This window comes from Candoia aspera, chromosome 2, assembly GCF_035149785.1.
Source record: "Candoia aspera isolate rCanAsp1 chromosome 2, rCanAsp1.hap2, whole genome shotgun sequence".
Lineage (NCBI taxonomy): Eukaryota > Metazoa > Chordata > Lepidosauria > Squamata > Boidae > Candoia > Candoia aspera.
In genome coordinates this window covers 90,248,682-90,320,770 of record NC_086154.1, presented here as the reverse complement: position 1 = coordinate 90,320,770, position 72,089 = coordinate 90,248,682, and the positions used below count along the sequence as shown (strand labels likewise).

The 72,089-nt window shown below is 39.7% G+C and overlaps 1 protein-coding gene across 2 annotated transcripts; it reads right to left on the bottom strand.

Annotated features, from left to right (window-relative positions):
- Window positions 1–52,283: 52,283 nt before the first annotated feature.
- Window positions 52,284–65,868, bottom strand: KCNMB1 (potassium calcium-activated channel subfamily M regulatory beta subunit 1). Of its 2 annotated transcripts, none has more exons than XM_063292443.1 (4): window positions 65,716–65,868; window positions 59,982–60,150; window positions 56,328–56,523; window positions 52,284–53,710 (listed from the first exon to the last, which is right to left on the bottom strand). In XM_063292443.1, the coding sequence occupies exons 2-4, from the start codon at window positions 60,116–60,118 to the stop codon at window positions 53,426–53,428; spliced, it is 618 nt and encodes a 205-aa protein (XP_063148513.1). In that variant the 5' UTR covers window positions 60,119–60,150; window positions 65,716–65,868; the 3' UTR covers window positions 52,284–53,425. The 2 variants fall into 2 exon arrangements, with proteins under 2 accessions (XP_063148513.1, XP_063148514.1); XM_063292444.1 differs by lacking the exon at window positions 65,716–65,868 and adding an exon at window positions 57,143–57,298 and having other exon boundaries at window positions 59,982–60,074.
- Between the last annotated feature and the right edge of the window lie 6,221 nt (window positions 65,869–72,089).

The window sequence follows — 72,089 nt, the reverse complement described above, 5'->3', positions numbered from 1 at the left end:
GGATAGAAAATTAACAATTAAATAAGAAAGAAATCAATGGAGAGGGGGTCTTCAAAAGGTTGTCAGTAGAAAATACGGGTTCTCAAAGACTAGCTTATGGAGAGAAAAACAATTGGTGTTTGCTTTCCTGGCATAGGCAGGAGGAATAAAGAAGCAGGGGAATCCACCAATCGGGCTGTGAGAACCGTGGTCCAAGCAGAACAGCTGATGAGCTTATTTGCCAAATCTGAAGAATAGCTTCAAATCTGGACATCACTTTCTTAACCCAGCTTCCTTTCTATCCAGTTTCTGCACAGAAGGCAAGCAGCTTATTTAAGACCAGTTAATAAAGGAGTTTGCATTCTTAAAATCACATCCTAGGAATAATAAAAAGCAAATGGTAATGTATGAATGTGGTGGAAGCAAGGATGTTTTGCAAGGACAGAAAGGCACAGAGTAGGATAATAAATAAAGTTGGTGAAAACTAGATCTAGTTAGATTTACTTTTTTCTTATTTCCCAGCTTTAATTCCTTACCCTGAAAGGGAATATACATAGGCAAGTATGTGTGCATGTAAAAGTAATCATTTCCCTGAACAGACCTTAAGCTGGTGTAACATTATTTTTGGTGCTAAAACTTAGGAAATAAAAAAAGACAAAGTTCTCAGTTAATTTTTAAAAATATAAATGGAAAATCTGGGGCTCTGGAATAAAGAAGGGTGTACGAGAACATTGAAAACCAAATTACTCTAGAAAATAGAATGACAGTTAAGAAGGTAATGTAGATAAATCTTTCCTTCTGGAAGGCTCAGATCAGTTTAAGGAAGAAATATTAAATGAGCTTGGCCAAGATATTAAATGAATCATAAAATCATAGGTAATAGAATCATAGATCAGAGGTCATTTAGAGCAACCCTGTGCACAGTGTCAGGTCCACTATAGCATCTTTTTGACAATGACCATCTAATCTTGTTCACAGAAGGAAAATCCACCACTTTATATTGACAGCCTGTTCTACTGTCTGACAGCTGTAGAGTCCAGAAATTCCTTCTGATGTCTAGCTTGAACTTCCTTGGAGTTTTAATCCATTGGTTCTGGTCCTTCCCTCTGGAGCAACAGGGAATAAGTTGACTCCCTCTTCTGTGTGACAGCCCTTCCAATATTTGAAACTGCTGCCATATCTCACCTCAGCCATCTCTTCCACGGGTCAGATGTATCCAGATCTTTAACCATGTCCCATGCAGACATTGTAGAACCATGACAGCCTTCCTCTGAACTCTGGTTTGCCAGCATCCATTTTTAACTCTGGTGCCCAGAACTGGACAGGATATTCCAAGTGGGGTCTGACTAGGACAGAATAGAGTGGAACAATTACTTCTCTGATCTGGACTATGTGGTCTCCAAGAGAGGATTTGCCTTTTTAGTATCTGCATCATGCTCCTGGATTTGTATAATCTACAAGGACACCCATGAAGCAACCACGAGGTTTACAGAGATGACATCATCACCTAGGAGACTCATATAACTTAAAGCCTGATTTTCTTTCACTTCTCTTTCCTTGTGGATTGGAGAGATTGTTCTTTCATTCAGCCTTTTTTTGTTAGTTATTTTCACTTCTCTTTCCTTCGCTGGCAGAGCCCTTCCTTCCCTTCTTCCCCTAACAGAGATGTCCTCTTTGCTGGCTTGTTGTCTTTCCCACTCCTTTTTGCAGAGAGACCCCTGTGGCAAGATGGTCAGACCAGGCCATCCTCCGCTGCCACCTCCTTTCCTTCCTCGGCAGCCCAGCTCATCTTCCTGGCCAAGCCTTGCCTCCCTGCTGTTCCTACCCAGAAAGCTTGGCATCTCCACCTCAGAAGCAGTGCCCACTGGGAATAGCAAGAATAGACTAGGGTTCCTGGATGGTGATTGGCAGAAGAAGCCTTTGGATGTTGACAGCATGGCCCGGCCAACAAGACCCCACTGGCAGACCCGCCAGGCCAGGATGAGCAGATTTGTCGCTCTCCTAAGGCCGCTGGGCCAATCCCCTTCTGGAGGGGGAGCCTTGGCACTGTGGCTTTGCTGGGCGACAGCTAAGCACCAACAAAACACTGTTGCAAACCACGGAAAATAACTTGGAGGGCGGCAAATTTGAGACTCCTGGTCCATGGCCAGTTTTTGATGGCATTTACATTTTTAAAGCCAGAATCAATCAAAGCAACCATTGCCCTGAGCAGAACTTACTGGGTTTGAACAAGATAGTGATATGCTGCTAGAGGAGCTATTGGAAGATGCGTTTGCCTGTATGGTTTACATTTCATCCACAAACAGCAGCAGCAGTGCAGCACTTTTATCATGTAGCTTTCCATGACTGCTCACTCCCTTTGTGAGCGAAGAAAGGACCAAACAAATGAAGTGCCCCAGGAGGGAGCAGAACGTAGACAATATGAGCTCCACCGGCATCTGTCTACCATGAACTCCTTTAGAACCTGACTGCAGACCTCTTTGAAGCTGGGATGCAAATAGGGGTCCAGCACTTTTTTGCCTTGCCTTGCCTCCCCTGCTACTCATGCACCTCCATGCACACTCCCCAAGCCTCGCCGTGCCTCTCTTGCACCCCCAAGCCTCGTCACACTTCCCTTGCGCCCTTGTGCGCAACCCACACACACCTTCCCTGAGCTCACCACACCTCCCTGCCTCACATGTACCCCAGCACACCCTCCCCAAGCCTGGCTGTGCATCCCCATTCACCCTCTCTGAGCCTTGCCACACCTTCCCTGCACCCCTGTGCACCCCCTTACTCCGTCCCCCATCTGGCAGCAACCATCCCAAGCCTTGCTGTGCTCCCACCATGCCCTGCCCCACCCGGCAGCACCACTTACCTGCTTGCTGGCCTGCTTGCGAGCTGCCTGAGACTTGCAACTTCCTGCTGGCTTCCCCACTGACTTTGGTTGTGGGAAGCTGGCAGGAAGTTGCGAGGAGGTCCTCGCCTAATGACCACTGCGATTCAGATTTCAGTCTGCTTAGCGACAGAAATTACAGTCCCAATTGCCATTGTAACTTGAGGACTACCTGTATAGATGTTTTAACAAAGGAAGCAAGATGTTTTAACAAAGGAAACAATACAATTGTATTTCTTGATATGCTTTGTGCATATTTCCAGAAGCAGTTATAACGAACTAGCTTTGTCTGACATCATTATGAAGCGCTCTTTAGATGTGTCTCTTATTCTTGTCCTTTAAAGTTTTCTCTTCCTTCCCCCCACAACACACATACTGAACACAGAAGTACAGGAGGTAGTACTTTTACCTCAGGAAAGGCTAAAAATGTAAAGTGTGATCTCAGGGATGATGAACTTTTGACAAAGGTTTACTTGGATGACCTCCTGAGGGCTCCTCTTGAGGTTCTTCCAATCCTCTCATTCTGTCTCTCTCTTATCACTTAATAAATCAGGTAAAAGGCTCTGTTAAAAATATAACTCAAACTCTTTAGTTTGGCCTAACCTCCTAATGTTGGCTTTTGTAGCCAATCAAACTAAATAATGCATTTGGAATCAATTAGAAGTTTATAAAGCCTGCCTTCTATTGTCAGCTCTCTGGGCATGAAGGGCATTTTTTTGGCTCAAGCAGTTGAACAAAAAACCATCTGTCATGTGCATAGTGTGTTATGGGTAGTCTTTACCCAGACTGAACCTATTTTTTTGTTTCATTTCAAGCAACTCTGAAGCTCTGACTTCATATCCCTTTGCTCTCCTGGGGATGTCATATATGCTATATCCTCAGGGAGGGTGAAAAGTGTTTTTTATTTTTGCTGCCACCTCCTTTGGTGCTTTTCCCCCACTTCTCTTTTAATTCATCACCTTGATAGATATCTGTCATGACCCCCCCATAATTTTCAAGGCATCTTTTACCTCTGAGTTGTGGAAGGAATGGCTGAGAATAATGCTGAGATAGAGGGCCACCTAATATAAATCTCATGAAATAAGAAACCTCAGAATATTATAGCTACTCCATTGTATTTATTTATCTATTAAACTGGATCAGTTTACATTAAAAGTAACCTGAATTTCAAGAGTTGTCTTGAAGAGCTGATTGTCCCTGACACTGAATTCACACTGCTGCTTAATGTCACAACAAACATAGTTGTCCCATTTATGTAATTAAAGGAAAGAACAGCAATAACATTACAGTACCTTCATGAACATAAATCCTTCTACCTCATTTGCTCTATAGAGCAACTGACCCCTCTATATACAAACTGGAATTTTATCATTTCTAGCAATTACGCAGTATTTTCCTTTAAGGTCACCAATGTTTTAATTATCTGAAGGGAATAACCAGTTACATTTTTCCTGGAAGATAAAAGGCAAATGTCTATCAGTAGTTAACATGTGGTCAACAGATTGGTTCCAGTCCTCCCCATTTTAGTGAGTTGAATAGTATTTCTAACTAGAGGAATTATTTCTAAATATATAGCTATATCTAAAAATGGCACATGCAAAGGTTATGCAGCTCTTTCTTTGGTGACACATAGTTCCTGTCTCTTCAGTGATTTCTCATTATAGAGTTAATTGTTTTCAATGTGCCATTATAAGCCATTCTAAATCTTGAATATTTGGCACAATGATGATGATATGCTTGGGATAGGTTGCATGTCAGGGAATGCCCTTGAATATCATTTTTGTAGCTTACGTACATCTATAACACTGTTTTGTCTTAGAGAAGAAATGATGCTAAAACGTAATGATTAGAAACATTTCTCTACTTATCTAAGAAAAGCACTTAATCAAACAAGACTTAGTGCAATCCTCCTGGCATATCAAAACACAGCTTTCAAATCATTTCATCTTTTAGATCATTTAGTAATTTTTCTTAAGAAAAAAAAAGGTAATGGAGGATGCTAGTACTGTTGGTTGTAACCTTACTTGCAATTTATTTGACAGCTGGTTGTTGTGAGTCCAGCTGTGGCGTAAGCTTTTTTGCATAGGAAATCAGATATGTAGAGCCAACAGGTTGAGAAATCTTTTATTAATGACTGATATATACACCTTGGCTTCTTGCCAGTCTCAGTAAAATAGTACATTAGCATGGACTGGCTTCAGTCTATTCCAACTGCACCAAATTAACTCAGGTGTTGAGCTTGAGTGGAATGCTATCTGCTGCAGTATTACTGTCACTGTGTGTGTATGTGTTTATTTACATTTGTACCCTTACCATAGAGCAGATGAATAGAAGACTAGATTAGGCTGAGCATCTAATGGAAGCTAAATTGAGAGAAACTACTTCACACAATATATAATTAAAGTATGATCCCTGTCCCCTGATTGTCCGATAGACACCAATCTAGGTGGTTTTTTAAAGTGACCAGAAAAAATAATGGAGGATGTCTAGTAGTGTTAGCCCTTTGAGGTGGTCAAGACAAGAAGCATAACAATGAATGCTAGCTCTTATCTTTATTGTAAGGTTATATTAACAGAATCTTGCAAATTGAAAGTATTTCTCTCCTCCTTTCCTTTTACTCTGGAAAACTGGGGAGAGTCCTTTCTGAAATGCTTTCCACTCCCCCCCACCACTCCTTCTGTGGACTGAGATATCTTTTACATGATGGCTGTCCAGTCTGTGGCTCATCCTCCTGTCTCCCAAGGTCGTTCCAACATGTACAGTTTCTTCAGAATCAGGTAGCGTACTAAAAGAATTGTTAGGATGTGATAGTGTAAAAGAGCTAATGCTCTATATCCTGTGGAGTCCTTGGTGCTGAGCTTAGTTGTTTGCTTGCAGACATTTCATTACCCAACTAGGTAACATTATCAGTGCCAATGAGTGTGGGGTTTGCTCCCTGTTTATATCCAGTAGCTTGCTGTGTCAGTGTTGGTGGGGGTGTGGTTTTCTCCTTGATAGTTCCTAGATTAGGGTATTGTTTTCTGCTTGATTGTTTGTCTGGTGCTAATATGATTTATTTCTGTGTGTCTGTTGATGACTGATTTGTCAGAACGACAAGCTTCCGGGAATTCCCTAGCATTTTTGGATTTAGCTTGGTCTAGGATGCTCAGAGTTTCCCAGCTGAAACTACGGTTGAGTCTGTCCATGAGTTGTGAGATTAAGGACTCTTTATCATGTCTTTTGACCACTAGCTGGTGTTCATGGATGCACTCTACATAGTGGAATTACAATCCTTAGTCGGAATGGATTGAAGTTCCAGGGCTTTAGTTGGTTTGTGTGGTACAGTGATGCCATGTGGTTGTAATAGTCTTAATAGTTTCTGAGATGGTTTTGATTTATGGTAGAACAACCAACTGAAGCCCTCCAAAACATCTTAGGTAAACCAAAAGATCCAATAGCCCAAGAAGGAAAAATAGGACTCATCTACAACATACAGTGTAAGGACTATAACAGCCGCTATGTAGGACAGACAGGCAGAAGACTAGTAGGGTGCATCCATGAACACCAACTAGCAGTCAGAAGACACAATGAAAACTCCTTAATCTTACAACACATGGGCAGTTCTAACCATAGAAATAAACCATATTTACACATCATTCAGAAGAGACAATAAAAAAGGTAAGAAGGAAACAGAAAAACCAGAACACATCCCCTCCAGCAGCCAACACCCAGATAAGCAGGGATTAACGCCAGACAAACAAGCAGAAAACAATACCCTAATCAAGGAACTACCAAGGAGAAAACCACATCCCCACCAAAACTGTCAGGGCAAGCTACTGTATATAAACAGGGAGGAAACCCCACACTCACTGATGATGTTACCTAGTTGGGTAATGAAACATCTACAAGCAAACATCCAAGCTCAGAGAGCACCAAGGACTCCAAAGTTCAACCCTGAGCTACAGATACTCTCTTCTGTTGGCTCTATGTCTCACTTCTGAGCTTCTAAGATACCCCTTGTTCACAACTGTGTGACACAGAATGCTAGGCAAAATACATTTCTAGGCTGATCCACCAAGGTTTCATTTTGCTCTTCTACAGTAGGGACATGTATCTGAAAAGTGATTCAGCTGTAAATTTGAACAACTTGAAAACCATCTACATTTAACCCATGAATCAAGGGAGCAAAGAATGTTGGACCTGTACAATGACCGGTGTGGCTCATGTGTACAACCCTCAGAAAAGCCTTCCTAGAGTGAGCTATAAAGTCCTTTCTAATCCAGTGTTCTGATTATTCTCCCACACAGGCTAATCAGATACATTGGAAAACTGACAGATAAGCATCCCCCCTCCCTGATTTGTATTACAATGTGAGTAGGGTAGTTGTGGGCCACACTGTGAATAAAACTGAGGGCTAATAACATATCATTACGTTTGTTCAGTATTTTTAAGAAGTCAGAAATTGGTTTGATACATAGATAATTTATGATGTTATGCCACATTGCTGGTTTTAATAGTTGTCTTTTACTATCACCTTTTGCCAGATTGCTTGTTTCAGTAGCTGTCCTTTATGCCTTTCCCCCCCTTTTGATTGCCTTTATTCTGCTGCTGCTACTCCCTCAAATTTTTCAAAGCAAAGATGGATGGCAATGAAGAAATAGTCAGCTCAGCCTTTATTGCATTAATCTGCTCCATTCCACTATACCTTTTTTTTGTTTCCACATCATTGGCTACTGAAGTGTGGAAAAGCTGTAATGTGCTAACATTATTTCTTATAGTTTGTCTTACTGCAGAAGAGTAGAGGAGATAGAGTTTTGGAACCAGGTTTTTTTTTTTTTAAAGCAACAGGTAGACACTCTTAAAACTTGGGATGAAAACCTGCTAATTGTTCAGACCTTTTTAATGCTGGAATGGTCAGTATACTAGTCTCCTGTCCCACCTTTAAAGAATTGGGATGCCAGAATTTTTCACAACTGGGGAAGGAGGATAATGGGGCTGGATTATAGAGAGGGAGTTTCTAGTTTTAGCAGAGTTTTACCAAATATAAAGAGAATGGGCAAGTAGTAGAACAAGTTGCCAAGTGAGTCACATGTCCTGAACTTGTCATTCTTGAACCTGATGTCCTTCAGTTCTGATTGTGGGAGCTGAAATTCAACAGATCAAGATGGCATCAGGTAGAGGAAGACTGGCTTGACTATCTGTGGTAACCTGAAGTCTTCTGCTAAACACATAAGGATGATGATGATGATGATGATGAAGATGATAATAATGGCTTTTTCAGTTGGTGTCTCTCCTGCCATTAAATTTTAGCTCCTGCTGCCAGGGAAGTTATTTGGTTTCTCTCTAAATTTATGTAGGCATTTATTATAGCTCTATGGCTTTGGTTAGATCTTACTGACATCATTGATTTTATTTTTGTGCCTGCTGTTTCAGTGATTTTGTTTTGTTGTGTGTTCTCCTTTTCTATCAAGTAGTGCAATATCTGTTTCCAGAGTCTGGAAGTATATGCTTTATCTTGGTTTCTTTGTAATACGGTGTGGTTTATAAATGAACAACATATGCAATAACAGGTTTATGGTAATATATTGCAAAATGAAAGAATGATTCAATGGAGAATTTAAAGCGTTAGTACTGTCTCCCTCATTCAGTACACATATCACTTATAGGAGCTGTTATAAGGGAATAACTGAGTGGCAGCTTTCTAACTTTCATTTTATTCCCATGTCTTCGAAAATCCAAAGTCAGCATGTTTCCTTGTCATGTCCATAAAATCCTGTATACTCATGAATGTCTGACTTTAGCAAAATACAATCCAGCAACATTATCTGATGCAAATGTTATTGCAAAGCAATTCCCATTTAATGGATATAATTTTCTACTTGGCTAATGTCTGTAAGGAAGCAGATGAATACAGCACTGTTTTGTCTTAACTTGGACGTAACTATCCTTGGGATTTCATGGGTGGTCTCTTTGCATTTGACTGTCGGGTTACAAAGAGCAAGACACTGAAAAATTAGTATGTATATGAATATACTGTATATGCATATTTATTTATCAGTCATATTTGAATAGCATCCCATCTCATGTAGTGACTCTGGGTGGCATACATAATAGAACAATCAAAATACATAAAAAACCATTAAAACAACCAATTTAAATTTAAAAAGATAAAAACAAAATAAAAATGGAATGGCAGGAAATACATACAAAGAGTGCATTCAATTAACTTACCATATACTGTAGCTATCTAGCAGGCTCCACTTTATCATGGGAACACCAAGCTACTTGATAGAACCATGTTTTAAGGGTCTTCTGGGTAAGGGCCAGCCTCATTTCAGGGGAATGATATTCCACAGGATGGGGGCCATGGCAGAAAAGACTTTCTTCCTAGGTCCTACCCGACAAAACTCCCTAACCGATGGGACCCGCAACATGCCATCTCCTGCTGGACATACTGTATATACACTTGAAAACTCATAACAAATCCCATGCTTCCCACATGGACTCTATCGTAGTTTGAAAGGTAGACACTGATACAACTGCTTCATCATTAATCAAGTATTTACGTTTGGTTCAGATACTCAGGGATTATGCCACCAATTGGTGGGTCCTATCCATAAGACAGAACATTTATTCCTATTTCTGATTTGTTATGTACTGCTGACATGAGATTGAATTTCTCGCCCCCATTATTGCTTAAATTATTGGGAAATTTATAGGGAAATGTGTAAGGAATATATAGGCAAATGTACTCCCACCAAACATGGAATGTGTTGGCTTGTACGGAAAGGGGAATTAACAAAGGCTTGTCATTTTCAGTAGTATATCTGTGTTTCTTGTGATATGAAATTCTCTCAACTGAATAACTTTAAAGTCTATTAGGGAAAATAGTATGAACAGTTGGATAGAAGCAGAGGACTTACTTGCTTATTTATTTGATACTCCAATCTTTTACTCTTATTAATACTCAAGATTTTCAGTGATGGACTGCAAGCTTTTTCTGCCAGAACAATATATTACAAGATTATCTATTATAAGCTTCACTCCTGATAGTAAATCTGCTGCCAGTTCTTACTCTGCTCTTGGTTAGGAAAAAAAGAGCCCATCAGTATAGTACCATCTACAATGGACTCCTTAGTTCCATAGGAATTTTGTGCAGTAAAGTCTGTTCTTTGATATGTGTGACCTGCATTTATGCTCTGATTAAGGCTGAGATTGTTCCCAGACATGGAGAGTCATTTAAAATAAGGTTTGTCTGGAGAGGAAGGAGGTCTGACTGAGTTTGAATCAGATTCTCTCCAGTCCAAACCCTGTATTTTTTCCTCTGGAACAGACAGAAATATCGTCAAGTTAGCTGAATTTATTGAAGTGCAGGTAGGACAGAATTTTAGCTACAGGAAATTGCACAGTGGGTCCAGCAGATTAAATGAGTATTCTGTAAAACTGGGGAAACAATCCCATTCAGCAACTTGTGCTTCTAAGGATTTTCATTTGATTACTTTGAAAGCAGTTATTGCTGAAGCTTACTTTTCTTTTCCAGTGAACAAATGGATTTTTTAAAAGGTTTTTCTTTTCCCACATTTCTATTTGGAACATTATAATCTCCAGTATAAAAAGAATGGTTGTGCTATTCTTGAAAATAATAATGCATATGAAGTTCATCACTGCTTTAAATTTGTTTGCATTTTTCAGAGTAAAAGAAATGTGAAAATAAGCCAACATACAACGCCAGCAGGAATTTATAGAACCAGATGTTGTTGATGAATGGAGCCTGTGCTGAGCAGGAATGCTTATTTGGAAACTCCTAGCTGCATATGACAAAATAATTGTCAAGGATCTCACTGGCATGGCTGTAAAATGTGGCTCTCCAGATACTTAAACCATTATTCAGGAATAGGCTTACTTTGCAGTAGGCACACAGATATGGCTTGGCATGATTAGTCTTATTAAACACAAGAAGTAAGTTATAAGCACCTGGAAGATTTGGCTACTACAGTAGATTGTAATCAAAGCCCTTGTATAAGTCTGTGCTTCCTGATTTAAATGTTAGGCTTTTTCCTCCCACTTTTCTGAGTCAATGGATACTTGGCTGTTCTCTTGATAATTTTGGGGGGCACCTGATCTGTGTGGATATAATAGTTCTCTTTAGCCTGGGAACTGTTGGTTCCTGCTTTGCTTCATTCTATATACCAATCTATTGATTCTGTGCACTGGCACAAGCAGTGAGGAAACTGCAAGAACAGTCATTGTGGATGGAAACCATGGTTTATGGCTTAGGATCTTGTGTGAATCCAGCAAATTGCCATGCATTCAGTAAACCCTGGATAGATAAGGCATGGCATAGAGTAGAATCTTTTCCCCCCCTGAGGGCTGTCGTTTCTGTTTTTGTCCTGCCTGCAGTTGTAGGAAGCATGACCAGCAAGCAGAATTTCTAATCTCTGTAATAGTGGCTTTTGGAACAGGCTTTTTCTGGTCCTATGTGTATACAACATTCTCTGTTTCTCACAGAAGAACAGGCTTAATGTTTTGCCATCAAGGATCCTGGAAGGGAGGTTTAGTCACCTTTCCTTCCAGCCCTGACTTTGCTCCTGTTGTTGATCATCATCACATGCTCTGCTGTGCCATTTATAGCACTTGAAATTAATATCACTCCTATATTGCTCTGGAAGAGAATATATTTTTCTTTATTAGCTGATAAATCCTTAGAAAACTCAAAAAAGGTACCGAAATGCTGTTCAATCATGAGAGCTGTAAGTTAATTCTGGATATAATTAACTTCTGATAGATGTTTCCATGCCAGAAGGCATTTAGCTATCCACATCTCTTTTTATTATTTTAGTTTTATAAAAACTTTATTGTTTGATATTTTATACAGAATTCTGGTCTATGAGCACAAATAAAATGTGATGGGAAAGCAAGGCCAGGTCCAACATTTCTGAAGCCTTTCCTTCCAGGAGAGTTGCTGAAAGAGCGAAATTGATGCTGTAAGCACTCATTTTTGCTTTTTACCTTAACAGAAAGGAGAAAAACGATCCTAAAGTTGGGCCTTAAATGGGTTTTAAGGGTGCCTTAAACTTTGATAAGAGTTAAGGCCCTCATTTGGTTCTTTACTTCCCCCAAGAAGAAAGGTGTCTTGAAAATTAGGCTGTCAGCGGTGGATTGAATTCATCCTGAGGTTCAGGGTATTGTTGAAACAACCACCTCTTTTTCATAGACGGTCATGCACATGAGAGTGGAGATAGCTGGGAGCAGTGTACTATGTAAGATTGGAAAATGCTGTGGCTGCTTTAATGTTTCAAAATGAGGTACATCACGTGTGCTCCACATGTCCCAAGCACCTTTTTCAAAGGGGTTGCATAATCCTAAATTTGATACTGTCCCAAATGCTGTTTCAGCTAATTTTTCTTTTCCTACAAAAAAGGCATCTATTTTTTTTCCACTGCATTGTTTTAGAATATCTCTAGATGGTACGTTTTGAAGTAAGCTTGTTGCAAGGTGATGCTGCTCTTGTCCTATATCGCAGTTCTCTATCTCTTCCACAGCTCTCCCTGCTATTTTCTTCTGCTGTCTAAATTGCCTGATTTGGAGGAAAACAAAAACCCTCCTAGGGAGGGTCTTTCTTCCCTATCACTTCCCTTCCTTGGGATCTAATTGATGCATGAGAAGCGTGGGAGGCTATGGATTCTGGGAAAGATGGCAATACACTGAGAGACGGAAAATGCATCCACCCCAGGGCCTACCCATAACTCATAAATAAGGCAGGCTCAAAACTCAGTAGTGAAAGATTTATTTTATTTATTTATTTATTTATTTATTTATTTATTATTTACTTAAAAGACTTGTATGGCTGACCATCTTAGAGCACAACTCTGGGCAGCTCACAACAATAATACTGTAAAACTACAAACCAGAAAAACCAAACCTAAAACCAAGAACTAAAAATACCGAATGCCTCAGTTATCTCCTGGGATGCCCCAACAGCCATCATAGGCTCCCATCGTTCTACCTGAGTGCCTGGGTAAAGGTCTTGATGGCCTTCTGGAAGTCTAAAAGGGTGGGGGCCTGCTGGATCATCAAGGGGAGGATGTTCCACAAGGTAGGGACACCTTAGGTCTCTTTAGGGGTGGGAGAGAATGACATTTCGGTTTTTTTTTAAATCAAGTTTAATGAAACAAATTGAAACACTATGGGATATTTTTTGGCAAAATATTGTTGTCAGGCAGCAACAGTGCAACACACTGGTAGCTCTAGCCCAGCAGCAATTTAGTGGCTGTTGATGAGCAGGTTTAAGGCATAACTATTGATGTTGAACTACAGAGTGGTTGGCCCTTTGTACTAGGTGCAAAGTAGCAGCTGTCTAAGACAATGATAAGACAACGTTATACTATTGAAGCATTGTTTAATCTCACCCACAGGATTAGAGGACTGGAGATATTTTTATCTTCTATTGTTTTTGATGTTTTCCTCCAGGCTTCAGGATCTGACTTTATGCCTCAGGTGGAAGTTGATGTTCCCAAGATCCTTGTTTTCCTAATTGGAAAAAACTGAAAATAGGAAGGATATCATTGGTGAATTATTTCCTATGTACTGCTAGACTGCAGAACAGGCAAAGCTATACATCTCTATTCTTCCAGAAACTCAGCCATACATTCAGGAACTAGATAACAGAGGAAACCTCAAGGGCTTGATACTACTGGGTAAATTCCATTATTGAAAATAAAAAAGATACAGAAGATTTCCCTGATGCAATACAGAAATCAATGCACATGTGTGTCCTGTCTGTCTGTCTATCCCAGGATTTAAATCTGAAGCTTTTCCTCCTGTTGTTTGGGTCAATAGACTTTTGGCCATTCTTTTTCCAGCTTTGCGAGTGGAGTGGACAGGACTGAATAATGCTGCCTCCTGTCTTGTCTGATTCAGCCTTTACATTTTGATCATACAGAACAGGTTTTCTGCCCTATCACTTAACAACCTAATTCTGAGACCTAAGCTTGAAAACTAGTTACGTAATAATTCACAACTTGTGGGCTTGTCACCCGCTGCAGGAGAGCCATATTTCCTCAGCTGCCAACTCCCAGTGAGATGTTTATTGGAAGATTTTTCAACTGAGCTTGACAATAAAGGCCAAATACCCAGGGGGTCTGAATGAAATCACTGACGCTTCCATAAGTAGCAGAAGATATGTCTATCAGATGGGACAGATGTTTTAATTTGCAACCAACGCTAGATGGATTATTTCTTTAGAGAGCAGATAAGAATGTGCACCCTGCTTTTTAAGCTTATAAAACCAATTAAATAATTCAAAACTATTTTAAAAAATCAGAACAAGTTAATAATAATAGTAAATTTAAACTGCCAGAAGGGTTATCATTGGAAAAATTGAACTATCGCATATCTTAGCAGTGATGTTAAAGTTGGCACATTGGAGCTGTCCATATGGTTCATGATAACTGTGCATTTTTGCTTCTAGATATAAATGTGGCTTTTACAATATTTCCCCTATTAGTGTAATAGATATGCCTCTCTAATTCTCAGTTCACTTCACTGTTCTATATAACAGTTGTTTATTTCTATGTACATCTGCTTTAAACTTGCATTTCTGTCCTGGACATATGTAAGTTTTAGTTAGGAAATGGTTCTCACTACCATTATTCTAGTTTTGAAGATAATACCATTTGTAGCAGTATACACTGTGCTTCAAAAAAAATGAATTTTTCCCTTTGTGATAGTAAGGAATGAATTGTCTGAAGTGATGGGAAGGCAATAAAGTTACATTCCTTTCTGCATTTGTTTGTATTAGTCATTTTAGCATGGCCTTATAATAATCTAAGTTAGAGGAGATATAATTTGGATAGGGGGAAGAATTATGGCACTAGAAAAAAACAGGAAGGAAACAACTATCTCCCCCCTTCCCCCTAATTTGTGCTTATCTGTCAAAATCCTCATTGTTCCATATCCTGGAAATGGGTTTTGTATTTTTAATGCCCCACTAAGGTTTTAATTCAATAATTATATGTGAAATGGGAAAGAGGGAAGATTGTCTTAACAAAGATATGCCCTAGCTTTCTAATACTTTTTTGTTGCTCCAAAGGTTTACAAGAATTAAAAATAAAACAAACCTATAAAAGACATAAAGTGCTGTAAAAATGGAAATAATCTTTGGGAGTAAAAGCACTTTAAAAGTAGAGTTTGTCAACTGCATCCTTGGGAAGGATACTCTTTCAGCATGCGTAGTTGGTTTGTTAAATAAAAAGAGAAGGGAACAGTTTCAGATGTACTGAGAAGGTGTCATTTCTGCCAAGGTGAAGTTAAGATTAGATCTAAAACAGACAAGCCCATTGGTATATGGGGAGGTAGCCCTTAGGCATCTTGCATTCAAATCGAGAAGGGCATTAATAAAGGGGATTTGTAATGCTTTGAAATGGTCCTGTGAACAAATGAGCTGCTGTAGATGTTGTAGAATAAGGGTGACAGGATTCCAGGAGAAACTCTATTAAACTCTGGGCTGCCATCTGAAATTTCTGACCTTCATATGTAACTCCCTGGAAGAGTACAATAAGTCAGTCAGTTCAACCAAAATATGCTGTAGTTATCTCTGATCTGTTAAAAAGTGTGTGTAGCTTGTACATTAGCTTAAGATGGCTATGGTAAATCCTTCTTCCCTCCCCTGGAGGTTTGTTCTAAATTCCATTACAAAGAGAATGGAAAATCAGAATTTCTTAAAAAATAACAAATGTGGGAGGAAGTAAAACTCATAGATTAAACCAGTTAGGCTTAATGTTTCAATGTTGGCTAAGCTCTTAAATTTCTGTGGAGGATTATCTTTAAGGTAGCTAGCTTATTTTGAGTCTTCTCCCAGAACTATTTAGAAATCTTAGACAAGATCTGCTGGATCAGATCAAAAGTAAGTCTGAGGCAGCATCCTGTTTTCCACAGTAGTCAACTAAAGATCACTCTGAAAATTCTTGGGTTGCTGTTCCTCAAAAAATATAGTATCATGTATGGTTTTAATTACAGTATAGTGTACTGCTGAAGTTAGAAAAAACAGAGAATATTGGTAGCTATATCCTTTTTGAAGTAGTCCGTTGTTTTATTTTGTATTTTTAAGGGTGAAGCCTTCAGAAAAGGATCGTTACCTTGTTGTGGTGCTGGAGCTTGAGCACCTCAATGATGCCATGAGCTAAACCGTGAAGGGCCACCCAAGACAGGAAGGTCATGACAGAGAGGTCAGACTAAAGGCGATCCCTGGGGAAAGTAATGGCAACCCACCCCAGTATTCTTGCCGTGAAAACTAAATGGATCAGTACAACCAGAGATATGTCGCTATACCATTGGAAGATGAGACTCCCAGGTCGGAATATGGTCAAAATGCTACTGGGGAGGAACAGAGGATGAGTTCAACTAGCCCCAGACGTGATGACGCAGCTAGCTCAAAGCCAAAAGGACGCCTAGTGTCTGACGGTGCTGGTGGTGAACGACGAATCCGATGTTCTAAGGATCAACACACCAAAAAAATTGGTGAAATGTCAAGATTAAAGATAGACATTTTGGGCATCAGTGAACTGAAATGGACTGGAATGGGCCACTTCACATCAAATGACCACCAGATCTACTACTGTGGACAAGAGGACCACAGAAGAAATGGAGTAGCCTTCATAATTAATAGGAAAGTGGCTAAAGCAGTGCTTGGATATGATCCAAAAAACAATAGAATGATCACAATTCGAATTCAGGGCAAGCCATCTAACATAACAGTGATCCAAATATACTCCCCAACCACAGATGCTGAAGAAGCTGAAGTAGGTCAGTTCTATGAGGATCTGCAGCACCTACTGGACAACATGCCTAAAAGAGATGTTATTTTCATCACAGGAGACTGGAATGCTAAGGTGGGCAGTCAAATGACACCTGGAATTACAGGTAAGCATGGCCTGGGAGAACAAAATGAAGCAGGACATAGGCTGATAGAATTTTGCCAAGACAACTCACTCTGCATAACAAACAGTCTCTCCCAACAATCTAAGAGATGGCTTTATACGTGGACTTCACCAGATGGAGAACACTGAAATCAGATTGACTACATCCTTTGCAGCCAAAGGTGGCGGACATCTATACAGTTGGTAAAAACAAGACCTGGAGCTGACTGTAGTTCAGATCACGAACTTCTTATTGCACAATTTAGGATCAGACTAAAGAGATTTGGGAAGACCCACAGATCAGCTAGATATGAGCTCACTAATATTCCTAAGGAATATGCAGTGGAGGTGAAGAATCGATTTAAGGGACTGGACTTAGTAGATAGGGTCCCGGAAGAACTATGGACAGAAGTTCGCAACATTGTTCAGGAGGCGGCAACAAAATACATCCCAAAGAAAGAGAAAACCAAGAAGGCAAAATGGCTGTCTGCTGAGACATTAGAAGTAGCCCAAGAAAGAAGGAAAGCAAAAGGCAACAGCGATAGGGGGAGATATGCCCAATTAAATGCAAAATTCCAGAGGTTAGCCAGAAGAGATAAGGAATTATTTTTAAACAAGCAATGCATGGAAGTGGAAGGAGACAATAGAATAGGAAGGACAAGAGACCTCTTCCAGAAAATTAGAAACATCGGAGGTAAATTCCAGGCCAAAATGGGTATGATCAAAAACAAAGATGGCAAGGACCTAACAGAAGAAGAAGAGTTCAAGAAAAAGTGGCAAGAATATACAGAAGACCTGTACAGGAAGGATAACAATATCGGGGATAGCTTTGACAGTGTGGTCAGTGAGCTAGAGCCAGACATCCTGAAGAGTGAGGTTGAATGGGCCTTAAGAAGCATTGCTAATAACAAGGCAGCAGGAGATGACGGCATCCCAGCTGAATTGTTCAAAATCTTGCAAGATGATGCTGTCAAGGTAATGCATGCTATATGCCAGCAAATTTGGGAAACAGAAGAATGGCCATCAGACTGGAAAAAATCAACTTATATTCCCATACCAAAAAAGGGAAACACTAAAGAATGTTTAAACTATCGAACAGTGGCACTCATTTCACATGCTAGTAAGGTAATGCTCAAGATCCTGCAAGGTAGACTTCAGCAATTCATGGAGCGAGAATTGCCAGATGTACAAGCTGGGTTTAGAAAAGGCAGAGGAACTAGGGACCAAATTGCCAATATCCGCTGGATAATGGAAAAAGCCAGGGAGTTTCAGAAAAACATCTGTTTCTGTTTTATTGACTATTCTAAAGCCTTTGACTGTGTGGACCATAACAAATTGTGGCAAGTTCTTAGTGGTATGGGGATACCAAGTCATCTTGTCTGCCTCCTGAAGAATGTGTGTAACGACCAAGTAGCAACAGTAAGAACAGACCACAGAACAACGGATTGGTTTAAGATTGGGAAAGGAGTGCGGCAGGCTGTATACTCTCACCCTACCTATTCAGCTTGTACGCAGAACACATCATGCGACATGCTGGGCTTGAGGAATCCAAGGCTGGAGTTAAAATTGCTGGAAGAAACATTAACAATCTCAGATATGCAGATGATACCACTTTGATGGCTGAAAGCGAAGAGGAACTGAGGAGCCTTATGATGAAGGGGAAAGAAGAAAGTGCAAAAGCTGGCTTGCAGCTAAACCTCAAAAAAACCAAGATTATGGCAACCAGCTTGATTGATAACTGGCAAATAGAGGGAGAAAATGTAGAAGCAGTGAAAGACTTTGTATTCCTAGGTGCGAAGATTACTGCTGATGCTGACTGCAGTCAGGAAATCAGAAGACGCTTAATCCTTGGGAGAAGAGCAATGACAAATCTCAATAAAATAGTTAAGAGCGGAGACATCACACTGACAACAAAGGTCCGCATAGTTAAAGCAATGATGTTCCCCGTAATAACATATGGCTGCGAGAGCTGGACCATAAGGAAGGCTGAGAGAAGGAAGATTGATGCTTTTGAACTGTGGTGTTGGAGGAAAATTCTGAGAGTGCCTTGGACTGCAAGAAGATCAAACCGGTCCATCCTCCAGGAAATAAAGCCAGACTGCTCACTTGCGGGAATGATATTCAAGGCAAAACTGAAATACTTTGGCCACATAATGAGAAGACAGGACACCCTGGAGAAGATGCTGATGCTAGGGAGAGTGGAGGGCAAAAGGAAGAGGGGCCGACCAAGGGCAAGATGGATGGATGATATTCTAGAGGTGACGGACTCGTCCCTGGGGGAGCTGGGGGTGTTGACGACCGACAGGAAGCTCTGGCGTGGGCTGGTCCATGGAGTCACGAAGAGTTGGAAGCGACTAAACGAATAAACAACAAGGGTGAAGCAGAGGCTTGCTTTATTTATTTATTTGCCTTATATATTTGCCTAGTGTATAAAACACAACTCTGGATAGCTCACAACAATATACTATTCTCACCACTGTGGATAAAGTCTGAATAATCTGAAGTTCTGCTTATTTAAACTTGAGGCAAGAGAAGTGTCACGGAGCATCATATTTATTTAAAATCTGATTTATTTGACATCTACATGAAACTGCTGGATGAGATCATCTGTCACCACAGGATGAGGTATCATCAATATGCTGATGATACTCAGTTATATATCTCCATCCCGGGTGAGGTAAGTGATGTGGTGACTGCCTTCTCTCAGTGCCAGGGGCTGTGGGGATCTGGATGGGGAAACAACAGGCTTCAGCTGAACCCTGGTAAGATGGAGTGGCTGTGGGTTGATGGCTCCTCTGTATCCAGGAAGTAGTCATCTTTAGTTCTGGATGGGGTGGCACTGCCCCATTCGGGCCCAGTGTGGAATCTGGAGGTCCTTCTGGACTAACAACCCCTGCTCAAAGAGCAGGTGGCAGTCATGGCCAGAAGGGCCTTTGCACAACTTCATGTTGTGTGCCAGTTATGCCCTTTCCTGGATTGAGATGCCCTCCGAACAGTCACTCATGCCCTGGTAATCTCCCACATAGACTATTGCAATGCGTTCTACATGGGGCTACCTTTTAAGTGTATCTGGAAGCTACAGCTGGCCCAGAATGTGGCTGCGCGGGCAGTTATGGTGCCCCAAGATCAGCACGTGTGACACCACTGCTGCACAAGCTACACTGGGTGCCAGTTTTCTTCGGGGTCCAATTCAAAGTGTTGGTTATGACCTTCAAAGCCTTACATGGCATGGGGCCAGGTTACCTGAGGGACCATCTCATCCCTATGACATCGACCCATTCTACCCGGTCATGCAGAGAGGGCATGCTATGGACCCCGTTGATAAGGGAATTCCACTTGGCGGGGTCCAGGAGGTGAGCCTTCTCTGCAGTGGTGCCCGCCCTCTGGAACATTTTGCCCCCGGAGGTGAGGCAGGCCCTTTCACTCCTGGCCTTCTGGAAGAATTTGAAGACCTGGTTCTACTGCCTTGCCTGGGGTGGGAAGGGCAATAGTTCTTCCTGGGGGTGGCTGGTGCCATAGAGCCCTCCTCACTGAATTAGATCTTATCGCAACTTGGATTTTATACCTATTTTTATCTTTTATTTATATCTGGCTGTTTGTATTGTATTTTATATGTTTATGGTTTTAATGGTTAATTTTATTGTAAACTGCCCAGGGTCCCCCTTTTAGGGGAAATGGGCAGTGCTAAAAATTTGAAAAATAAATAAATAAATAAATAAATAAATAAATATTGTGACTGAATATAGAATTTAGGGTGCTCTGGAGTTGCAGTCCTTTGCTGCACTTAGTTACTGCTTGGAAAACAGGAGTGAGAAACACCTATCATCCCGTATTTTCATTTTCTAGCAAACAAAGTTAGGTAGCAGAGTATTGGGTATCACCTTGGGTCACCTTGAGTCATTTGTTCTGTGATTACCATCCCCCTGATAGATCTACTGCTGTGTTGGTGGGAAAGGCAGATGGTCCTTTTGGTGCACAGTATCTTTTCACCTCCCCTCAAGTTTATTACAGGTAGTGTTTTTATTTACTTTGTTGACAATTGCCTGATTCCTTTCCTCCCCCCAAAATCAGCACCTTCATAATTAATATTTGGAAACTGGTGAAAACTTTTTTTTTTTTTAATTTAAGCAGACATTTGGGAAACACATTGTGGAAGATATTTGTGAGCATTGTTAATAATGTTACGTTTTGGGGAGGGGAAATTGATATTATTTATTTTTGTATTTTTGTATGGTATATTGCTTTAATAAGCTCCTTAGATTCATTTTTTTTAAGTGGAATAAAAGCACTCTATAGATAGATAGATAGATAGACAGAAAGACAGATTCTCTTTGTGATTTAGCCTTGATATTTGATGACATATTCTGTGCAATAAGATCTGGAAATCTCTGTTTAAACAAGGCATATTAATTATTTTCTGTATTTGATTCAGCTGATGTTATTTATTTATTGATTTGATTTGATTTGATTTGATTTGATTTGATTTCTATAGCCACCCATCTCAACAAGTGACTCTGGGCAGCTTACAACAATAAAACCACAAAACCATTAAAACAATTATAAAACAGTTAAAATATAAAATAAATACAAAATAAATATATATGGCTGCCAAGTGAGCAATGCATAGATATTAATACAGCCAAGAGACGGGACCATCCACATGCTCGATGCCCAAGGCCCGAGTACAAAGCCAGGTCTTTACGGCCTTACGAAAGGCCAACAGGGTCGGGGACATCCTAATTTCTGGAGGGAGTATGTTCCAGAGGGCAGGCGCTACGGAGGAGAAGGCATGCCTTCTAGTTCCCGCCAGCCGACACTCCCTGGCTGATGGGACCCGCAGCATACCCAACCTACTAGATCGAATTGGATGGGCAGAAACAACTGGGAGAAGGCAGTCCCTTAGGTAACCCGGCCCCAAGTTATTGTGGATAATACCCACATTTAGGCTCATCTGGGATTCCTGCCGTAGGACTACTCCTGTGGATTTGAGAGATGGATTATTCTGCTTACAGTTTAAATGAATGGGCTCTTGTGAATTTTCAAGTGGCCTATAGTATTCTCAGATGATTAAGTTCTTCTTAGGAGGAAGCCAACACATGCTTGCACTGCCACACACTTTAATTTCCACTACAGAAAATACTGAGAAATGATAACCTGATCCAACTCATTGTATTTCTTCATAACACTTTCATGTACTCTGTGCTCAGATGAAAAATACTTTCCAAAGGAGTATTCTATTTGTAGGTGTATATTTATTTTAAACATTCGTACCTCCCTTCTCATTAAAATAAAATAAAAATCTGATACAGTTTAGAGTATGGTTTCATTTTGCCCCTCCCACATCTTGCACAGAAAGTTTCTCTTAACCAAATCTTTCATATTTTTAAGCATATGACTAGTATTAAAAGAACCTTGAAACATCATGCAGTTTCAGCATCTCAAAAGCTAAATGAAACTGGTTTGATTCTTGGCATTTATTTATTATTTCAATTTATATAGCTGCCCATCTCAACTGGATGACTCTGGGTGACTTACAGTTAAAAACTAGGAAAGGAGCAAGTAAAACCTTAACACATATCGTAAAAACATATAGAAGCATATACAAACTACATAACAGAATCCACAGTTGAGGTCTGAAAAAAACAATCTACGCTCAGCATAACCACTATAGGGTCTGCAGTACTGCACATCCAGATCCCCACACCCAGTGGCATAGCCACATCTTTAAGGCCTTACAAAAGGCCAGTAGAGTTGGGGCCAGTATTACCAGGCTTATTGTTCTTCACATTTGACTTTCCCCACTTCAAGCCTAAAGCCATTTTTTGTGGCAAAACATTTATTTCTGCTTGGACACCCAGATATTATAGAGTGCTTTCCATTTCATTTTTTTTTAAAACAGCAAAATTCAAGTTGATGTTTTCCTAATAAAAATAGCAAAAGACCTTCTGAAATCTGAAATGTTATAAGGGGATGTCCTTCCCTTCCCAAACTTTTCATGTTCTAGCTCAGAGCTGTAGGCATAAAGAAGTACATTGCCTATAATTGATCACGGAGTGTTGTGTGGAATTGCTACATTGAGAATGCACTGGGGCATACAGTATCTGAAACGGAAATATATGTGTGTCTTTATTTGCCAGTGTATTTATTGCTGTTGCAATAGAATGCTTTAGGCAGTTGTCATTGGTGAACAGGAGTTTAATTTCAGAGTATAAAAGGAGGAACTAAATCATCTTGATGCCCCCATCTGTATTTTAATGAGAAGCAAAACGGATTTAACAGAAGAATGGTCCCTCAATTTGTTTCTCAATCCTTGTTCTTTTTAATGCAAAGATAGCTAGCTATTTTCCCCAAACATAAAGACAAGTATTTTAACTTTAGTATTATTTTGCAGTCCTCAGGTTTGAAATGCATTTCTCTTCCGCTATGTTATCTTGCACTGAAGGCTGTCAGCCTATTGGCATGCTGCTCTTCCTAAATTCATTTTTCTTCTAATTTTATTCTTGCCTTGCTTTATTCATTTGCCTTGTCTTTTTCTGTTGAAGGTATTTTTAGTAGGAGAGTGTTTGCCGCTGATTCAAATCCAAGGAGAACAGATTAGTTCTCTGCCAGCAGGCAAAAATATTTTAATTTAGGCAGGTCTTGAAATTTGGGACATGTTGAGTGTGTTTAGGGTACTCTTTATGATATGCCTTAACATGTGGTAAGTTTTTAGGATTTCTCATTACACACTTAGCTGCTTTGAGTGCCACTTGTTGGTGGCAAGGTGGAATATAAATGTCATGTGTAAATATGTGCATTGATTTTTTTTAAATATATATTCCAATTTTAACCTTGTTGTCAAAAGCAATCTGCACTTCCTTATTTCTGCTGTTTACTATATGGGGAATTATGAGAATGCTAAAAAAGCTCATGTTGCTGAAAAACATGCACTTATTCTAATATATTCTGATTTCAGTGTAGTTAATTATCAAATAATGGTTCACAGGGATTAAATCTTAATCCATGTTCACCTATAGTAAAATTTATTTATTTATTTTTCAAATTTTTTCACTGCCCATCTCCCTCGCTGTTCCAACAATCTAAGAGACGGCTTTATACATGGACTTCACCAGATGGACAACACTGAAATCAGATTGACTACATCCTTTGCAGCCAAAGGTGGTGGACATCTATACAGTCGGTAAAAACAAGACCTGGAGCTGACTGTAGTTCCGATCATGAACTTCTTATTGCACAATTTAGGATCAGACTAAAGAGATTAGGGAAGACCCACAGATCAGCTAGATATGAGCTCACTGATATTGCTAAGGAATATGCAGTGGAGGTGAAGAATCGATTTAAGGGACTGGACTTAGTAGATAGGGTCCCAGAAGAACTCTGGACAAAAGTTTGCAACATTGTTCAGGAGGCAGCAACAAAATACATCCCAAAGAAAGAGAAAACCAAGAAGGCAAAATGGCTGTCTGCTGAGACATTAGAAGTAGCCCAAGAAAGAAGGAAAGCAAAAGGCAACAGCGATAGGGGGAGATATGCCCAATTAAATGCAAAATTCCAGAGGTTAGCCAGAAGAGATAAGGAATTATTTTTAAACAAGCAATGCGTGGAAGTGGAAGAAGACAATAAAATAGGAAGGACAAGAGACCTCTTCCAGAAAATTAGAAACATTGGAGGTAAATTCCAGGCCAAAATGGGTATGATCAAAAACAAAGATGGCAAGGACCTAACAGAAGAAGAAGAGATCAAGAAAAGGTGGCAAGAATATACAGAAGACCTGTACAGGAAGGATAACAATATCGGGGATAGCTTTGACAGTGTGGTCAGTGAGCTAGAGCCAGACATCCTGAAGAGTGAGGTTGAATGGGCCTTAAGAAGCATTGCTAATAACAAGGCAGCAGGAGATGACGGCATCCCAGCTGAACTGTTCAAAATCTTGCAAGATGATGCTGTCAAGGTAATGCATGCTGTATGCCAGCAAATTTGGGAAACAGAAGAATGGCCATCAGACTGGAAAAAATCAACTTATATCCCCATACCAAAAAAGGGAAACACTAAAGAATGTTCAAACTATCAAACAGTGGCACTCATTTCACATGCCAGTGAGGTAATGCTCAAGATCCTGCAAGGTAGACTTCAGCAATTCATGGAGCGAGAATTGCCAGATGTACAAGCTGGGTTTAGAAAAGGCAGAGGAACTAGGGACCAAATTGCCAATATCGGCTGGATAATGGAAAAAGCCAGGGAGTTTCAGAAAAACATCTGTTTCTGTTTTATTGACTATTCTAAAGCCTTTGACTGTGTGGACCATAACAAATTGTGGCAAGTTCTTAGTGGTATGGGGATACCAAGTCATCTTGTCTGCCTCCTGAAGAATGTGTGTAACGACCAAGTAGCAACAGTAAGAACAGACCACAGAACAACGGATTGGTTTAAGATTGGGAAAGGAGTGCGGCAGGGCTGCATACTCTCACCCTACCTATTCAACTTGTATGCAGAACACATCATGCGACATGCTGGGCTTGAGGAATCCAAGGCTGGAGTTAAAATTGCTGGAAGAAACATTAACAATCTCAGATATGCAGATGATACCACTTTGATGGCTGAAAGCGAAGAGGAATGGAGGAGCCTTATGATGAAGGTGAAAGAAGAAAGTGCAAAATCTGGCTTGCAGCTAAACCTCAAAAAAACCAAGATTATGGCAACCAGCTTGATTGATAACTGGCAAATAGAGGGAGAAAATGTAGAAGCAGTGAAAGACTTTGTATTCCTAGGTGCAAAGATTACTGCAGATGCTGACTGCAGTCAGGAAATCAGAAGACGCTTAATCCTTGGGAGAAGAGCAATGACAAATCTCGATAAAATAGTTAAGAGCAGAGACATCACACTGACAACAAAGGCCCGCATAGTTAAAGCAATGGTGTTCCCCGTAGTAACATATGGCTGCGAGAGCTGGACCATAAGGAAGGCTGAGAGAAGGAAGATCGATGCTTTTGAACTGTGGTGTTGGAGGAAAATTCTGAGAGTGCCTTGGACTGCAAGAAGATCAAACCAGTCCATCCTCCAGGAAATAAAGCCAGACTGCTCACTTGAGGGAATGATATTAAAGGCAAAACTGAAATACTTTGGCCACATCATGAGAAGACAGGACACTCTGGAGAAGATGCTGATGCTAGGGAGAGTGGAGGTCAAAAGGGAGAGGGGCCAACCAAGGGCAAGATGGATGGATGATATTCTAGAGGTGACAGTCTCATCCCTGGGGGAGCTGGGGCTGTTGATGTCCGACAGGAAGCTCTGGCGTGGGCTGGTCCATGAAGTCACGAAGAGTCGGAAGCGACTAAACAACAACATCTCCCTCTGTTTTGTGTTGGCATTCTAAAATAAAGGTGAACTTTAGTATTGATAAATCTATTTAGAACAGGACTGAGCAAACTTTTTGGGTTGGTAGGGCAATTTTAAAATTTAAGAGGAGCTTGTGAGTACCTTTGCAAGATGTCTGACACCAGGATGCTGTTTACCAATTTCTAGCTTCTTTTTGCCTTCTTTTTCTTGCAGGAGACATACTTCTGATGCATATTAGATTGCGTCCACCAAACATTCATTTTCTTACAATGGCTGTGGTGTCTATGTGAGCACAGAGGCATGTTTGTAGATGAAGAGAATGTTAGAGGCTGATATTTTCAGCATGCCAGCTTTACCCTAGTATTATTTTTAATTAAAATAATATTTTTTAAAAGTTCAGTGACTCAGGGATCTGGGGGGCACCAAGGGTGATGTTTATGTCTGCTGGCACCCTGAAACCCATGGTCACTGTGCTGCCAGCCCTGTAATAAGTGTTTGATCTTAATCCTTCCTTTGTGATTTTCTCTAAGAATATTAGGGTAAAAATCTGTATATCTGAATATTGTATGAATTAATGGATGCATAAACTTAAAGACTTTGTACTGCCCTCCAAGAGCATTAAGATTTTGCACATTTTTTCTTTCTCAGTTATGTAAATGCTGTGCTGATCCTTTTCTATTAAACCTATAACTCATTGTTAAGGTCTTTAAGAAGTATCACGAATACGCAAACTTTGAGTGCTAAGTTGTTGCTTAAAAATGCTCCAAAATGATTTAGGTGAACTTTCAAGAAGAGTAAACAGGTTGATTTCAAGGTAGTTCATGTATCCTTGCCTTAATATACTGGCAGAGATTATTTGGGGGCATTAATCATCATCACATCTAGAGAATTACCTGTAATTGCTGTGGTTGATTAGTTTTTGTCCTGGACCACTCATATTTAATATTTTGGAAGAATCCGAAGAGAACATTACCATTTTGATATAATTCCTCCATCCTAGGGTTCCATAAAAACAAAGTTTTTATGTTTTTAATCTAAAGCATTCTGGATAAAAATCAGTCTACCAGCAGAAGAGAATATCTGTAGCTCAGGGTTGAACTGTGGAGTCCTTGGTACTCTCTGAGCTTGGATGTTTGTTTGCAGACATTTCATTGCCCGAATAGGCAACATCTTCAGGGCTAGAAGATGTTGTCTAGTCAGGCAATGAAACATCTGTGAGCAAACAACCAAGCTCAGAGAGCACCAAGGACTCCACAAAAATCTATCTACCTGAGATCTTTAGGCAAAAATTAGAATATTTCATACAGTGAGGGAAGCAGACGGTGCTGCAGCATTTTTTTTCACCATATTATATTCCCATTATATGTGTATTATAAGAATGCATCAGTATTTCTCACAGTAATTGTAAAATATAGGTATAATCACATATAAGCATGTATTCTTTATATTACTGCATGATTGTACATATTATGTACATTTATTTGCTGGAGCTGAAATGTATGGAAAAGGAGTTACTCAAGAAAGCAAGCAAGCAAGCAAACAAACAACAAAACATAACAAAATCTGAATGTTTTCTCCACTGCAGAAAAGCTGGAATGAATAGAATAATACATGTATATTGGTTTCAATATATACCAGCCAAGCTGTGAATTAAGTTTTTAACTGCAAATGCTTCTTTCCACCAGATGCCATCTCCCAATCCTCCAAAGAGGGAATATGGGAAGTGGTTAAGGTGCTGAGCTAGGACTGGAGAGATCCACAGTTTCAAGTTCACTCTCAGCCATGAGTAACTTTGAGCCAGTCACTCTCTCTCAGCATAACCTACCACTTACAAGGTTGTCATTGTGGGCATAAAGTGAAGGGAAGCATCAAGGTGAGCTGACTTGAGCTTCTAGAGAAAAGGTGAGATATAAATCTAATCAAATAAATAAAGATTAGGCTAGTTCAAGGTATATTAAAAACAAAACAAAACACAAGATTCAAGCTTTGGAGTCCTCCAGAGCTCTTCATCAGGTAAGAGGATAATTGTCATATGGGTGGTCCTTTCATTTGGCAGAAATGATCCATGTTTTCGAGCCAAAATTACTTTGTCCTATCAGGCTTTTGCTACAGATCAAGGGGTGGTGATTTTATAGTTCAGTACAAAACGATGGGAGTGGGAGTGGTGGAGGTGAAGATAATGATTCCCATTCTCAGCCAGTATGTTGAGTGTGATGCCATACCTGATTGGAATCAGATGAAAAAGGCCAGGAAATGTCTAAGTCACATGTAGGAATCCCAAGACAAAGGGAGGAATGGATAGGTAGAGAAAAATTTAATCAATTTTCATGGCTGCCCTTTCTTGAAAGGTGAGTCTGGGCAGTGAACACAGTTAGAAACATCAATATAACAATATAACAATAAACATATTAAGATACTTTTGTCCTTACTTGACAAAAGTGAGGAAAAATGTCCTATCAGTCTATGAAAAGAAAAAAACAATGCCAACATGTTTCTGTCAATGGACAGAATTTTTGTGTTTCTCTGTCATACATTTCTAACTGAGAACTCTCCATTCTGATTGTTTCACCCCAATATGTTTTTGTTACTGTTGACTACTGTATACATACTGTATATGCAGAGCAATATTTGCTGAAACATGTTTGTTCAGTCCTAATACTAACTGTGGAAGGTTCCTTACAGAAAGACTGACTTTATATTATGAACTTTTTGGTGCTAGATCATCACCTTTTAAAAATTTTTCTTAAACATTTTAATGTCATTTTAAGACTTATTATTTTACTTTTTACGTGTTATGCTTCTGCTGGTTCAATTCATTTTTTGTGCAGTACTGCTGTCCCTTCCACCCCACCCCATATGAGCTTGCGATGGTTTTAAAAATTTTATTGCTAATTGCCCAGGGGGTGTTACTAATTGAGTAGTATAAAAATCATGTCATTAAATTATAAAAAACTAGCAAATGTCACATGATGATTGGTTTAGCCAAGCGTTTCTCTTAAACAACTCATCTTCTACCATGAGTTTATCGAGCACGTAATGGCAGTGTTCCTGCCTAGCTACAGCTAGCAATATGAGCTCTTCATGCAATTATATCTCAAATGTCTCATGGAAATCTCAGATGTGCTGCTTTGGAATTAGCTTGTAAAATATGTCCCAGTGAGTTTAAAAATGTGCTTGTAATATGCAGACAACTAGCATTTACCACCTGTCCTTTAACTGATCCTCCCGCCTGTGTCCTTTCCATTCAACATTTGCACAAGTCAGAAGCAAGATTTTTATTTAATCTGTATGTGGTGTATATATATACTTTTGTTTATTGTTTTTATTCTGTTTGTAATTGTTAGCAACCCAGAGAAATATCCTTCAGATGGGTAGCCATATAAATTCAATAAATAAATGAGATACGCACGTGTATGTGTGTATTCTCATCAAACTGAGATCGATTTATGTTGGGTATAAATCCAACGATTTGGAACTAATTTGTCACTGTCTTTTTCTAGGATGTTTATTTGACTTCCCAGTCCTGGGATTCCTGATGATGTCCCATCTAAGTATTAATCAGAACTGACCTGCTTGGCTTTTTGAAAACAGCCAAGGTGGGCTATGTTGTGTTGTGGCAGGGTTTGATGCAGAGTGTAAAGTGACATTCTGTCTATAAAGAAGAATTGTCCCCATAATATAAGCCTTGAAAATGTGCCAGATGAATCTATTTTGTTGAGGACATGAATGCAGGACATCATCTTGAACATGCATCCAGTCTACTATCAAGACAGCCTTTCCCATCTTTCCTTGCTCTGCTACAAAAGTGCTCCTTTTAAATTTCTGCTGGCACAAGCAGTCTGGGGAGGTCAGTTTAAAAGCAGGGGGCCTGATGTAATGGGCTGTAACCTTGAGGAACAGGAGGAAAAGCCACAACCAAGCAAATAGTCAGATGAAAGAAATTTGAGTCCAAAGCAGCAGTGTAATTTTATAAAACATCTCAGACTTGACCCTCCCTAGTTGTATTAAAGATAAAGGCAGGGAGGGGGAGGTGCATCCAGACTTGTAAGATTCTGTTTCTGTAACCCTATAATAAAAATAGTATTAGCATTCATAACTTTGGCTTCCTAGTCTGGTCTACCTCAAAGGGCTGACACCTGCCCAGCTACAGTTGTTTACCTGAGATTAGCATGGATGTCTCCCTACTCTGGTCTCTGGCTGCTGATTTCAGGACATTTGACAATGGTACAGTCAGGGATCTCACACAGTGCCCCAAGGTGGCTTCTCCCAGTGCTCTTCCCAACCCATGAAAAACCCTTTAATGTATGTAGTTGTAAATGGACAGTAGCTTCCTTCACACAAGTAAGGGCACAGACTTCCTCTGCTAAGATACTGTCTTCTCTTTCAGCCCCAGCTCCCCATCCTTCATATTATACAAAAGCAGCTTCTGGGGAAGGTGGGGGGAGTTGCTACCCATGAATTCTGTGTGTGTCTGTATTAGGTGATTTTTTTTTAAAAAAGGTTTTTTTTAAAAAGAAAATAGCATTAGTATAAAAGAACAAAACTGAAACTTTTTGACACTTCCCTCATAACTTTTTTATTGGGCAGAAAATGCTTATCTCAGAACAGTTTTGTTTACAGTTTCTCTACTCTGTTCTTCTGATTAGAGTAGTTTAGGGAAGTGAAGATAAGGTAGGTATATAATTAGACATCCATCCCTTTTCCCCTTAACTTGTTTCTGGGAAATGCAGCATGTGCCAGGGAAGCTGAAGTTTATATTCATCTGTATATACAGAGTTAAAAATATTGCTTTATGTGAAATTCTACATGATGTCCAAAATGAATTTAATATCTTTCCCTCCTCTACCTATTTCTGATTTTGTTTGCAAGTGATATATCTACTAGGACAAACACTGTCAGCTTGAGGAATGATTTCCTGCTGAGATAAATTCTGCTTAACTATAAAGATAAATGGATCTGTTTTGGAGAATAGAAAAACAGAATTGTAGTGCTAATCTTCTGCTGTAACTACTAGTTTGCAGATTACTTTAACTTTATATGAAACCCTCTGTAAGCAGAATTTGGCTGCGCATCAGGCATCAATCTTGCCAAAGAAATCTAGCACATCCTTCTCAGAACAACAGTTGTGTCTGTCAGTAGTTAAGCAGAACTAAAAAGAATTTTTAAGTACAACTACAGTTTTGTATATCCAAGATAGGTCAACTAACATAATACATTTCCCATGTGAATACATTCCCAGAAATAATTGGGAAAAGTTATGTCTAGAATGTGTTTTTGAACAGTTGGAAGAATTTGTAGTTCTTCAAATACTGTTGTTCACCATATAGTACATATTGAATGTTTTATGCTCTAGATCACAGATTAATAGTTTATTTGAAGTTTTCTTGTGGATCTTGGGAAGATATTTTAGGTAGTCCATGTAGGCAGGACAAGGGCATTATTAAAAATAGAACTTGTGACCCACCTACTGTATAAACCACATTAAAAAACAAACAAACAAACCCTGTCTGTGCACTTGCCTAGTACTAACACTTTTCCAAAATTTGTCCTCCATTTTCAGTTTTGTTCTTCCTTCTGCAAAAAAATTCTCAAGATGCTTTTGAAATTTTCTGCACTTTCACTTACTAATACATTGGAGTCTTTTACCAGTATGATATTTAAACTTTTTAAGCAGAGAAGCTGAATCTGTTGAATCTGTTGGCAGTTTGAAGAAAAAATCAGTGGAATTGCAAGCAAGGAAGAGAATAAATTCACAGAGGAAATACTGTAATGTGCTAGTGATCTGTGTTACTTTGGCAGCTTTTTGGTGCATGACTAGAATTCAGGCTGAGGTTTCACAGATGCACATCTTCATTTTCTCCTGTGACAAGAATATCTAAAGAGCACTGGGTCCTTGGACTGCCTTGCAAGACTTCGCCCTCTGAGCAAGAACTGGTGCAGAAGCTACATCAGAAATAAATCTATTCTAATGATATAATTTTTCTGCTTATTTATGGTGAGAAACACCTTGGAATATTCCTCCATTTCCATCTGTAAATAATACTGTTAGATCAGTTAGGTTGAAACATTGTTCTCCAGTGAAGTTAGCAAATGATAACTTAATTGCAAATCCTGATAGTTCTATTCTTTATAGCTGTTGGGTCACAAATGTAGCCCATGGGATCCAGTCAGTTTTTGCATAATCAAACAGTAACAGTAAAAACCTAATAATCTAATAACCCAAACTTAAATATAATTAAACAGTAACAATAGTAAAACAATCGATTAGATTTTATAGTTTCAAGCAAATCAGTTTCTCTTTTACCTAAGGTCCTGGTAACTAGCTAAGGAAAAGATGTGGGACTTGAACCATGCAAAATAGAACTGCATCTTAGCACTGATTATGATAGGCTAGCTTCACTAAACATAGCTTATAAAATAAAGTGCCAGAGGAAAATAATCTTGGTTAATTTAACACTTAAAACAAATAAAGGTTTTCACACAGATAAATAATTCTTCTAATAGCAGTTCACTTCCTACATTTCACCAGGTAAAATGCTGAAATAGCCCATCTTAAGGCTAGCAGAGCCTTTTTGTAATCTGTAGTGTAAAGGCACATTTCTTGAGGCTTCAGAACTTCATTGTCATGGTCACCGTTGCGATGTTCGCTTCATCGTAACGGTTCGCATGCCAGAGTGTTGACGCGCATTCCTGGCTGGGAGGGTGCTGCTAATAAACTTTGTACGGGGAGTTGTGTGGGGCTGTGCCAGGAAGGAATGTGTTTGGGTTATCTCTTAAATGTCAAGGTTTTTTTCCCCATTGATCAGCAGAGCTCGTTACGAGCACCTGGGAATGTGGGATTGTTCTGTATGCACGGAGGGGGGGTCATTGTTGGAAACGGAGCTATTTGGTTTGAGTTTAGGCGCGCTTTTCTCATTCTCAGCTTTCTCTCTGTTTGCACTCTATTCTAAATAAAACCAGACCTTAAACTTAGATTTTGAGTCTGAGCATTTTATTTGAGTAAGGCAATCATTACATAAAGCTGAGAATCATTCCACGAACAAACCTCGCTAGTCTCTACCAAGAAATTTTCTTGTGAAAGAAAAAGTTAGCGATGGCAGAATTGGGGAAGGAGTCAACGGGGTTTGGGGAGGCGACCAGACAGCTCTTGGAGACGGTGTTCCCGAGCAGGGACTCGAGCCCCCTCCCAACCCAACCCACACCCCATTCTAGAGATTCAAGCTCCAGCCCGGAGGTGAGGGACCCGACGGATGATGGGCTCGCTGAACACCAACAGTTCCTGTGGGATGCCATGGCAGACCCCCGGCCGGGGACGTCTCGCACCACATGGAAACTACAATGCCCACAGACTCCCGAGAGAGAGTCCACAAAAGTGTCAGGGAGTCAGCAACCTGAAGTGCTGGGGCTGGAGGACTCCACCACGCCGGATAGGATCAGAGTCCTTGAGTCCAAAATCGAATCAAAGGAGTACATGCTACGCTCCCTTTCAACCGCAGTGAGTGACCTGGTAAAGGTTGTTATTGGTCCGGGGGCAGCAGGGGGTCCCAGCATCCCACCTACTCCATCGCCGGCTCCGAGGGGAAGGGGCCAGGCACGGGACTTTTCCCCGGCTTTCCGTGGTTCCACTCCGGTGGTAGTTACCCCGGCTCGTCCACCAGTTGGGGCACCTCCAAGTGGCGGGGTAGCTAAGGACTTTCCAGTGAAGTTTGATGGTGACCCCACAAACTTGTCATTCTTCCTTACCAATGCGACAAATTATATGCAACAATATGGACATTGTTTTACCTCGGAAGGGGCTAAAATCATGGCTATTGCCACAAAACTGAAGGGCAGAGCTGCTGACTGGTATGTACAGTTATCCGAATCAAGAGCCCCACTGCTGGCTGCCTTCGATACCTTTCTAGCTGCTTTGAAACAGTATTTTGAGGATCCCCTTGCTAAGGAAAGGGCTAAAGATGCTCTGAAGGAACTGGTTCAGGGACAAAAGTTGGTTGCTGATTATGCCCTTGAATTCAAAGTTTTGGCAGGGAAAGTTCCCAAATGGCCGGACGCTACCTTGATCGATAGATTTAAGGATGGCCTCAATCGGGAGGTGTTGTGGTGGGCGCTGTGCAGAGACGATCCAGACTCACTGCATGATTGGATCTGTCTTGCCGGGAAGGCTGATCATGCCCAGCGCACCTTTATGCAAGCTACGAAAGGAGACAAGCCCCCCTCCAGTGGGAAGGGGCCGAGGATGCAGTCTGACTCAAGCTGGGATGAGGAAAGGCAACGCCGTTTCGCCTGGGGCCAGTGCATCAAGTGTGGCAAAGCGGGTCACCGTGCAGCGGAATGTCAAAGAGCTAAGGTGGCGGATCGTCCCTCTAAACCAACTTAAAAGATACCACAAAGCGCACCTAACCCTCCTCGCCGGCTGGCGGGGGCACTGGCGACCGCAGACAAAGAGGATGATGTATACCTTACAGGAGACGCTTTGGCCGCCCTGGAGCAGCCGGCAGGAAACGCCTTCCACCTGCCTTAAACAGTGCCGCTGGGCAGGTGGTGGAGAATGGGTGCGATACCAACATGGTGAGTGCTGATTGCCCCATCCTAGCTGTAAAGATCCAGTTGGCCTGCCGATCCAAGACCGTCGACGTCTGGGCTTTGGTCGATTCAGGGTGTTCCAGATGTTTAATCCATCCCGACCTGGTCGCTGCTTTGGACTTGCCCTGCTTCCCTCTCCCAAAACTACTGATTTTTCAGCAGCTCGATGGTTCCACGGTGGGAGGGGGTCCGGCCACCCAGTTTACTGGGGAGGTTACATTGCGAATGGGCACGCACATTGAACTGATCCAGTTCATAGTTACCCCAGTGGGCAATCCTTTGGTGGTTTTGGGGATTCCCTGGCTAATTGGGCACAACCCATACATCAATTGGAAAACCCGTACTCTAACGTTTGAGGATGGGTTCTACCAGGCTCCTGTTGTGGGAAGGTCCCTCACTTTGGCTGCGGGGAGGGCTGAAATTGTCGACCGTCGTGCTCCCGCTCTCCCCATGGAGAGGCTGCTGGCAAGGTACTCTGACTTTGCTGACGTCTTCGGGGAGGAGGAGGCTGACCAATTACCCCCCCCCCCATCACAAGACTGACTGTGCCATTGAGCTTCTTCCAGACGTTCCCTTGCCCAAGCCAAAGATTTATCCTATGACCAAGAAAGAACTAGAGGCGTTGCCGGAGTTCATTGATAAAAACCTTGCTAGGGGTTTCATTGAACCGGCAAACTCCCTGGTTGGGGCTCCCATTTTATTCCATGAGAAAAAGGATGGCACCCTAAGACTGTGCACGGACTATCGTGGGTTAAATTCCACCTCACTTTCGAACAAATACCCTCTGCCTCTCGTAAAAGACATGTTAGCTCATTTGTCCACTGGTAGGATTTTTTCCAAGCTTGACCTTCGCGAAGCATACTATCGCATTCGCATTCAGTAGGGGGATGAATGGGAAATGGCTTTTAATTGCCCCTTGGGTTTGTTTCAATATAAGGTTCTTCCTTTTGGCCTAGTGGGAGCCCCAGGGGTTTTCATGCAGCTGATCAATGAGGTGTTACATGAACATTTGTTTAAGGGGTTTTTGGTTTATTTGGATGATGTTCTCATCTATACCAAAACTGAGAAGGAGCACGAAAGGCTCGTTAAACAGGTTCTCACCAAGCTCAGGAAAGCTAGGCTTTACGCTAAACTTTCTAAGTGTGAATTCCATAAGTCTCGCTTAGATTACTTGGGCTACAGGGTTTCTGACAAAGGCAATGAAATGGATCCTGTGAAGGTTCAGGCGGTTCTCACCTGGGAGCGCCCGTGCACCCGGCGCCAACTTCAAAGTTTTTTGGGGTTTGCTAACTTTTACAGGTCCTTTGTCCAGGGGTTCGCGGAGATTGCTCTGCCCCTGTCTGATTTGTTGCGCACCAAGGGGGTTGGGGAGACACGGAAAGTAAAAAACCCAGGGGCCGTGCTCAATTGGACTCCTGCCTGTCAGGCTGCCTTTGATCAATTGAAAACCCTTTTTACAGCGGAGCCCATTTTATCCCACCCTGACCCTGAACGGCCTTTTGTTGTTCAGGTTGATGCTTCTGATTTTTCTGTTGGAGCTATTTTGTTGCAAAGAGATTCTGCTGGGCTCTTAAAGCCTTGTGCATATCTCTCCCGTAAGTTTTCTGAAACAGAGAGGCGCTGGCATGTTTGGGAAAAGGAGGCTTTTGCGGTTAAGGCTGCGTTGGAGGCTTGGCGTCACCTTTTGGAGGGGGCTACTTGCCCTTTTGAGGTTTGGACGGATCACTGCAACCTAGAGGCGCTCTGCACACCCAGGTGTCTCAGCCCAAAGCAGATACACTGGGCTCAGTTTTTTAGCCGTTTTAATTTCCAACTTCAGTTTATCCCGGGGAAAAATAATTTTTTGGCTGACGCACTTTCCCGATTGCCACAGGACGCGGAGCCTATCTCCGATGTTATTGGGACTATGCTAACAGAGCCACAATTAGGTTTGGTTGCTGTCACCCGGAGCTGCACTTGGGGGCAGCCTCCTCCCCCCTTGCAAACGGCTCCGGCGCAGTGCTCTCATGCCCACAGGCAACCGCAAATGCCTGGTGGGTTGCGTGCAGATTTTGTCTCAGCTTTGAAACCTGATCCCTGGCTCCTTGCTAACTCTGACAAGGTTTCGTTTGAGCACGACCTGGCTTGGGTGGGGGGAGGGGGTGTTTATACGTGCCTGACTCTCAACGGGCTACAATACTTGCCCGTTCTCATGACAGCAAGCAAGCTGGTCATTTTGGTTTTCTCAAATCCCTCCATTTGGTTCGGTGACAATTTTGGTGGCCCTCATTGAGAAAGGATGTCAAGGCTTATGTCGCTTCCTGCCCTGTCTGCGCTATGGCTAAGTGACCATCAGGTAAACCTCAGGGGCTTTTGCAGCCTGTGGCTGACCCTTCTCGCCCTTGGGAAGAAATCTCCATGGATTTTATTGTTGACTTGCCCCCCAGTCAAAAGAAAACTGTCATTTGGGTGGTCAAAGACTATTTTTCTAAGCAGGCCCATTTTGTTCCCTGTGCGTCCATTCCATTGGTGCAGCAGCTGGCAAAACTCTTTTTGGTGCACATGTACCGCCCCCACGGCTGCCCCTCTCGTTTGGTGACCGATAGGGGCACACAATTTACCTCACGATTTTGGCGGGCTTTTTTGAAGCTCATTGGCACCGAACAGGCATTGTCAACCTCTTGGCATCCCCAGACTGACGGATTTACTGAGGTCCTTAATGCCACCCTGGAACAATTTCTTAGATCTTACATCAATTATCACCAGGATGACTGGGTTGATTTGCTCCCTTTTGCTGAGGTCGCTTACAATTATGCAGTGCACCAAAGCACTGGTCAGACCCCCTTTCGGGTTGTTTCGGGTTGGGATTTTGTTCCCATCGCTGAGTTTCCCCAACCTCCTGCCCCGGCTGTGGCGGCCTGTGATTGGGGTTCTAAGCTCGCTGATTCCTGGCCTGTCATTAAGACCGCTCTCAAGGATGCTCAGGCTTCCTATAAGCTCCACGCTGACAGGCATCGGCGCCAACAGCCGTCTTTTCGCGTTGGGGACTTGGTCTGTCTCTCTACCAGATTTATGAAGTCTCCTCAGCCTTCCAAGAAGCTGGCCCCTAAGTTTATTGGCCCCTTTCCTGTTACTGCTGTTGTGAATCCTGTCACTGTCTGTTTGGATCTGCCTCATAATTTGAAGCGTTTGCACCCTGTTTTTCACTGCAGCTTGCTCAAGCCTGCCCATGACTCCTCTAGTTGGCATCCACGGCCTCCTCCCCCTCCGCCTGTCATGATTGATGGCCAGCAGCACTTCGAGGTCAAGGAGATTCTCGACTCTCGCAGGCTTCGGGGGTCTCTTCAATATTTAGTTCGCTGGAAGCATTTTCCCCATCCTGAATGGGTCGCTGCGTGCGATGTCCTGGCACCTGATTTGGTCCGCGATTTTCATGTTGCCTATCCTTCTAAGCCTTCTGCATAATTTTTGTCGGGGGGGCGGTATGTCATGGTCACCGTTGCGATGTTCGCTCCATTGTAACAGTTCGCATGCCAGAGTGTTGATGCGTGTTCCTGGCTGGGAGGGTGCTGCTGATAAACCTTGTATGGGGAGATGTGTGGGGCTGTGCCAGGAAGGAATGTGTTTGGGTTATCTCTTAAATGTCAAGGTCTTTTTGCCTGCCGATCAGCAGAGCTCATTAGGAGCACCTGGGAATGTGGGATTGTTCTGTATGCACGGAGGGAGGGGTCGTTGTTGGAAACAGAGCTATTTAGTTTGAGTTTAGGCGTGCTTTTCTCATTCTCAGCTTTCTCTCTGTTTGCACTCCATTCTAAATAAAACCAGACCTTAAACTTAGATTTTGAGTCTGAGCATTTTATTTGAGTAAGGCAATCGTTACATTCATGCTGCTCCTGAGGATCTTTGATGGAGCCTTAAAGGTCCTCCAGAAATTGCCATAGAATTGTAATTTTAAACATCACTAGAAGAAACATGAATAAATGCATGTAAAATAATCCCATTTGTTTTTGATTTAGTTTTATTTATACTGACATGTAAATAAAAAGAAATTTAGCTTTTGTTCTGGTTCCTCTCATTTTTTGAAGTGTAGCTATTCAGCATCTTCCTACTGATGGAGTTGAAAATTAACACTTTGTTAAATGTCAATAAAAGAACTCCAAGCAGCTAACAGCAATCTTGCAGAGTAGAAGTGTGGACCAAAAAAGAGAACTTGCACATCAAGCTTAATTATGGTCAGAAATAAGTTCAGTCTTCACACTGCAGCTACATGAAGAAAAATAGAGATAGCTTACTTTATTCAGTAGATTTGAATACAGGCAGGTTCATAGTAGAAAAGGCATTTCATCATTTCTGGTTCTTTGTAGACACTTTCTATGTGGAATAGAAAGTCTGCGTGCAAGCAAGATGGTAGGGGGAAGGGCTGGAAGCCTGCAGTCCTCTTGCTTGTATCTCTGCCCATGAGGTAAAAGATGGAGACTGTGAATCTCCCAGACCGAGGAAGAGGAGGAAATCAGAAGACCCATGTGACTTCCCATAAGCACAATAGAAACATGCCTACAAGACAAACCCTCTTATCCTCATGAGACAATGCTGAGTTGACCCCTGATCATTCCAGCACCTCCAAGGCCCAGTGTAGTCCTTAGCTTGAGAAAAGTTGTGCACCCTTGTTCTAATGTGAGTCAAGCCCTTGCCTGTACTATCTGGTGATTTAATGAACATAGCCTTACTTTATTTGAAAGTTGAAGAAAGATCATTCTTGAAAAGCTGAAGCCTGTATCTTGAACATCTGTGGTGTTGGTAGGAAACTAGAAGCTTGTCTTGATTCTACTCATAATCACTTTTTTTGGTATCCAGTATGAATAACATTATCCTGATGACTTTTGTATTCTAGTCAGTCTCACAAGCTGCATTCATGCTATAGCTATTTTGAGATTAAATGCTATTTTTCAAGTCCATCCATAATATCTCATCAGCTTGATTGTGCTTAAGTCTTGGGAATTTATCACCCTACCCCATTGTTTTTTTTCTGGAAAAAAAACTGGACAACTTTAATGTGTGATTCAGAGATACTTAGTTAATCAAGGAAATGTTTTAAGTTTAATTTATTGCAAATGTCTGCATACATCTATGTATAAATTACCATGGTTTGCTAACTAACCTAGTTGCTTATATTCACACATGCTGCTTGATGAAGACTGACAAATATGCTAATCCAAAACAGAGAAAAACCCACATTGTCACTTAGTGTAATGTGTGAATCATCTTGTATGTATGAGGGTACAAATAGGTTTATAAATCTATTTTATTGAATTTATAAGCCACCTGACTTCAAAGGACTCTGGGTGGCTTAGCTTTTAAAAAAGAACAGAATAGGTTTTAAAAAATCATACCAAGGAAAAACCAGCAGGGGCTCAACAACCATTCTACCCCAAGGCCTAGGAAAACAGCCAGATTTTCAGGGACGATGACAATACCATCAAGGTTGGTACCCTATGGATTCAGAGGTGGGGGCGGGGGGGAAGAAAGTAGTTTTACACAGTTGTAGTGAAAGTGATATTTTAGTTTTAAAATATACATTATATTCACACAATTACTTCTTACATGATTTTTTCTAAAAGAAAGCTAACTAGAAGCCACAGAAATCTCCTGCAAGGATCAGGGGCTGAGAACATGGCACCATTTAGTCCCATATCAGAAGATGATTTTCCAGAAGTTCTTTGTGTAAGTGCTCTCATGGTCCATAATGGCTGGATAAGGGCACTGGTGTTGGATGGCAGCAACCATTCAGTCTATTCTGAAGGTTTTTCAGGTCTCAGACACACACACACAGTTGCTAGATGAGGCAAGCAATTTACTCAAGGCTGAGCAGATAACAGCAGACTAGGGAAAAAATGTAAATCAACAAAACCTCTTGGTAAGGAAGCTTGCCTGAGTGATTTTGCTTTCAAAAGGAACACATAGAAGAATAGTCAAACTCCAGTTCACAGAGCCAAGTCACGCTTGTCAGCCAATCCAAGGCCAGTTTCATGAGCAGGATTCACAGGAATAACACACCAGAGCAGGAAATCACACAGTTATTTCCAACAAAGAAACATGGGTCAGGACTGCCTCTTAAATTAGGCTGCAGCCAGCTGTCTTTAATCAGGAAATTTACTCACTTGTTTAGCAAGGAGCCTCACAGAACATTTCTGTTCTGCTCTCCACTCTACTTGCCAGGTGCAAGGGCTTGGAGGCCTTATGTCATCATCTGACTGCTCCAGCTGTTCAGGTGGTACCTGTGTTCGATCAGCCTCAGGTGATGCTTGGCTTTGTGTCACCTGAGGTTGACATTCCACAGGTCCAGCTGGAGCAGCTTCTTCAGAGTCAGAGTCCTGGACCATGAGAGTAACTGGCCAGTCTGGAATGTTTCTGATTCTTATTATTGACCTTTGTCTAATTTAGAGGATGACTTTCAGGCAGTGGATCTGGTTAGTCTGCATTTGTGAATTTTCAAAACTGTTGTTTCTTCCTCCTCCCTCAAAAATCTATATATGCTTGCAAATGGGTACACACTCTTTCAGAAGCAATTCACCTGTAACTGGACATTAGGTCATCCCCTTTTCTAGCCGCATGATGTACTTTCATTACGCCTGTTGTCTCTAATGTGACGTATGATGAAAATAACAGGTAAGACACAGACTTGAAAGATGGCGTGTCCCATCATAAATAAATAAATAAATAATCAATCAATCAATCCCAATTACCTCCCAAACCCCATTTGCAGACTGATTCTCCCTATTGGAGAAATGCCAGTCTTATATTCCAATCACCTTGCCCTAACACAGTTTAAAAGTAATTAGAATCACCCATTCTTGACTTCTCAGGGCTTATAGGTCCCAAGCAATGCCAGAGAAAACTTGAGGTAAGTTTATTCTATCTAATGGGAGACTTTTGTTTTAATGCAAGCTTAGCCAATGCATACTTCCTGAGCAGAAGTCATTCTTCTTACATGGAGTAATAATTGGTCAGTGGAAAAGTCACATAGATTGGAAATAAGGTGATATGTCTAACTTTTTGTTTTAACTAGAACAAAAGGCAGCACAAAGCATTTGCAGGTATTTTCCTGTTTGGGTGTAAGTTGTTAAGAATATAAGTCTGGGAAGAAGTTCTTAGTGTTCTTGCATACAAAGCAACTTAATTGAGTCCTCATTTGTTAACATATATCAAGGACTGTATGCATATTCAGCAGACTGTAGTTTAGTCTTAAACATGAAAGAGCAAAATGTCTGTAAAACTATAGCATCATGGATTTTAAGAGAATAATTGATTAGGCTTTATTGGAATTGCAGGGGAACCTACTGAGAAATTGCTAACTTGCATCTTCAGAGAAATTTAAGATGCCTTATTATGAAATGCCGTAACAGCTGAACAAAGAAAATGCTTAATATGACGTAATGAACACTTTGGAGATACGAATAAAGCCAACTGTATGAAAGAACACTGCACATCCACATGCAAGGCCACACAGTGAACTAATTAGAAAAATGCTTTGAACGATGTCTAAAGACCGAATATTGGAATTATACCCCTTAATTTAAGATTGGAAAAAGTGATGATGGGAGACATGTAGAATTGTGCTATTCAAAACCAGAAACGTACTTACACTTTTTGCTTATCAATTAATAAAACAGAGCTTTATTAAGAGCTTTACTTAGGGTTAATTAATGTTAAATTATCTTGCATCTCCTCAAATATTTAATTCAGTGTTAATCATTTGTTGTTTGAAATATGTGTTTTAGCATTGTGGATTTAAATGATACACTTTTTAAAAGGACAGATTTGGGGAGTTGAAAACTGTGGATAAGATTAATGATGAAACAATTCTCAGGACAATGTATAAATGTAAACTGTTTTTGAAAAGGGCAACATCAGTTGAACAGCCAACCCAATATTGGATGAAATACTTGGCTGGAACTTAGATGAAAAAGCTCTAGTTTTCTTATGGGTTGAAAATGTTGAATATATGAGGTATTTAGAAAATGCTGTTTCCTATTATGTGGGCACAATCTTAAATTCATCAATATTTATTGCTAAGAAATGATTACATTCATTTTATGTTATATTTTTACATTAAGCTTTACAACATCAAAAAAGAGGTTCAGCCGAATCAATCCTGGTGATCCGTGGGCTGACAGATGTCATAGCCAGATCACTGTCATATCACAGAAAAGAGGTTGTAAGAAATACCATGAAAGCTAGGTGGCTGCAAGGCAGACATTCAAAAACCAGAAGAATATGAATTAAAATGAAATTACAGTACAATTAAAAATCAGTTAAAAAGGCTGGGAAAATAAGGCATTCACCTGGTGTTAAAATGATACCAGTGTGGGTGTCAGTTGAGTTTCTCTGGGCGAGTTCATGATCTGATGGGGACACAAGAATTCCATAAAAGCTTTCCTAGTTATAGAGGCCCACCTAACCTCCTGGAGAGGACCTGGAAGAGGATCTTAAGGTACATGAGGGAGAAAAGTTTGAAACCCATATAAAGCATGAAGGGTCCTCCTCTGATAATGCAGTTCAGGGTACAGCCACAAGGCTTTCATTTTCGCGGCCAGTGGGGCCAGCAAGACTGAAATAAATGATCAGAATTGACTGATGCTGTGACAAGGCAGTTGAAGGCAGCTTGGAGAAGTGGAGTAAATATCCTGAATGGTGACATCTGTCCCTGAAGAACCTTCTTGTAAATATTCAATGAATTGTTGGCATCACTGTAAACTGAAGGGAACGTTCTTTCACCTTTGGTTGGAATGGGATAATATTTCAAAATTTTGGAAGAAAGTTTTTAATTAGATGTCATTATATAACTAATAATATTAACTTGTCTCCAAAGTTGGGTTTACTACGTATATTTGATAGATAAATAAAAATAGCAAACTAAAAAAATAGCAGCCAAATGAGGTCCCACTAATAATAGAAATATCCAGATAATATCTCAAGGGATAGATGGTTTGGTAAAATTTAGTCTATAGCACTGCCTGAGAATTTTTCTCATAAAATCCATTGCTTGACAATGCAAAGAAACAAACCATTATTCTGCGAGGAATGGTGGAAGAGATAAGCATCCTTGTAACACTGTTTCAGAAATTGTGGAAAAGGTCAATGTACCACCATCATGCAAATTTTAAATTAATAAAATTGAGCACAAATGACTCTGAGTGGCTAACAATAGTTAAAAGCTATATAAAAAAACAAAATATGAAAAACCATGTAAAACATATATACTGTATACTGTACATAATCAGCAGCTGAAGTACACAAACCATTCAGCATGACCTCTGCACAGGCCTACTGCACACTCAGATCACCAGGCCCGGTGGCAGAACCATGTTTTTAAGGCCTTGTAAAAAGCCAATAGGGTTGGTGTCATGGCCAGCTCGGACTCTGACGAGGAAACCGACAATGAGCAGCCAGTTCCTGAGTTGCCGGACAAACTGCTGCCTGAGGAGCTGCAGGCAGAGGAGGTTGCACCTCCCAGGAACCAGGAGGCACAGCTGCTGCCAGTCTCAGAAGATGAGTTTGAGCTGCCACCCCCTCCTAGTGCAAGGAGAGGAGAGCAGAGCAAAGGCGCTCTGCAAGGCTCCTTGCAGGAAAGGAACCTTGCTCTTCCAGATGAGCAACACCCTTTAAGAAGAGCAGTGAGCTCAAGACTCTCTGTTGGCCACAACAGTTCATTCACCTAGATTCCGTGTGCCCTGACTCCCAATTTGAATTCTTGTGTTTGTGACTCTGGACCTGGACTGGCTGATGACCCTTCTGTGATGTTGGACCCTTGGACTTCGCCTGACTACTCTTGCGCCGGCTGTTTTAGATTTGGACTCTCTCTCAAGACAAGCTTGCTGGACTTTTGGGGACTTGATTTCTCTTGTGTGCGTATGTGTGTGTGTTTGCATGCATGCACATTTCCTTTGCAACTTGTTTAATTTCTTTAAAACTTCCTAGTAAAGTTTGCAAACCTCTCTGTGTGTTTGTGAGTACATGGCCTAAGACAGGACAGTCAGGGCCAATCTGATCTCTGGCAGAAGGATGTTCAAAGTTTGGGTGCCACCACAGCTGTGCCAGATGACCTTCCTTAACATGTTTATGCATGTTTCTCTGGTATAACAAATTCACTGTTTATTTGATTTATACCCCATCTTTGTACTCTGGTGAATTCTCAAGTAGGCATCTGATAAAGATGTTCCCTAATATACATTTTTATTTGCAAATCTCATTGGAAAAGTGCAGATTTTTGCAATGAGATTCGCTGTATGTCAAAAGTACAAAATTCAGATTTGAAGTAAACATGTTATCTCTCACCCATGATTCCCATTGCACATACTAAGGAACATAACAAAGCCCCAACTTCTGAATTATGCTGACCTGACTGATGACGTACAAACCCATCTATCCCAACACTGGGACCTATGTCTTGGTTATTTCCTTTATTTCAAATAGTTCTTTCCCTGGCCTTGTTTTTATATAAGCTCCTACCTGTTCTTTAAAGGCCAACATTGTCCTTGTTTTTCAGTAGTTTATGATACAGGTAGTCCTTGAGTTATGGCCATTTGTTCAGTGACCGTTCAAAGTTATGGCAGTGCTGAACAAATGGTAGTTAAGCCCAGTCTCCTAAGCTATGGCTGTTGCAGCGCCCCTGTGTTCACGTGATCAAAATTCAGGCTCTTGGCAGCCCACCCACACTTATGACCACAGGGGCACTACAACTCCCCCCACCTGCCCTTTCACCCCATCTCTGCCCTTTTGACCATCCTGCACAGTGGCATCCCACGGTGGTGGCACTGGGGCTGAAGTAGAGGCCTCGGGCTTTCAGCAGTCTCAACTGGTGGTCACTGCCCCCAGGCCTCTACTTCAGCCCCGGCACTGCTAAGTGCTGCTTCAAGTCCCGTGCCATGGCCAGCCACCCCAGTATCACAGCCCAAAGCCCCAGCCACCCCCACCACCCTGCTCTCTGCTCACCCTGCCATCCCTGCTGCCCCAGCTGACCTTCATCAGGGAGATAGGCAGGTGGGGGGAGTTGAAGAGGAGGCAGTCCCATACCTTCCCGAGACTCAGGGCTGGGAGGGGACCAAGCTGGGAGTGGCTTGGATTGAGGTGGATCCTCACCTAAAGACAGGCAGGATTTGGTTTATAATGGCAACAGGGAGTACCGGGATTGCCAACACTAAGTGATGCAGTCATGTGACAGCATGCTTAACGACTGCATTCCTTAGTGATGGAAATTCCGGTTCCAATTATTGTTGTAACTCAAGGACTACCTTTTCCCATGAAAGTGAAACTTGATCTTGCATTTATCATTTTAACTCCTCTAGCCAATTAGTTCCTTTGTTGTTTGAGAGATTTTGTTCTCAAAAAGCAGCAAATTCTTGCATCTTCTGGAAACGACATTAAGGATGATATATAATTATAAATTATATATATCTTTCCCTTGAATTCCATCTTTTATTTTGAAAATTAATTATACAGAAAACTAATTTTATAGACAATCAGATTATAGAGCTGTATCCTGCTAAACTGTCAGTGGGTGGATGTAGGGAAGTTTGGCCAAAAGCAGAATAGAAATTCAAGGTAATTACTGACCATCTGCTTGCTTGACTACAGGGTCTCACTAATAGCTTTCTTGGTGATAGTGCCTCCAATTTATTAAGGTTTTTGAATAAACTTTTCTTGGGTGTTTCCAAGGAGAGAGCATAGACAAAAAGCACAGCTGAAACCTGGAATGGAGCTAACCGACTGGGGTGCTGAACCTGGAGCTCAGGGAGTATATAGCTGTTTCCACTCACACACCTCACTGTACTGTGGTCTGTCAATTAACCACAGAGCTGGAATACCCCTTTGGGTCTTCCACTTTTAGTAATCTGAGTTCATCAGTTGGCTCTGCCCTCTAGTGATACCCTTATCCAGGTATCCAGATTATTTGTTCAACCAGCTATCAGTACTTCTGCTGTCCTGCATTTATTTTATCTTCACTCAGTCACCCACTCCATTGTATCAGGTCTAGCCATGCACCAATGTCCAGGTTACACCCTTTAGGTTCTCTAATTAAAAATGTACATATGAAGACTAAGACTCATTCCGTACTTCACTGTATGTTGATTTTTTTGTACTTAGATTTTAATAGATAGTTATAAAATCCAGCATCTTACTCTCAGGGAAGGAAATGAAAGGAATTATGAAGAGCTGGTCTACTTGCCAGCTCTTCATTCTACCATGGCTGTCAGCTCCAATTTTAGCAGATTTCGTCCCCAGAAGGCCTTCTCTTACAGTTTTTCTAAGGCAGAATCATTTCATGAACCTAGAAATTTGATCTCGACACATCCAAAAATATCATTTTGTTTCTCCATGATTTCCATGTCCAGAAGAAAAAGGGGGAAAGAACCACATGCTAGACCACATGAGCAACGCCAGAAAATTGACTAATGGGGGGAAAAAACCCTTCTCCTCCTTCAAAAAATCTTGTTCAAATCAGGAAACAAAAAAAAGAACATAGTTTGTAAAAAAAAAAAGATTTCATATAAGATGTAAAAAAAAAGACTTTGAGGATCATAGGAAAGAACATACCTTATTGGAGAAGAGATTCATTAAAGAGAAATTGTGGAGAAACTAAACTTTGCTTTGCTTCAATTGCTGAGAATTGAAGACTTGATAAAAAGTTTTTGTAGTTGTATTTTTCTTGTTTGTTATTTTTATAATTCTAAATACTTAGCTTTTCGGACAGAGGTTGAGGGGTATTTCAGAGGAGCCTCAACATTTTTTTTTAATCTAATGGACTATAGCCCCACTCATGATTTCCCTTTTATAATCTTACTTCCATAATGTTCTTCTAAGTTTATATTGGATTTAATTGGTTATGTTGTCTTTGTATTTAGAATGGCATCAACAATTACATTATAATGCTCTGGTGGAGGATACCTTATCAATAAACGTACAGATGAGTATACGTAAGAGGTGCTTTGTATACTTCGTTAAAAATGAGCATTTTAAGAAGGCCTGATAATTTTCCCAAGAACTGAGATTTTTCTAGACCATTTGGAGCCATATTCAATTGGCAGATAAAATATTTAATATATTGGGTAGTTTTTGAAAATCAGTAACTTACCCTGTTTGATAGATAACCTACAAGGATAGTTATTATTTGGAAGTGAGAAATTAGGTTTTAAATGCTAAATCTGCCAAAATCAATATAACCAACATAACCAACTACTAAGCTATTTTATTCTCAATGTAATAAAAACAGCATTATTTATCTGAGTCCAAATTTTGCTTGTGACGTTTCTCATTGAAAAATTAGCATAGCATAATTGGAGAATTTGTCCATAATCTGCTTGCATATGTAAGTTTCATCTGAATTTGAAAAGCAAGATGTTATTCTTCAGTGGTTTGTCTGGATTTTCGCTTTAGTTTCAGTTGCCAAAAATACAGTACAGCATGCTTTTTGGAAGTGAACACTGCAATTAGGTCTCACCACGGACTGAGGCTTTGAATCATGCTGTGAAATTAACTTGAACTTTGGAAGCTCTCGGCTTATTAAAGTACAAAGCAGCAGCTCTGTTCACTAAATATTTTGCTAAGCTAGTAGCTTTACAGTATTTCTGCAGACCTGTTCTTTAGTACAACCTGCACACTTAACATGTTCATACTTGGCTAGGATACCCTTAAAATTTCCTTGTATTATGTACCATTAGTGTTCTTATCCTTTGTACATTTCCAGCTAGATTTCTACTGCTGAAAATACCAGGCAACTGGTATGTATCCCAAGCTTTTTTCCATTATTTTTTACTTTCACCATCAAGCATTATCTGTGTTCCCAATGTCATTTTTTTTTCAAATCCATTTCAAGAAATTCTGTTATAAATGAAATCTTACTCCCAATGCTTTTCATTCATATATTTAATTCACTTTGGTTCCAATCTATATATACTCATCTGAGAAGGAATTCTGTAGGAGTTAGTGGCCCTTGTTCACAATAGTCTTCCATCCTCTCTCCAAGGCCTCAAATGTACTAATATTTTTTTTCTTCTACAGTTTCTAACAAATGATGACAATATTTATTGTATGTTTGGTTTTAAAGATACTTGTAGATAGCCTTCTCGAAATTACTAACCTCCAGGTGCTTTGACTTTGGAACTTTCAGAATTTCTAGGAGATTGGCCCAAGCATCTGGAGGACACTGGGTTAGAGAAGATGCTTTGAAATATGATAACATTCATTTCTATTACTGCACAGATTTAAGGGCACACTCACATACTTGCATGCATGTTAACACATAAGTGTAATATAGGTGTAAAATATAGCAAAAGATCAGTGAAAGTACTTTTTCATGTTTTTATATGATATGTGATCTGTAGGTGTGGTAAGGTTTTCTTTCTAGATAAGTAATGCCATGTCCATTTTTAATTCAAATGATAAAAATATAGGAAACTGCTTTGCCCAACACGGTATCACCTAGTGGCCATGTGTGTGTGTCTCATCACACAATGAGATTTGTGTGATATATTCAAACGCTTAATTCACTCATAAAAGTTGTATATGCAAAGCACTGGTTCCTAGTACACTTCCAGGTGCAATTCAAGGTATGGGTTATCACCTATAAAGCCCTATATGGCATGGGACTGCCTGATTTTGGTGGTTTCTGCCTATCACAGATGCTCCAATGGAGTAAGCATGCTCCAGATCTCTTCCCTAAAAGGACATCTGATGGGACCTAGGAAACATGTCTTTTCTTTGATGGTGCTTGTGCTGTGAAATGATTTCTCCCTCCTGAATTGACTTGCCCTGACCCTGTTAGTCTTGAGGAAGCTCTGAAAGACCTGGCTGTTCCCTCAGGGACTAGGGCTAGGATGTTAGAGAAACTCATTCCATGAGGTGGAGTGCATGTCGGTCTGCCCCAACTGTGTATGGTTGTTCTCTTCTTTAAAACGTTGCTTATTGTACTTTTGCTTTTATAGTTATGCACCAGCTGGAGCTGCATTTTTGCAAGTTGGACAGTCATACAAATCCAATCAATCAATCACTACCTCCCTACCTTTAAGAAAAACAACATATTTAATTCTTACTCTTCTCTCCTCTTTCTTTACGTTTAGTTTGTATTAGCTTTTACTATTATAATCAAAATTCTTAATAAAATTATATATCATAAAAACTGTGAAGTTGGTGGAGCAAGTAAACCTGAGTGATCACATTTCTAACCACTGTTGGAACAGTGATTCAGAAGCCACACACACATACGGAATTGTTTCTAAAACAAGTGGTGATTAACAAAACTTTCATTGGGTCTAGTTTAGGCTGAGCTCACAAACTTCAGAAGGAATGAATGTGGAAATATGTGCACTAGGAGAATTCGGTCTGGTCTTACTTTTATATCTAAATCAGAGATTTAGCCAGTTTGGTCTAGTGGTTAAGGCTCCAGGCTAGAAATCAGGAGACAGTGAGTTCTAGTCCCGCCTTAGGCATGAAAGCCAGCTGGGTGACCTTGGGCCAGTCGCTCTCAGCCCAACCCACCCCAGGGTTGTTGTTGTGGGGAAAATAGGAGGAGGAAGGAGTAATAGGTATGTTCCCCACCTTGAGTTATTTGTAAAAATAATAAAGCGGGATAAAAAAATCTGGAGCAGTGATGAAATAGAAGTAATCCTGTGAGAGAGGAAAAATTGCTGAACTAATTTAGGGTGTTCAAAGCAGGTAAAATCCATTTAGCCAACTCATGCTTTATGCTGTAATTTCTGTTGCGAGTGCCAATTAATTATGGTAAAATAAGTGCTTTGTAGTAAGCAGTGAACAGTTGCTCATTAGAAAACATTGCACAGAAGTAATTTCTTTAGCTCAAGCTGCCATTGGCCTGATAGTTAGAATCTGCTTTTAAGAGGCTTTTGTGAATGTGTTAACTATGGCTTTAGGCAACTTATAGGCAGGCAGCTGTGCAGTTCACTGAGCACTAAAGCTATCAATGTTAGCTTAATGTACAGGTAATGATAATGACTACAGTAGTGCATCAGAGTAATTTACTAGTACATTGAGTCTTTTATAGTGCTTGCTTCAAGGCTGGTGAAGAAAATGGCATAAGCTGCACCTTGAATAACCTAATTAAATAAGTGCATTTTTACTCCCAGTAGATTCGTTGCAACAGAAAGATTTATGTTCTTGTATCCCACAATTCCTAGACAGATAGTTTGTTACCAAGAGTTTAACAGAATCTGTTACTCCATATAATAGGTTGAAACTGATCTTGCAGGGGTAAAACTGCATGCTGCAACATGACTCAGTATCTCTAATTTTGTATACTTCAGATACAAAAGTCTCTTTACTATAACCTGAATTTTGAGATGACCTCTAAGGGAGAAGCTTAGGGAATACAATGTAACTCGGGGTACATTGGGCACTCTGATGTTCATATTTCTTTTAAATGAATTTGAAGCATAGTGCTTATCAATGTTGCTTAGTTGTCATGTCACCACAACAGGCCAGCCACCATTTCTGGAGGACAGAAACAGACAGTGTCAAACTTTGTTAATTCCATAGTCAAAGTAACTAGGGGTGCATTTTTCTGTTCTACTACCAAAACACACTTTTCCGTATTATGTTGCCTAGAGCAATTCTGTCTGTTGGGATAGCTTACTTCAGTTTTTTCAGGCTAACCCCAGAAATTCATTTTTATTAGAAATTCTATTTCTCTTCAATTGAGTCAATGCCTACATGTCTCTAGTACCTTTTGGGACTTTTTTTTCTTCTTCTATGAATGCTGTAGTAGCACAATGGCTATAACACTTGTCTTATAAACATAAGATTTCTGGTTTCTTTAACTTTGATACTTTCCCTGTGCTTTTTTTAAAATGTCCACAGTGCAGTGTCTTATTATATTTTCCAGATTAAAAAAATCAGGAAAATAATAAATAAGCAAAACATTTGAAGTATGGCAGGCCAGCATTGTTTCTGGATGGGATGTTTGTGATTTCTGAAATTCTGATGGGTAAACGTATGTGAATTACTGTGATCATGCAAAATCTGCAAATGTACTTTAACATTAATGACATTTTGCAGAATGGAATACAGGCTTCCATTTATTCCTGTAGTTACCCTGTTTTAGTGGCAGGATGAACAAGTGAAAGCAAAAGAGTACATACCTTGAAAAATAGACTCCCACTCTCCCACAAAGGCCTTTGTCCTTCTGTAAGGTGTATGTCTTTCAGTGGCAACTATGAAATGTAAAATTGAGTGAAGGTGACAGGAGGAATTGCATTTATTTGGATGGTATCACATTGCCAAATCCAAATGGCTAAACGTTAAAAATATCTTCATCGTAAACTGTTATAGAAAACTAAGGACTGGTTTTGATGCTGTAAGGGTCACACTCATCACAGGACAGCCCCATCCATCCGTGCAGTGCACAGTTAATGTTATCATTGGTGGTTGCTTCCACAATCTCCTTTTCCTCCCTTCAACAGGGATTTAGGACCAGGCCAAAAAAAGGGAACTGTAACCCTACTGTTAACTGAAAACAAAGGTCCACTAACTAGTAGCCATTCTGCAGTGGCCTGAGCTTTCTGACGTGTGTTACCAGATTATAATCCCCAGAACACAAACTGGCATGAAAAATGTCTGTATAGAATAAAGAATATATACTTTATTAGAAGTCAGAATACAACAGGAAAAACATGAATGGGTGTTGGGCTTAGAAGAAAAGGACTGAATGCAAAGAGTAAGACTAGTCAAAAGAACAGTGGAAAGTGTCATCTAAAGTGGATCTGAACCTCAGGAAAAAACATCTTTGAGCACATCTAAGTTTAAATTTAAAAACTGGTTTCTGATCACTTACTGCCCCAGAAGCCTGTGTGTGACTGATTCTTTCCTGAGTCCTGGAAAATTTACATTTTACAGTCCTGGAGTAGGTTTAGGTTCCTACTTCCTTTCTTCATCCCAGAGCCAAGCTGCTCTTTCCCTGGGAAGATTCAAAAAACAAAAGCCACTACCAAATCCTCCTCCTGTTATTTAACCTCAAAAAGAGGGGGAGCTATGTCTCTCTCAGATTTAAGCAAATGGCGCTTCTAGGCTCCCTTGTTAGCGGCAGAAGGGGATTGGGTTACAAGTCAATGGTGGCCATTCTCCTCTAACAGGAACCTCCCCAGTGCAAGTTTGCCTTGTGATAGTGCATACATCTCCTCATGCATTTTTTGTAGCCTTTTGTAGCTTTCATGAGAAATTAAGTGCAGAAATCGAGCCTTTAGAGCTGGAAGAAGGCAATGGCAAACCATTTCTATATTGCTGCTTAAAGAGCTACATTGATGTGTCCATGAAGTCACCAGGAGTCAAGCTTAGCTCAGAGACATTACTCTTTTTTTAGCTTCCACAGAATACAACAGGCTTAAGCCCGTGTACCTATCCCTGCATTTACTGCTGATTTTAATAAATCCATAAAATAATCCAACAGCATGTACACATTCGGTGATCATGTTGGTGAAAATTAAATCAAGTGTCTCACCACATATCTGACATAACTTAATGCTAGAAGTTATGAACTAGAAACATTAACAAAAGGTATTTTCTCAAATTTAAATAATATATCTAAATGTGAAAAAAAAATGTAATGAATTCAAAGAAGTATCATTTGAATGTTTCCCATCAGCAAACCATATCTATATTTTTCTGGTCTCCATTACGGTTTTGTTTATCCATAGCGTAAAGCTGAGAAGTTACTCGTAACTTGCCTCAAATACAAAAGTGAATACGAAGTCCAGGCCTAAGCTAGAACAAACTATATGCGTGCTCTGCGTTGTGTAGCAGAGATTACAGCAAGATACTGAGTCAGTTTTACCATGATGACTATCAAGATCCCACCAATCAACAGCAGGCTTGGCCAGGCAAAAGCAACGAGAAGGCCTTCTGGGGGATATAATCTCTTTAAAAGGACGCTTTTTTCTTTTCCTGATGGGTCATAATGACAAAGGAATGTCTGATGCTTTCTGAAATTGTCTCTTACGTTTTCTACTTGCTGCTGAACTTCTGTATAATTCTCCATATCAGGGGGAATATAGGAGCACTGCAGAAACAAAGAAACAAAACTTAGGATACTGCTTTTTACAATTATTTACTGAGGATAAACAGTAACTTTGGGCTATTGTTAATCAGTGCGGGCTACTAGCATTGTTTTTCTGCATTGCAGCAGTTGCGAACTAGATTATGAATATGTACACTGTTGCTACTTTTGTAGGGCAATCCATGAGCTTTCTAAAGCTACCCTTCCTTTACTTGAAGTTAATCAAAGTTTCTTTGGAAGGTGGGGCAGGGAAGGAAGGGCATAACTCAACTTATTCTTACAAGCAATAAAGGAATCAAAGGCCTTTTCCCTCTGCTGTGATTGGAACTAAAGGCACTACTAGTTCTACAGATACAGAATTGGATTGCAGGGAAAATGTTGCTAGGAAGAAACTGGGATCATGGATAATAATTTGAGTTAAAGAAGCAAAGTTAATTCATGAGATTTCACTGATGAAGTGGGGAAATATTGCAGGCTTTTTTTTTTTTTAAAGATACTTCAGTTTTGTTCATCTTGGAAGAAAATTTGAGGGTTAAACCTTCCATATCTGTTTCAGAATTAAGTATTAGAACTTCCTGTGAGCTCCCCTTAGAGCCATGGCATCTCTGATAGCCAAACTTGCATATGAATTGTACACTGACCCTTCACTACTGTGGCTATCCTTGCAATTTTGAAAGTTAGGTTTCATGTATAGTTTACTTCTTTGTAATTTCCTACAGATGTTTGATCTGTAGTCTTAGGGAGTAAATCCTACTGGATAAATTGTAGATATTTATAAAAGTTATAGCTCATGTTTTGATTTTTTTTCAATAAACACAAAGCTGGGATACAATTTCCTGAAGAAACAATTATAAACAGTTGCAGTTAAAATGATAAACATCTATTTTAAACTGTAAATTCCTTGGGGGATAAACATATATAGAATAATGCTGTCAACGTTTTAGCCTGCTGAAATGTTTAACTATTGATATCAGGAACAAAGTGAATTGTTGGTGAGGTGAATTTGATGTTCTGCTAGGAGTAGTATCAATTGTCTGAAGAACAAATTCTATAAAAAAGCCTATGATAAATATTTTGAGAAAATGCAAAATATTTAGCATTAATAGGATTGTATGGTATCAGGGTCAGGAAGGAGTAAAGTCCAGTGTTATGAGCCTTATGGCAGTCCAGTGCCTTGGGTGGAATGTCCAAGATGTTATTGTAATATAAAGTTTGCAATCTGTTTATTTGTATTTGCTAGCCTAGCTTTTGAAGATAAATGAAGCAGCATTTCTAGTTTTACCTTGGAGATCCAATTTTCCTTAAGATGAATTAGCTCACAGCAATATTTCAGTTCACTTACATAAAAAGTAGGTTCTCTCCTAAATTTAGGACTGTTTAACTGAGAAAAGGCTGGAAATCTGAGGCACACCCATTTTGAAGGAAGTAATCAAATACTGGATGAGTATTCCTGATTTCTCTTTTTAATTGCTCTTGCCTGCTGGAGATAGAATGTGTAAGCACCATTTCATGGCCTTAAAGTAAATGCTGGCTGCCCCTTAGGGGGATTTGCTTTATTGTTTTTATCTGCAGAATTATAGATTGCTGTGTAAATGAAATGATTTTCTGCTAGGCTATAAATTATGGCAGGGTGATGGATTCCACAAGAAATGAGCCTGAAAATAACATGATTTGTTCTAGAGGAGGAGGAGGAGGAGAGGAAGAGGAAGAAGAAACAGCAGCTATATCTGATGGCAAACAACACAGCTTGAAGTATTTGATACCAATATGAATTGCTCTTATGTGTATTACGGGGATAAGCATGTTTAGTTTTGCTCTGTTATAACCTCTGATGATCTGCTTCCCTTTGAATTCCAGCAGAAGGTGTAGTTTTGAAAGAACAGAAACAGATCCTGCACATGTAGCCTTGCGGTAATGATACTGAATAATAATACCGCGGAGAGTGTAACATTGATGGTTTGAATGAAACCCTCTTTCGAAGCGGCTTTGTAAAGCAAGGTGCCCCTCCGTGTCTAGGGCCTGATGCAAAGCCGGGAGAACCTTGTTTATGTGGAGAACTTCACTAAGGCAAAGTGAAGCTGCCTTCCATTGACCTATTGCCCAAGTACCTCTGAACCCAAGTGATGTCTGGCTTTTATACCATCAGCAATCGTATAAATACCGTCAGAATTGTAGATCTCTGGCTGGGTAGGGATACATGTTTGTAGCTGAACAAAATTCGCTACTGTTCAAAAAAAAAAATGGGACAGGGCTTCAAATGCAACACTGTGCCCACCGGTGCGCAGATTTTTATACCCTTTCTGTGGATGCCTGTGGTGGACATCATGATTGACTAAGAGGTCAAATGTTTTTGAGAAGGAGCATTTGAATACAATTAATTTAAAAAGAAATGTTTGTTGCAGTATGTGAATAACCTTATCATTTGCATAATCTACCAGAACAGACATACCACTGCCACAGGGGGTTACCTTTTACTTCAGTGATATTTCAGGACAAGAAATGATAATTTGGCAAGGACAGCCATTGTGTCACCATTTGTTATATCTTATCTTGCATGTAGCCTGGGTAGAATTTGCTGAGTAGCAGTGGAACTTACAGATTTAATATCTAGCACTCAAACCTTGCGATTTCTGTGCACGGTGTCCTCTGTGTGGTAGAGCATTACCATTTGCCCTAAATTGGTTAAATTCACGTAGACTTCCAGACAAGGATAGTGAAAAGTATCTTTATCACCAGAGCCTTCATTGAATGAACAATGGACTTTCTCTTTGATGTTAGCTCTCACCAGGTTGCATTCACTTTCTTCATCCCAGACACTGCAGAGACAAATTTCTTAAGAATTTATTAATAACTTGACCCTTGTAGTATGTAAATATCTGTTTCTGATATTGTCAGCACATGTATATATTAAAATTATATTGTCTATGTGAGTGAAGGCAAATGTGGACTTTTGGCAAATGAATTCTATGGCAAAATATATAAATTGTACATTATATTCGATGATTTTGAACATAAGTTTTTTCCCCCCATCATCCTGTAGGCCTATAAAATGCAGACTCTGTAAATAATGTCTGTGTTTTCAGAAGTGTACTTGTGTTAGTCTACTAGGCTTAGAGAAAACCAAATTCTTACATGATTTTTTTGTGTACTGTAATCCTCTTCATATCTGAATTATAGCCCATGAAATTTATGCAAAAATTATTATGCTTTTTTAGGGTGACATAACCATCTTTATTTAGTACAATTCAGATTATTAAAAATTGAATAGAAAGATATCTCAAAACAAATACATTAGAGATGTTGATGATTAGAATTAATTCAGGATTCCCTTCTACATTCACATCAGCTTGGAATAATACAAAAAAGAATGTTAGTTCCTAATGTGATTGGAGGATTCAAATGGCGATAGGAATAGTCTCTATAGAAAAACCCTACCTGCGATCCCATGGTGCCTCAGGATAGAATCCATAGCATCTTTGGGATCTCTGCCCCTTAAGATAGGAAGCAGATTTCATGCAATTGCAAGGTATCACCAAGGCTGTTGGGGGAATACCCTTTGGTCTCTTGAGCTAGAGTGGCTATGAGAAAAAGCTGAAAAAAGCATATGGCAAGAGAATATTAACTGCTAGAGAGATGAACAGAACAACCAGAGAGAAAGAAGACTTTTATGGTGATGCGTGGGTGACTTTTACAGAATTTTAAATGTTCTTAGCAGCTTCCCCTTCCCGCACACTAGCCCTCCGGATGTACCAATGAACTCAGAGTCCTTATTTATGCTGAAGTCAAAAACGTATATAAGAATGACTTTTTCTTCTGGAAAGGAGTGGAGATAACATAGGGTATGACATAGATCTTTTCAGAATTAGTTGTTTGCTACCCCAGACTGCCTTGGTAGCAGTAGGATTGGACAGCTGCACAAGGTTAAAGGATAGTGGAACTCAGTGGCAACCATGGAGGTGTGTTCAAATCTGCAAGATAGCAGGTGTGGTATTATGATCAAAGACCTGCCTCTTTTGCAGTGATGTTGCATGGATGCACAAAAGGGACAGGGCTTCAACTGCAACACTGTGCCCACCAGTGTGCAGATTTTTATACCCTTTCTGTAGATGCCTGTGGTGGACCTTATGATTGACCAAGAGCTCAAATATTTTTGAGAAGGAGCATTTGAATACAATTAATTTATAAAGAAATGTTTGTTGTAGTATGTGAATAAGTTGTACAGGGCTTGGAGTAGGGCTTGTTTTAATCTTAATGAAGAATTGTAAAAGGAAAGGCTGTTACAGAATTAAAAGGATTATTTGGCAATGCTGAAGAGATAACCTGGTTATTGTGTGTGCGCGCAAGTGAGAGAGAGAATGAGAGACAGACTTCTTGTATCTAATGTCCTTCACATGCCTTGGATTACAGCTGTTCTCATTCTCAGCTGGTGTTATTATTGTCCATCCTGATCAGTCATAATGGGAGTTGTAATCCCATGCATTGAAGATTACCTTGTTATGTTGGACTGATATGTGAGATAGAGGAAGACCAATCTTCTGATGTGGGTACTATTAAACTTGGGTTTTATGTATTACAAACAGCATTTTCATGGAAATGTTCCTAAAAATGTTTGGATTATTTAAAATGCTGACAATGGGTCATGTTATATTCACTGAGGAGAAGAATATATGTAAATGTGCAGATGTATGCAACTTTGCTAATAAAAATCATGGATGACTTGAAGATGAAGACCATTCGCTCTTGGTTTTAATATTCTTTCACAATGTCCAAACAGTGCTTCTCCCCACCCCACCCCACCTCATGTAAATGCTGCTTCTTCATATCTCATTGCTATTTAATTTTGTTATACTGCTTTCTCTATTGGAGATCCAAATCCAATGATATTAACTCTTCAGGATCTCATGATCTACTGACCTCAAGGGGATAGTGGGGAGTGGATAGAGAGTTACAGATATACTCTGCATCTTCTTTTTATTTGTCAATCACTCTGCCTGCTCTTGGTCTAAGAGATCTAAAGTTACTTCTTTCTGCCTTTGCTCTCAGCACATACAAAGATAGCCCATGGTCTAGGATTCTCCTCCTGGCAGGACATACTGTAGCTACCAAGGTGCTAGGCTTTGTTTATCCCTGTGATCTGTTTCCTGGAAATAAATTACCATTCTCAAGTCATACTCCTGCTGCCAGGAATGCTGTCTCTCTCATACACACATGGAGGCACACTGTGTTTCCATCAACAGCATTCCTTCCCCTCCTAAATCAGGTGTCTTCTCCTCATTCCATCTTCATCCTATTTTCTCCCTTTTTGCCCTTTCTTCTGAAACTGAGGGAAATACATGTGGGTGTGGATTTCTGTTTCCGATATATGCAAATAGGGATCAATTAGCTTTGTAAAATGGAGCATCTTATTTTACATGCAGTTAGTTTGGTTAGTAGTTATTAATTTAATTAATACTAATTTCCTTCTTTTGCCCTTGCCCTGCCTGTGTGTGTATGCATTTGTATATACACATGCACCCCACCTATATATACATTCCTATGTGTGTCACACCAAGAGATTTAATGGGAATTGGTTTCTGTTGGGGTTGACATGCTTGGATTTTCCTCAACTGGTTCTTACAAGTGGGGCCTTGGGAAAAAAAGACGAAGGAAAGATCCTGGCCCAGTTATATTGTTGCCACCAAGTGGAGTACTGCAAGTATTCAGTTCTGAACCATGAAAGAAAGATTAAAATAATTCCCTTGCTCTAGAAGCAAAAGCTTCTTTTGTTTAAATAACACAGATTCCAGTTTAACAATTTATGTTTCAGCTTTCATAGATTAATGAACATTATTTATTAAGTGCTTCCTAAGTACAATAGAACTGCCAATCTGAGGAGGCATTACATGTCCAGAGCTATGTGATGTCAGATTCATTTGTATAATCCAGCTAGCCATTCACTGGAGATGAAGATTGTCTCTATTAGTATCCTTCTTTTTCCCAGCATGTTAAAGGTGCACATGATGCATAAAAAAACGCCCATTAATATAGTTTCCCCACCTCTGCAAAACTCTGAGAGGAAAGAAATCATGCAAATAAGGCATAAGTTTTGCACATACAGATCCCACAGCACAGAAGAAAGCCATTTCCCAGTTTTTCCACTGAGCAAATGTCTTCATGGTCTGGTACTGCTGGAGCTGGCTGGTGTAAGCTTCCAAACAGACTCACTTGCTGCTTGAAGACCCAGACTTTTCTGCATGTTTTAAGAAATAAAATAAGGTGCATAAAGTTTTTTTACCTTCTTTTGTGTAAAGGCACCAGGACGATACCAATAAAGAGATACATCATTGCTGAGCAGGCCATCATTCCCAAACCTAGGCATAGGGCTCTGGTCTCCCCTTGTTTCCGTGCGGCCACCAGCTTTTTCCCCAGCATGACTTCCCAGGATGTTTCTGTGGTTCTTATCTCTGCATAAAAATATAACTAAATCCATCAGGTTTGCTTTTATGATAGCTCCACCTAACAGTAAACTCATTGTCATCCCAGAGATTTCATATAACTTGTTTTAATGCTGTTAAGTACAAAGCCAATCTTGCAGGGCATGCAATAGCAGTTAATTGCATTTACTCACATTTTCAAGGGTAGCATCAGAAATCAAGCATCAGATGCTCAGACCATCCAGTATTTATTTTAATAGGAACAGTTTAGTGTTTCCATTTGTAAATGCTGATGAATTATTGCATCGAAAAATCTAAATGGCATTTCATTTGCTGCAATCAGTGGTTCTTATCCCATGCACTAGCTGCTTCATGTAGCTTGAAAACTATTACATGCTAGGATGTGTAAGTTCAACATTGCTTGGCTGAAGAGTTTGCTTTCTAACTAACTTTTTGTAGTTTTAGGATTTGGTGAGGTAAAAACATTGCTCAAATACTAATTTTCCAAGTAGTGTGAGAATATCTGAATTAATAATAATCCTCCCCAGGAGAATGAGGGCACATTCTTTGGGATGGAGTGGGGAGGTGACTGTCCCAACTGACCAATAGAGAAATGAATGGCTCACTCAAAAATGGAGAGGGGAGGATATTTGACCCATTTTCCCTGACAGCCATATTAAATGCAGAAAAAGTTGACAGGTTTGCAATATTTGGCTATGCTAAAGGCTCAATTAAACATGAATGTAATTAATAGGCCTAGTCTTCTTACACATTTCCTTCTTTTGCTAAGCAATACGTGACTATCCTCACAACTTTTTCTTGATACAAAATAGCTTTAGAAGAAGTGTTTTTGTCAGAGCTGTGGCAGGGAGAATTAAGTCCTCCTTTCCCCATTGTCTGGTTTTCAGGAATATTGTTTATAAGTTTGGAGCAAAGAGAGATTTATTTGAGAAGGACATATCAGTGATGTTGGGTTTGGTGGCAATGGAGAGGCTATGATTCATTTTACTTCACCCTCTGGCTCCCTTTTCAACTGAACGGCAGTCTTGCAGAATCCCCCAAAGCCATCGAACCAGTCAAACTATTTATCACAATCCTGGGAGAGTGTATTTGTAAAGTCTATCAGCAGCCCCAATGCTGTAACTATGCCATTTGGACCTGCTGTGAACAGGGAGCTAGACAGATACACCTCATAATGGATGCCTGCGAATAACTTCCAGTGGAGGATGCTATGAACCTAAAGTATGTCAGCTTCTTTTCTGGGAACAGTGCTGTGCTGAAACTGTCTTCTTCCCCATCCATTCTCTCTCAGCCTGCTGGATAATAAACTGCTTTCAAATTTTGATACAGTCCTCATGTGTTAAGTGCAGGGTTCTGGAGCTTTAGATTCCTGAACTAAACTATTGAGGTATAGGTCAGATTAGAAGAACACTGAAGTAAAACAGTGAATCTGTTTGATGTGATTTGGGGCTACTTCTGTGTGGAGGTGCATCAGCAAAACAAAGGTCAAGAAGAATCTGTGACTACCTTAACCAAGACTGTGCCTCTTAGAAGTCTCTGAAATGGATAACTGCTATATTCTTTTACCTGTATCTCATGCTGCTGTGTTAGTGAAAGAAAGTTTTAAGCATTGTGTGACTCTGAATATGATGAGTACAGAGTAGGACTACAGTATCTTGTTTTCAAAAGCCGAGAAGATCACTGGGGGGCAGCAAATAGTTTGAGAAAATCCTAGCTGTTTGCTACCACCTGGTGGTTACCTTGAGTTTTGCAGTCCAAATACCTAGGAAAGGGGGGGGGGATCCATTCTCCTGGTAGGACTTTTCCAAAGCTAAGGTTTTTAGATGCAGGTTTTAATATCCTTAGACAATTCACTTAGCTAAAAGCAAGCTTTAGGAAAAGCCATTCACTCTAAAACAGAGGTAGCTCCTTGATCCCCTGAAAGTTTTTGAACTGACAGGAACTCCTTATACCTGATTTCTGGGAATGTGGGCTGTGATAAGCATTCCAATAAATCATGGGGATATCATCCTTGAGAATAAGACTGAGAGACAAATTTTATGCTGGATTTTATGCTGAATTTGTGGAGGAAAGAATAAGTGAAAGATTGTATGAAACCAGGAAAGTCTAGGTTCCACATCTATAATAGAAAGGAAATGACTGAAGAATTCTCTGAAAGAATTGGAGCAGCTCTATATGGGGTGATGGGGAAGGCCAGGTGTTCTTTCAGATTTTGTTGGACTTCAGTCCTCAACGTTCTTCATTCTGCCATTCTGTCATATAGAACTGCATCACTTCAGTCATGTCCTGAGCTAAATGAAAGTCCTCTTTTAGATAATCAAAAAAAACCCCAACCCTGAAAATATTGATTCTATGTACCCTGAATTCTCAGTAGCTTTTATTTCTTTGCTTATCTACCTACACATACTTTTGGTTACATGAGTTCACTTGGGAGGTTGAAACGACTGAATTATGAGGAGAATCAACTGTAGAATTGACTGAATTATTAGCAGGATCAAGTGGAGTAATTCTATCTAAATTAGCCTAGAATATGTTTTCAGCCTATAACAATCCTTGTTGTTTCTGTATCACCACATTGAAAAATTACAATTCTGTTTATGCAATAAATTATGACTTTAATGTTAAAATTTTGCACCATGATAGACTTTCCTCAAACATTCATGTGCAGGCCTGAGTCCAGTTTTGGCTACTCCCCAGATTCTGACTTTTGAGAACACATTTTTGTGTTGTAGCAGAGATTACCTTAGAAGAACCTTGATTTTCAAGGCACTGAGAAAGGGATCTGAAGTACAGAAGAAGAGAAATTTTAGAAGTTAATTTCATATATGGAAGTGACTCAGATGGCCTTTGGGATTAAACTCATATTATGTCCCTATCCTTCAGCAAAGGATTGTTACCTTCTTCTCTGGAGAAGGCTCTAATGCTGGAAAAGGTGGAAGGACTCAATTACAGTGGCAGTGGGTGCACCATTGGAAGACCTGAAGGACTAGATTAGGAAGAGACCCTTCTAGAGAAAATTGATGTAGTTGCGAAGAGTTGACACTGACTTGCTGGCACATAATCAATCAATCCATCAAACGAACGAACTACAGATTATGGTGGGGCAGTCCACCATTTAGTATCTGTAATAACTGAGCTTAGCTACTGCTTTCTTATAATCAGGAATAGGGCATTTACTTAGGCTAGGAATTTTGTTTTTATGATGTAAAATCCTGAGGTATAGAATTTCCACCCTCTCATTAACAAAGCCCATTATTTTGATGAATAATGCTTTATGCTTCAGCTGCTAGTTCCATTTGTTTTTTAAATCTTTTGAAGTTATCCTTCAAAAGGGACCAGTTATTTTTTTGACTGAAAATAAAGCCAAGTGCAAATATTTTATTCCTTTATATTTATTTGCATCAAAATTTGATACATGCTGTTGGGAGAATGAACTTACTGCTGAGTTTACTACTTCATATTTTTGCATTAATATTCAGTATATGCTCTTCTGTATTCTTCTCTTTAAATATCCCATTTGAATAGTTAGCTGCACTGCACTGTCCCAAGAATCATCCAAGTAACAAAGAACAGGAAGAATAGAACATAAATCCCAGTGGATCACTTCTGCATTCTTTTTCTCATGTAATTTCTATATAAAATAAAACATCACTGCTGTAATTACCAGGCAGACGGCTTTAATTCTAATGTTTAAACATTATTACTTTTTCTTGATTTGTTGGATTCCTGGTACATCAGTTTATCCCATTCTTGGATTCAGTTCTTATCATGTTAAGTTTTTTTCTTCTAGGCTTTGATATTATCTTTTTTTTAAAAAAATCATTAATTTATATATTGCTGTTCTAAAAATATTTTCAGAAAAGTTCACAAGAAACTTGAACTTATTTATTAAATCCATTAATTCACTTTATAACAATGTTCAGCTTGAGTAATAAAAAGGTATATATTAAGAACAACTCAACAAAAGAGCCCTCAACACAAACAGCGTAAACAGTGTCTCATTCCATTAAATGCTGCAACAGACAAAAAAGGAACCATTATCAATGGCACTTAGGTGTATTAAGACCACTTGTTCTCAGGATTACAGAGATGTGGATGGCAGGAAAGGAAGGATAACTCTCCTCCACCTTATTTCAGTCCTGCCATCATGAAGTCTAGGACCCATAACCTCTGAACTGAGTATCTGCCAGACCAACTGAATCTCAAATTGTCCTGAGCTACTTATGGTTTCTCCACCACAAACAAGAAGATATTGTAAGTCTCTTTCCACAACAATTTTACAATAGTTATTAAACATTAAAATAGATAATTCATTCTTAAAAAAACACTTCCATAATAAATATGATTTTTAAAATGATAGATCAATTTATTTTTCTGCTTTTTCTTTATATGCTGTTATGCTGCATATGTTATGCTGCATAATTTATGCAGTGGTGCTTATTTTCTATTAAGAAGAGATACCAGAGTCCAATTCTTTCTGGAAACCATCAATCTTTCCTTAATCTCTGAAATATCAATCTCTCTATGTACTTATTTTATATGGCGAACAGTATTATATATGTCTACAAATATCAGTTCTCTATGTGCCAAACTGTATATAGGCAAACAAGGCAAGAGAAAGGCACTGAAAAATTTGGGAAAGTTTCAAGGTTGTACATTTAGAAAAACACGGAAGAGAGAATGCAGACTCTTCAGTTAGGTTAGGGAAGAAGCAGAAAATTAGTGAGAAGGAGCTGAGATTAAATGGGATATGCTTGGAGACATCACTGTTGAACAAGAATAATCTCTGTCATAACATTTGTTTGCAGGTCACATATTTGTTTATCTGTACTTGATATATTTCAGTGATAATAACAGAACTGCAGGGATGACCCCTGACATGACACAGCGGAATAATGTTTCACCTTAATGCTGCAATCACAAGAATAATAACCCTAATATACTAAAAAAAAAGGGAAATACAAATTATATGTTAAACAGAATGTACTTTAAAGCAATTCATTTAATTTCTGATTATCTGAAATTAGAACATTTCCCACTCCAAAAAATTTGCTACTTGTTTGCTGCAAATATACCTATCACAATTGGCACCTAGACATTTCTGTATTTGCTATTGTGTAAACTTGCTGTAGACATTCTCTATATTAATTTGTATTCTAAAATAATGTTGTTAAACTACAGTGAAAATGAAAACATTTTAAAACATTGAATCCCTTCCAGAAAACAGGAATGGACCTTTCAAAAACACTGAATCCCTTCCATTAAATCATTAGATGATATTTAAGTATCACTAAACATAACTACAGTCCTGCCATTGCGTGCCCGTAAAGTAATGCACAGTCTTAACATCATAAACACGAAATTATTCAGGTTTTTGTTTTCTTTTAGAATTTTTGTACCAGCAAAAAAGGAAAATATCTGTGTTTTTTTGTTTGTTTGCTTACTTAAAGGAAGGTTTAAATGTTTCTGAAATCTGTTATGAATCTGGATAGGAAAATAAAATTCAAGAAATGTTCATGTATTCGGACATATTGTACCACACAGATTGCTGAAAACATCAGAAGTCATACTTACAGCCTTTGAAATGTGGCTTAGAAGTTCATGATTTTTTTGAAAGATTCTGATCTGCAGAGATCTGCTCCATGCTGGCACCCAAGTAGCAAATCTGTAGCTGTAAAAAAAACTACCTTACTCAGACCCTGCTCCTGCTGATTTTAGGAAGTGGATGTTTAACTAACTTTCCTAGCATGAGATTTCTACTACCATAAATGGTAAGGTATGGAAATGTGCAGGCTTTTCAAGATTAATTGCTGCAGTGCAGGGAGCTGATGTGTTATGAACAATTTCAGGCTTCATTCTCTATTCCTTTGTACTGGAATAATACAGTGGAAATGGAAAGATGCCTGTGTTGTATGTCATATTGTACCTAAATATAATTTCCACACACTGGCTTAATTCTTAAAGAAATGGAGAATCTGTGGCTTTTTCCAAATACTAATTTTAAAGAGAATCTACTATTTTGAAAATAGGTGTCACTCATGCCTAGGCCTTTACTTTTCTACATCTCATTTCATATTATTAAGATAAGGTGTGTGTTTAACTGTTCTGTAGATCCAGATATAGTATGCACTTTATCTGAGTAACAAAGTGTAGATACACTTGGACCCCAAAAGATGATAAACCTTGGTGTTGCCTTGATGTTTATTATTTTTCCTGATTGCAACACATCCCTCAGCAAATGAAAAACCTGAGAAATAACAAAAAACATTAGATTTTGATAAGAATGGGCCAAAGATTTCCCCAAATTCAGTTGATTTTCCACAATGTCCTGGATATCTTGCATAAAAAAATGATAGAAATCAGAAGAAATCTGTTTAAAATCCTGAAGTCAGAAAGAATCTATTTGAAATCCTCCATGTCTCACACAGTAGATTATGGTGCCTCCTACTGACCAGCGAAAGTCAAAGATATGGAAGAGTTCCAAAGTGTGTTTACATAAAGTGAGAGTGACTTAGCAGACGGTTCTCAAGGGAAAGTGAAAACAGAAAGCGGAAGGTTCAAATCAGCCGATTTAACGTGTAGGAAAATGCTAATATCTTCAAATTTAATACAAAAATAATAACAGGAAGACAATTGTTTATTCTCAATCTCTGGAATCCAAAACTTAAAAGATTTTTTTTTTTTTAAAAGTAATCCCAAAAATAACATTAAGCACCAAGAGAACCAGCTTCTCCTTGCTGTCGACAGCCTCTCTTGAGGTACATATACTTAAAAAAAAATACAAATTGGTGATTTAGAAATGGGATGGCAGATCTTAGTGTCCCTTTAAGGCTTCAGCATGGCTTGGAAAGTGATGAAGTCCCCACCTCCCAGCTGGCTCTACCAGTCAAATGCAAAGTGCTGTTTGCGATCTGGCTGCAAGCAGCCATCCAGAGGACAGATGGGATGATTCCAAGTATTCTCCTTGATCCAGAGAACATTTCAGGGCTTCAAGAAAACCTGCCTAAGTCTGAAAAAAGTTACTACATTGTCAGCTCTGCCTGCTGAATCAGCGGCCACCACTGTTCAGTCCACCATTCCCACTGGAAGCCTACTTGATCATTACATCCTGACTGCCACCTTTTTGTCCAGTTATGTGGAAATTAACTTATTACTGAATCTCTCTGATAATTATTTTTCTTGCAAAAGGATATAGAACTGTGGAAAAAAGAGGGACATGAGTGATCATGTTTTAATGCCATGCTTTGCTAAAAGACACCACGAATTTTGAGAAGAAAGAGGATGTTTAGTACTGAAAGATTCCAGTGGAATATTGAAATTTGGCAATCAAAATCCCAATATTTAAAAATACATTGCTCTTTAAAGCAGCTGTGTCTCTTTTTGGGATTGTACAGTGGTGCTCTGGAGGTTCTGCACAATCCCTAGAAAAGATGCTGCTGATTTAGAATTGCAGACAGGGTCTGTTTTTGCATATCCTGCACTCAAAGCACCTTTTTTGGAATCAAATCTGAAACATTCAATTGGCCTACTTTTTAATCCACTGATTGAGAGCCAGTTTGGTCTAGTGGTTAAGGTTCTGGGCTAGAAACCAGGAGACTGAGAGTTCTAGTCCCGCCTTAGGCATGAAAGCCGGTTGGGTGACCTGGGGCCAGTCACTTTCTCTCAGCCCAACTCGGTGCATTGTAGACTAGCCTCCTTGTGGTGTACCCGGGCAACGTGACTTGTTACGGCTAAATAGTCTACACATCTGGCTGCTGGACCTCACAGGATTTCCCAGCAAGAAAAAAAGGAGCATGAACACCAAACTGCTATGCCATACGATTAAAAAATCCACTGATTAATATTGGCAGGTGATAATAAGTCAAGCTTAAGAAATAAAATATTAGAAACTGTACATTTTAACTGGAGCTTAACTCCAGCTAGCAACAACCACCTTTGAGAAAAGTTGGTGCTGGTTTTTCAGCATTCAATTCCAGGGCACCAGGACTAGCTGCATCATTTTATTCATCAAATGAAAACATCATTTGAATAAGAGAGCAATGTTGTCCACAGATGCTAAAAAATCACAGTGGAGTGAAATATACAGAGTGTTCATGATTCAAATGAAGAGCTATTCTCCTTGTCTTTCCCTTCCTCTAAACTGAAAGAGTTGATCACCAAACCAGCACTTTGAGCTGAATAGCATTTCCTATTTAGTTATCCATGGTGCTTTTCAGGCAAAACAAATTCCAGTACTCTTGAAGATTACTTTGTATTAGCTAAACATTGACACAAAGGAAAAGGAGGGAGGGTAAACAAGATACTGTTCATTCAATCCCATTTAGAGTTAAGACTGAGCACCCAGAATCCTCAGCTAAGGCCATGCTGGCTCAGGAGTTCCAAAAGTTGAAGTCTACACATCCAGGCTGGGGGTAGTTGCTGTAAAAAAGTCTGAAAGCCATGCATAATTCTGCAGACCTTCCTTCTGATTTGGAGTACAGGAAACACAAAGATCTGGCTGCCGATTTCAAACCAATGTGCAAAATGTGGACGGTATATTTCATGCAGTTTTGCCTACTGCTTTACCAAAAGAAAGTTGGAACAGTTCCTGGAGCGTTGCCATGTTAGTTTTTTGCAACACAAAACAGAGAGCCTTTTGTCAATGAAAAAACTAACACACTGACATTGTGGAAGCTTTTGTGAGTCCCAGTCTACTTATCAGAAGCCAGAAGTATTGTATGCAGTTTCTTTGCAGCTCCTTTGCCAGTGTGGTGAATGACTTGATTAAATGAAGCACGTTAGGCAAAACAATTGTTATTAAAAAAAACACAAACATGTTTGTTTGTTTGTTTTACTTATGTTCACTTTTAAAAAAGCAGTTGGAATGAAACTGATTAAGATCTTCCTTAACAGCTAGGTTCAATTGGTTTTCAAAATGTGATTATCCTCAGGTAGTTTTCTTTACCATTTAGGACTCTAACTATTCAATTATATAAGACTTCCTTGATTATTTATTGATGTATTGATGTGTTTATTAATTGTTTTAAAAAAGAATTATATAGCTAGCCATATTTTAACAACAACCCTGGGTGCTGCACAAAATGGTAAAAACAATAGAAACCCCCAAACCACAAAATAAAAATCTATAAAAACTCAAGGTACCCCAGGGCAGCACCCTTCCATACATCCACACACCATTTTGCTGGGCTCCAACCTCACTGTACCCCGAGGCTTCTGACAAGAGGCAACTCTTCAAGACCGTTTGAAAAGCGAGGTGGGGCCTGCCGGATCTCTGGGGGAAAGGTGTTCTACAGGGAATTCTCTATCCCTCAGAAAGAGAGAAGGAACGCTTTAAATAAGAGACCTGGAGTGCGCCTAGCATATTTGATCTGGTAGGATGGGCAGTCCCACCAGATCAGTCCTCTCAGTCCTCCAAGTAGACTGATCCCATGCCATGTGGGTTTTAAAGGTGATAACCAGCACCTTGAATTGTACCTGGAAAGAAACTGGAAGCCAGTGCAGCTTACACAGCAGTGTTGTAATATGAGGAAAATGTGGAGTGCCAGAACTCACATGCTGCCACATTCTGGACCAGTTGTAGTTTCCAGATGGTCTTCAATACACTCAATACACCAGATGGTCTACAATACCATGTAGAGTGTATTGCAGTAATCCAACCAGGAGATGGTATGGCAGTAGCCTGAATTTTTGAAATCTCAAGTGTTCTCATGTCCCTGCTCAGTAATTGTATGTGGTGGTCACTGCTCTTCCATGTCAACCCATAAATTTGACAACAGCCTATAAATTAATTTGCCTGTCTACCCCATCTTTGGCTTAGTTTACCTTCAGAAATCCAAGGAAACACACAAGTACAATGCAACTTCTAAATAGGAATGTGTAATTCCTAGCAAGCAACTGTCTCACCTTCCTTCCTTCCTTCCTTCCTTCCTTCCTTCCTTCCTTCCTTCCTTCCTTCCTTCCTTCCTTCCTTCCTTCCTTCCTTCCTTCCTTCCTTCCTTCCTTCCTTCTGCTTAAAGTGAGCCAGACTGCAACCTGCAATGGCAGACCTGAAGACAAAAAGAAGGAAAAAGATAATATAAATATTACTAATACTAGTTTTTTTACTTCCAAATTTCCTTCCCTCAAACTGGTTTTAATTTCATATGGGAAAATAAATGCCTGTGAATGCATTATTTCCTTCTTGGGGACTAATCTAGCTGGACTGAGGATGGGATGTGGAGATTGTAATTATTATTCATTAAATATTCTAACTCTCTGTTGCAAAAACTTACAAAATATAGAACTATGTAATTTTATCAAAAGGCTGGGATAAGAGGAAAGAGCCATCCACACTTCAGGCTGTACACGCTAACAACCAAGTTTTGACTGTAGTTTAACTGGGCAACTGTTTTAAATTAATACATATTAATAAAAAAAAACCTTGTGAGGGGAACTGCTGGTGTATCTAAACTGAGTAATCTAACTGCTGGGTAGGTAATGTTTTTGGCTAACTTATGCAATGATAGATAACATGCAACTGGCATATGCAGAAAAATGTTGGAATTTATTTGGAAAGGTGGTTTAATGTTTTAGCTTAACAGGGGGTGGGTGGAGGGTGGGAATCCTCTCTTGCTGCTAAAGAGTCAGTGAACTATGACATCAGAAAATTTCTAATCGTAGTAAAACCCAAAGATGAAGTTTATTAATAGAACATAGTAAATAGATATTTTAACGCCAGAAATTGTAATTGAAAAAGAAATGAAATGTAAATGAGAATCTTCAGAAGGTGACTGTAGAGAATCCCTACTTTTTGCAGATAACTAATTGGGGAGAATTTTTAAAAAGGCATAATCCCATATGAATAAAATGGAGGCCACAATGTTAATTAAGCTTCCAAACATTCCACACAGAAAAATAAATCATGATTTAAGGTGCTGAATAGTACATAGATAAAACAGTACATAGCTGAGTAGTAGCCCACAGAATTATGCCAATTTATAGCTTGGATATAGAAAATTGATGTTACATCAATTTTCTGTGTAGTAAATTGATGCAACAATATATAATTCTCCATACAGTAGTGTAATTCATGGTGGGTTCTGAAAAAGGAAAAATTTAAAAATCATGTAAAGATTAAGAATAAATATTTCAGCCTCTGTAAGACTGGTAGGCTTCTCTTTACTTTTAAAAGCATCTGGAACACTTTTCTTCAGAGAAATGTGAAATCTGTATGGAAATTTCTTTGGGCTAGTAACCCTGGGCTTTTAATGTTGAAGGCCAGGATTTTTTTTTCTTTGTAGTTCCACAGAATAGGGGTAGGAGAACAAATGAAAGAAGAGGATCTGTCATGGGATCAGGGATGGTACAAGCAGGAGGCATACTCATCAGTTCTAGTCAGAAAGTGTTTTATTTTAAAAATACATTGTTTTTTGTTACAGAAGAAAGACTATCACTTTCAAATTTACAATAGTGTCTCTATCCTATGTCTATTATTTTGATGGGCTATTTTAGGCTTCTAATCTCTCTCTTGTTTTGTTTTTTTTCAATCTCTATTCTAACTTTTATTTTGCCATTTTTCCTATAGCTTTCTAAATTCTTACTATCTGATTTCTATTCTTTACTTTCTATCTATAGCTGTATAATATTCTTATTTCATTTTTGTGCAACCAGAGTTGTGTGCTAGCTCTATCTTAACTTAATCCTGTTCCTAGTCTTGCACACTAACAACTATTCCTTTGCCTGTCTTTATTGCTGGGCTGGTTGTGCTATCAGCTGGCTCAGCTAGACTTGACCATCATGATGTTGGAATGGCTGCTGGTGTTGCTTGACACTGTCACATAGATTTTCTCTTTTGGAAACACAGAAGATATGACTCCCACATATTGTCATAAATCAGTCTGATTGTAGGGTCCCAACATCTGAAGTACCTTTGCTTCCCAATATAGACACTTCAGACAACACGTATTTAA

Coding starts and splice junctions, on each gene's coding strand:
- KCNMB1 (XM_063292443.1), bottom strand. CDS start 60,118: ATGCTGGGGAAAAAGCTGGTGGCCGCACGGAAACAAGGGGAGACCAGA. Junction 56,524..59,981: donor GTGCCTTTACACAAAAGAAG/GTAAAAAAACTT, acceptor TTGTCTCTGCAG/TGTCTGGGATGAAGAAAGTG. Junction 53,711..56,327: donor CCGTGCACAGAAATCGCAAG/GTTTGAGTGCTA, acceptor TTGTTTCTGCAG/TGCTCCTATATTCCCCCTGA.